This window comes from Panthera tigris, chromosome D4, assembly GCF_018350195.1.
Source record: "Panthera tigris isolate Pti1 chromosome D4, P.tigris_Pti1_mat1.1, whole genome shotgun sequence".
Classification (NCBI taxonomy): Eukaryota; Metazoa; Chordata; class Mammalia; order Carnivora; family Felidae; genus Panthera; species Panthera tigris.
In genome coordinates this window covers 77,043,151-77,115,239 of record NC_056672.1, presented here as the reverse complement: position 1 = coordinate 77,115,239, position 72,089 = coordinate 77,043,151, and the positions used below count along the sequence as shown (strand labels likewise).

At 37.9% G+C, this 72,089-nt stretch overlaps 1 long non-coding RNA gene across 1 annotated transcript; it reads left to right on the top strand.

Annotated features, from left to right (window-relative positions):
• The first annotated feature begins 16,411 nt into the window (after positions 1-16,411).
• LOC122233187 lies at positions 16,412-48,365 on the top strand. Its single transcript, XR_006210685.1, has 6 exons — positions 16,412-16,451; positions 17,121-17,245; positions 33,862-34,155; positions 34,738-34,850; positions 47,877-48,052; positions 48,180-48,365. It is a non-coding gene; the product is annotated as an uncharacterized LOC122233187 (long non-coding RNA).
• The last annotated feature ends 23,724 nt before the right edge of the window (positions 48,366-72,089 follow it).

Here is a 72,089-nt window from a genome sequence, read left to right as displayed (position 1 = left end):
CTTTCTATAGCAAAGTCATTCAAAGGATCTAAGTCCTTCCCCAGCAAGGTCTTGCCCAACTTTGGTGTTGAAGACAAAAGAAGATTTTTTTCCCAGTGACAAATATCTGTTCACTAATAATAAAGATGAGGTAGGTTCCCTGGTACAGTGTACTATTTACAGAGTTTTGATAAAGCCCATTTACTGCCCATTTATTTCACCTTCAGCACAAACTAAAAAACAACACTAATAATTATCATTTCACAAATAAAAGAACTGAGACACAGATTTAAATGAGTTTTTCAATGATAAGAAAATTAGTCAGTGAGTCAGAATTAAGATCTATGTCACTTAACTCCTAGCCTTATGTTCATTTTATACTCTTCCGGTATTTATTTGAATTCTTTAGTTCTACTTTCTCTGTCAGTTTAAAAACACATTGATAAATCTACCTTCATGACCATCTTCCATTAAATTTCCGAAGAAAATACTCGTTAAATGTGCCTAATGTTCAAAGAATGACTAACAACTGGAATTAGGTTAGAGACCTTCAAAATTATTGAGTGGTTTTTGTGGAGACACCCTTGTTGTTCTTACATAGGGGCAATTTTTTTTTTTGCATTAAACTTATGACTTCCACTGATTCCTTGTAACTTGGGAAGTCAAAATGAAACCATAACATTCAACACCCTAAAATTCCATACTAAGGTTTAGGGTATTTTCCTTGAGTAAGTAACATATCTAGTAATTAACTCACTTCAGACACCACAGTATTCTGTTTCTGTGCTCCAATTTTCCCCACAGCCGAATCCTCTTAGCCTTCAGAAGCCTGTCTCTGTTCTTAACCGTACTCTGAACTTTTCTAGGTCTTTTCGTCTACATTTGTCTATTGACACAGTCGGATTAGATAATCTTTATAGAATTTAAGGTAATGCCTACCACTGTAACACACAAACCCAAAACATATGGTGGGCCAAACATTATAGAAACTTGCTTCTTACATGAATAAAGTCAAAAATTGATGATTCTCATTGTTGGGCAGCACAGTGTTGCAGTATCTTCCCGTGTTGTGCTTCCATCATTGTCTATCATGCCTTCCACAGATGTCTTGCTTATGGATGTGAAAGGAACATGGAGATTCATCCTTAAAAGAGTTTTATGGGCTCAGCCTGGAGTAGCACGCATCAATTTTGCTCATATTCCACTGGCTAGTACTCAGTGACATAGGCACAAATAATGCCAAGAAATGCTAGGAAGTATGTGCTCACAAAGAAGAAATGTTTTGGTAAAGTGCTAGTGTTCTGTCATAGTATTTGCAAAGTTCCATTTCACTTATCATATTATGTAACTGTTGGATATGTACAGCTGTATAAAGTATTCAATAAGGTATAAGGCTTTATTTTAGATACCTCCAAGACAATATTTTTTTTTATTTTCTTTACTATTTCTCTTTTCCTATTTTACTGTCCCTTAGATAGATCTCTCACAGTTGGAATTACACAGGCTGGTCTAAAACAGAATTCTTTGACCTGAATCAATTTCTCTTCCTGTATCCAGCCAGTCTGGTTCTATTATCACCCTCTTAGCTTCTATTTTTTGGTTGTTCTGTAGCTGATACACCTTTGGGGATTCTCATAATTTATTCTTAAACCAATTTCCTTTAGATTCTATGGATTTTAATTTTATAACTTTTCCTTCAGGCAGTTTCTAACTCATTCTACTTTTTTTTTCTTAAAGTTCATCGAGCCAGCAGCACCTGATATGATCTCCAGTGAAGATGTCAAACTTAATTATATAACCATCACCGTGCCTTAGCATTGCAACCTTTTTTAATGCTGCTGACGACACCAGTGTTTTACCCAAGACAGAGTCAAGAATAGCTCCTTGTCTTATAAGCTTTAGTGTGAACTCTTCCAAGAACCAATTGTTTATGGCACTGTGGAATTAGTTCCACAAACTATGCCCCAATGTGACATTCATCATATCCATTTTATTGCAGCCCAATGTTTTCTCAACATTTTGAATTTGCCATTGCTTCTTTTTTGTTCCTTTGTCACATGGATCATGATTTAGTAGAATAATCCAACTGGGTTAGAATTCTAGCTCTGTCACTTATAGGGTGTGTGACCTTCAAGATGTCATTTAACATTTATTAGACCCAGTTTTATTTGCAAAAAAAAAAAGGACAATTATACCTGCTCAATAATGCTATTTTGAATATTATATGTGGTAACACATGCAAAAAGCCCAGCACACTTCCTGAAACACAAACATTGAAAGATTTTTTTTCTTTCTTCTCGTTGGTTGAAAGGGCCCATAAAACCAAATTCATAGGTTCAATTTCTGTATGCCCTATGGCAGTACACCAAAATTAGATGCATCAATGAAACTGAATTGAGATATTCTAATATATTATTAGGTTTTAAAAGATAAAAACAGAGGGGGAGGTAAACCACAAAAGACCATTAAATACAGAGACCAAACTGAGGGTTGCTGGAGGGGAGGTAGGTGGGGGGATGGGCTAAATGAGTGATGGGCATTTAGGAGGTTACTTGTTAGGATGAGCACTGGGTGTTATATGTAAGTGATGAAACCACTGAATTCTACTCCTGAAACCAATACTACACTGTATGTAAACTACCTTGAATTTAAATGAATAAATAAAAAAAAGAAAAGAAAGGACCCTAAGGAATAATTTAGTATAACTTCTAACTTACAACTATATGCAGGGAGCTTTTCTATGAACTGTCGGGAATACAAAGGTAAGTCTAAAGGCCTATTCTCACAGTGAGTGTATACTTTAGAAGGGCGAATTGGATGCTAGACAATGATTTTAAGAGGGAGGCTTACTTCTGATTAGTGAACGAATAGCAAGTAGGGCTTCTTGGAGGAGATTACATTTGATCTGAGCCTTGAGGAATCAGTACATTGGGAGGTGGATATGGGAAATATCTATATGCACAGGATATTTAACTAAGGTTTAATTCAAGTGGAATTATTTGCATCTTAAATTGCTTACTCTCATGTGATAGGAGAAATCTTCAACATTTCCTCTGTTCTTTACCAGAAATTCCATTTTAGGATATAAACAATAGAGATCTGCCATCCTTATTAAAATTTAACAATCACAGTCTCAAAATGGATACTTGCACAGCTCACTCAGATAAACCTTTTCCTGAAGGAATTTCTCACCCAAGAAAGTTGATCTCCTCCCTCCTTGTTACAGGAATATTCGGTCATAGCTTTACATGCTACATTTATGTATCTGTCCCCCCACTGGGTTGTGAATTCACTTATTATTTATTGTCTTATCTAAGCCAGATATTCCAATAGGAACAAAAAGACAGAGATCCCTTCCCTCATGAGGAGCACATTCTAATGTGGAGAGACAGACAGTAAACATAACATATAAAAAATGTATTATGGCACAGGTAATATAACCTGGGAAATAAAGTAGAGAGGTAAAGGTAAAGGTAGTAGGAGTGCTTTAGTGGAGATGACAGTCTGCAGTTTTAAATAAGGGTCACAGGGTAGGTATCCTTGAGAGGTAAGAAGATTACCCTTACTAACATCAGTGGAATGAGAGTTTCAGGCAAATAGAACAAGTGCAGATACCCTAAGTTATGACTTCCTGGTGTGTTGCTGAACAGCTAAAAGGCCAGACATCCTAGAGAAAAAAAAAAAAAAAAAGCAAGGGTAAACATAGCAGGAAGTGATAAAATGTTATCTTGAGCACTTACATGGTGATGATGGTGGAGAGAACGAATCACGCCTTATAGATGATTATGTGGAGTTTGGCTTTTTTTGTGAGTGAAGTGTGGAACCAATGTAGCACTTGAACAACGAATCACACATTACAACTTACACTTGAAAATCATTATTCTTGTATTGTAGTGAGATTAGATTGACTGGGAGCAGCAAGTGTAGCAAGCAAGGGCAGTAACCCAGGTGACAGACAGCAGTGATGCATATCAGGATGGCAGAATGGATTTGGGACACATCATGATGGTAGCGCCCGTAGTATCAGTGGTATATTTATTGAATGTGGTGGTCTCAAGAAAGAGAGGAGCCAAGGATCAATTCAAGGAAAGAGTCACTACCAACTTATATGGGAAAGCCTGTGGGGATAACAGATTTGGGGGAAAGATAAGTTCAGTTTTGGATTGGTTGGTTTGAAATGTCAATTCTACATCTGTATGGACATACTGAGTAGGCAGATGAATAGATACGTGGTTCTGAGGTCAGGAGAAAAGCCCGAAATAATAAATATATTTTGGACATCTTCAGCACCAACATAGTATTTTAATCCAGGTACTGAGCTGTCAGACACTCTAACATTAAGAAGTAGGGAAGAAGAAAAACCAACAAAAGAAATTATGGAGTAGTAGCCAGTGAAAAAGGAGGAAAATCAGCAGAGAGATACAGAAAGACAAGTGACAAGAGAGATCAAAAGAGATAAACTGAGTAAAAACCTATAAACGAAAAAATAGGCTGAGAACTGACCAAGGGCTTTAGCAACATTGAGGTCATTGGTGAGTTGACATAAACAGCTTAACAAAAATGAAGGCGGTGAAGACCACATTGGAATAAATTCAAGACCAAATAGGAGGAGAGGAATCAAAGACCCCAAGTAGACAACAAGTATAAATAACTTTTTCCAGCACATTTTATCCTACAGGGAACAAAGAAATAGGGCATAAATTGTATCTTGTTCATCTTCACCTTCACAGAATTTCCACAGCAACTAGAACAATGTAGCCACTAAAAACTGGTTTTGAATGAATGAATGAATAAAAAAAAAACAAAGACCATGTGAACTAAATTCAACTAATTTAGCTCCAGGAGAAAAAAGTGCTTGGTTAATGCTTTTTCCTCAGCACCCAACTCATCCAGGTGCCCCATGCTGTAAATTCTATCTTTAAAATAAGCTACTTTGATTCTCTGACACATCCTTGTTTAAATTCTCACTGAATGTCAAGTACCTTGTGCAATTGCCTCCTAACTGATCTCCCTATGTCCATTTTCTTATCCTTTAGTTTGACTTTAGTTTGCCTGGTGAATTTTTCCTGAATCAGGACATTCTTCACTTGCAATGTTTCCACATCACCTGAAGAATAAATTCATACTCCTTGTCTCCATCCAATGTTCCAGCCAAATAAAGCAATGCTTTTCTCTCTGTCACAAAAATATTCTACAATTTCTAAACACTGAATTTTAACTCATTCTGTTCCCGCTTTTCTACTCTTTTTAAAATCTAATTATTTGTAAGTAATTTTTTATGATGATTTTCCTACATAAAGTCTCTAAGTCCACAAAGTGTCCCAACTCCCAAACTCCTATAGAGTTCTTTCTGAACTTTTATTGTGACCTTGTTATTTTATATTGTGAATTATAGCTACTTGTATATTTTACTCATCCATCCTCTGTTCATGTCCAAATATAAATAAAACATAGCTATCTCACGTTTTTTTTTTTTTTTCTAAAAAATAGGATAGGTTTACAACTTAGGTTGGTAATAAAGACCACAGTAAAGGAATCCAGCTTCTTACTTTCTTCATCTTCTTTAAATCTTTTTTGTAACCCACAAAAATTAGACTATAATAACAAAAAAATTAAAATTAATCTCTAGAATTATATGCTATAAGATATTAATATAGTTACTAATATTAATTACTCTTACTACTAATGTACTACTAAACAATTACTCTGACTATATGTTGGGTACTCTTCTAAGTTCTTCAACCTCTAGTGATCCTCACCCCCCTGATATTCATGTACTGTGTAGTCCCCTCCCACATTGAATAGGGCTGACCTTGTAACCAGTAGGATAGTGCAGAAATCATGGTGTTGATATCTGACATGAGCTTTTTAAAAGTCATTGGGGATTTGCCTTGATCTCCTTTGGATCATTCAGTCTGGGGGAAGCCAGTTGCTATATCGAGGGGATGTTCAAGCAGCCTCTAAAGAGGACTACCTGGTATGAAACTGAGTCTTCTGCTAGTGGCCATTACCAATTTGCTAACCACATGAGTAGGCAACCTTGAAAGCAAATTATTCAGCCCCAGTCAAGACTTCCACTGACAGCTGTTCCAGTCACCACCTTGACTGCAAATTCATGAGCAATTCCACAACAGAAATACCCAGCTAACTTTCTCCAAGATTCCTTACGTCTAGAAACTGATAGATATTAAAGGTTTACTGTTGTCTTAAGCTATTGTGTTTGGGGGTGATCTGTTATACCATCATGCATAACTAATTCACCTGCTACTCCTCTCACTCACTCTGTGATGTTGGGTGGATGACACAACCCTAAACTTCTACATTAAGGAAAATATTGCAACACAGCATAACCATGGGCTTTTATATGTTAATCACCCTGTAATTCTACATGTCTTACCCTACCATATATCAGGGAAAATGATTCAGAATTTCCTGAGAACAGACTCTGTTGGTGACTATTCATTTACTCTGTGATGGCCTTTTGCTATATCTAACTCCTTGGTCTTTAATGCTGTTTTTGAAATATTGCCCAATCCATCCATAAACCCACCTCTAGAACGTTACGTGAGGATGGCATAAAGCTAACTAACTCTTTTAAGCCACGGCAGAAGCAAATGTTTCTAATTTATGCTGCCTTTTATTCATTACATAATTTTTATTTTAATGCCCCATCTTGACCATACCAAAATGCGTTGGCTACTAGGATTGAAAACAAAAAGTAAATGTTTCATTTCTTCTCTTGGCCAAATAAAGGGGAATGTTCATGGCTCCAGGTCTTGATATGGATGGAAGAATTTATGAGTAACTTTGTAGGAGAAAGAATTTAATATATAAGGAAGCACTGTGTTTAAAAGTCTAGATCTAGATGCTGTTTTCTACTGCTACTACCAACCTGCAAGATCTTTGGCTAGTTGTTCTTTTTTAAGCCATCAACTAAAAGAGTTGGAATAGCTTGTTCTAGTCTGCCACTCACATGGAGTAACTGGGAACATACTGAGCTCTAAAGTAATTGATAATATGACAGAGTCCAGCGGTAACAGGATCTTTATTAACACATAGCTCATAGTCTGTAGTCCGTAGTCATAGGAATAATGTAAGGTCTACATCTAAATCAACTCAAAAGGAAAGAGATAACAAAAACGTATAAACACTGACTTTATAATAACTCCCTGTATCTCTTCTCAACCCAACACCAATATTACACATTTTTTGTGTCAGAGGGTGGGAAAAATAAAACATAGAGGAAATATTATCAGTATAAATATTACAAATAAGCACTTAAAGTTCAACTATTTTTCCCTATAAGGACCTTTTCCCATTTGTTCTACGTACTTCCTGGGCATATGAAGTCTGCTTGTAACCAAGAAGGGATATGAACTTAATTGGAAAACCATATCTACTGCCAATGGGTTAGGTGCTATTTTTTTTCCAAAATCAAATAGATTGTACATATCTGTTACTGGAAGAAAAGGAGACTGTTGTCACTAAAATTTAGCCTGTAAACACAGAAGAAACCAGCTAATTGTAGTATTCCTTAGTACAAAATGGTATAAAGCCGAAATAGTGCTTAAAATTCCAGCAGCTATGACTTCCGACATCAGACACTAAAGAGGTAGGCTAAAAGTTCTCTCCCAACACCTGTGAAGCCTTTCAACATAGGAGATTTTAAAAGTCCCATCCATTAACATTTGGACCTTGGAGTAGATTCAAGAACCTGGTCGCCTTTAAGTTGCTGTCTTATATTATGAAAGCCACGGGAGCTGGTTCATTTTTCTGAGCTATAGAAGACTATTTTGTCAACAGAATAGGTTAGGCTAGATGATGTAAGGTTCTTTCCAACTCTGACAGACTAGGACTCTTACACTATTTACTTATTTACTTGCTTACTTACTTATTGAAGTATAGTTGACACACAATGTTACATTAGTTTCAGGTGTACAACATAGAGATTCCACAAGTCTATACATTATGCTATGTTCTCCACAAGTGTAGCTACCATCTGTCACCATGTAACACTATAACATATAACACATATAACACCATACAACACATACAATATCACTATGTTCCCCATTCTGTACCTTTCATGCCTACAATTTATTCATTCCATAGCTGAAAGCCTGTACCTCCCACACTCTTCTTTGCCCAATCTCCCACCCCCTTCTCCTCTGGCAACCACCAGTTTCTTCACTGTAAGTATGTGTCTGTTCATTGTTTTTTAACTCTATTTTGACACCAAACTAATATTATAGTAAATGAGAACATTCCTGTTATTTGTCAGAGTAAAATCCATTGGCAAATTAGCTGCAAATACTGAAAATATGCATGACCACACATCTCATGAACTCTCAATGATCTACGGGTATCTTCAAAAAATTATATAAAAAGTAGTATGGGTTCAAGAGCAGTTGGATTAGAACACTGGTTATTAGTAGAATCAATATAGACCTTAGATTGCATAATAAAAAGGCAATTTGTGAGTAGAATAAGCAGAATTACCTAAGAACATATTTGGATTAGGAATTCACAATTCTGACTTCTTGAGTTACTGTGAGAAGAGGAATTCTTTGGCCAATTTAACTCATAAAAAAAAAAAAATTGGTGCATTGCATTAGCCACATCTGTCACAGGATTGGACAGTGATCAGATCCAGGATAGGAATATGCCAGGTCTAGAGATGAGCCAAAGAGATCTGGGGGTAGATGGGTTCCTGGAGAGCCAGTGTTTTCCTTTTGCAGATAAAGTGGTAAAGAACCAGAAAAAGTATTTGATTCATGCTTAAAGTCATGTAACAATTTAATCTCAAAATTACTTCTAGAATTCAAGTCAGTTGGACTCCCCATCCCATTTAGTATGCTTTCTGCTTTGTGCCTCCATTTCTAATTAAGAAGGGGAACAAGGAAATGATAGGTACAGAAAGGTATAACTTATATTCTGGTTTACTACTGAGAGGTCAACTTTTATCCTTAGCCCACACGCTAAGTACAAAATAACCTTACGTGGAAAGGGTTAAAGGAAAACACCGTAAAAGAAAGAACAGGTGTAAATGTGTCTGGTTTTAGGAAAGGAAAGCACTTTCTAGGTAGAAAGTCATGGAATAAATAACAAAGAAAAATGATAAATTTGACTACATGTAAATTTTAATATGCCATTTATCAAAAATAATATAAACAAATTTAAAGGGAAATCAGGAAAAAATACACTAACCTTGATCAGTAAGCTCATGATATTCTCCACAAAAAAAAAAAAAAGAAAAAAAAGAAACAAACAAAAAACTTCACTCCAAACTACAGAATATAACAAAGGGGCAATCATTTTCAATAAACCAAACCCAAATGGCACAAACCATGAAAACGTTCTAAATCTCGTAAGAAAATAAATGTATTAAGTTAAATAAGGTATGTTACCATCTTCTTCTATCAGATGTGCAAATATTTAAAAATTGCCATAGTGAAGCTGATGGGTAGTCAGTATTATTGCAGTGTTTGTATGATACATTGTTCTAAATATTCACTGCCCCTCTCTACCAGTTCTATCTCTAAAGGGCCCGAGGCTGTGCACTTATTACACTGGGATGGAACATGTGACTTGCTCCAGCTAATGGCATGTGAGCAGAAGTGGCTGGTACTGTGTCCCAGCAGCAGCATTAGGGGGCGTCATGTGATTGCAGCATTGCTCTTTCCCCTCTGTTTGAGAACAGCATACCCCACATAAAGCTGCTGCTTCAGTCTGAAACCCAGAATGAAGGAGACACATAGACCACAGCCCAAATTGATCTAGTCAGCAGATACCGCGAGCAAGAAATCAGCCTTGGTTTCTGAACCCACTGAAATGTTGATGTGGTTTTTACTGCAGCATAACCTAGCAAAAGCTAACAAATACAACGGGGATATAAGCAGCACAACATTTATTAAAAATATTTTAGCAATATATATCAAGAGGCCTCAGATTGATACTAGTGACCTATAAGTTACCTTCCATGACTATGTACCAAGAGGTTTACTGCAATATAACCCTTGGTGGTGACAACTGGAAGCAAGCCAAATGTCCAAAATTAGGAGAATGATTAAATAAATTATGATGAATACATAGTCTGAAATGTTATAGAGCCATTTAAATGGTATTTACAAGGAATATTTAATGTCATAAAAAAGTCTCTATATAATATGAGGTGACAAAACAGTGTACCAATTTGAAAATGCAAAATGGTGCCAAATTTGTAATATATACAAATGCATATGAAAAACATTTGAAGGGAAATATATCAAAAATTTTATGAGTGCTTATCACTTCATGGGTGAGGGAAAGGGTTGTTTTATTTTCTTCTTTATATATATCCCTATATTTTTTAAACCATTAAGTGTAAGGGTGTTTACTTTTATAGTCAGAAAATATGTATACTTACACACACACACACGCACACCAAATTGTCCTCCTTTTGCAAATGAGGCAATGGGATCTCAGAGAGGTTGAGTATGTCCTGGAGGAGCCAGATTTGGAATCTAGTTTTACCTATGCTTTTAACAAGTATACATTTATTGCTTTAACATCATATTGTCTTGGGAAGCCCAGGTGGTTAAGTTGGTTAAGCATCCGATTCTTGATTTTGGCTTAGGTCATGATCTCATGGTTCATGGGATCAGATTGAGCCCCATGCTGTCAGTGCAGAGCCTGCTTGGGTCTCTCTCTCTCTCTCTCTCTCTCTCTCTCTCTCTCTCTCTCTCCCCGCCCCCCACCTCCTCCACTCGTGTGCTCTCTTTCTCTGTCTCAAAATAAATACACTTAAAAAAAACCCACATTATACTGTGTTGACTGCTACGTTTCTGCTCAAATATCTTGATTATCCAGATGACAATCCAACATCCATTAACCTACTTACCAGCTTATAACAAAATTATACCAAAACCAGAACAGATGCATAGACTTCATTTTATAATTCAGATTTTTAACACTTATTCATTCATTCGTTCAAAAACTATTTATTTATAAATCTCTCATGTTCTGAGGTCTATGCTAAGCATAGGTGATTCAATAATAATAAAGAGATAAATGGACCACCTCCTCACTGAGCTGAATTCAGCCATGTAGATATAGTACATTCATTCTTCTTCATACATTCTTTCAATTGCAAGTATCCTCTTATTCCACCCCCGAAACATCACTCCAATCATCAGAATGGTTTCTACATTATAAATGCCTAGTAAATATTGTTTGCTTAGTAAATATTGTGCCTAGTAAATATTGTGTATGATTATTTTTTTGTTTGTTTGACTTTAAATAACCAAACTTACCTGGTAAAATGCTAGTACTGCATAAAGTATAGGACACCAGTTACCTAAGCATAGACAGAAAATGAATCCTAAATTTTTTCCATGTAATTTTCTATAGATTCATTAATTTTCCTTCATCTTTCCCCATGGTTGGACTTTATTATCTTTCCAAGATTCACTCTATAAACAATGCTTTAATGAACATCCTTCTATACTTAGCTGTGTGCTACTATGGAATAATAGCTGATAGATGAACATCTGTATTTTTGTATGTTTTCTTTTGAGAATGCTTTTCCTAATGTGTATCTAACAAACTCATCTTCCACATTGAGAGAATCGCCCAGACACTCTTTCTCTCTGAAGACATTTTTTACCCGTTTGTCTTACTGGCATTCACATTTCAATGCACATTTCAATATTCACAATTCACATTTCAATATTAGTTTCCTAGGGCTGCCATAACAAAATACCACAGACTGGTTGACTTAAACAGGAGAAATTTATTTTCTCACACTTCTGGAGATTGAAGTCCAAGTCAGGATGTCAGCAAGTTTGATTTCTTCGGTGGCTTCTCTTCCTTGATTTGCTGATAGCCACCTCCTCTCTGTGTCCTCACATGGTTGCCCCTCAATGTTTGTTATCTGTGTCCTAATCTCCTCTTATAAGGATAGCAGTCCTTATAGATTAGAGTCTACCCATATGACTTCACTGCACCTCTTTAAAGCTCCTATCTCCAGGGGCGCCTGGGTGGCTCCGTCGGTTAAGCGTCTGACTTCGGCTCAGGTCATGATCTCACGGTCTGTGAGTTCCAGCCCCGCGTCGGGCTCTGTGCTGACGGCTTGGAGCCTGGAGCCTGCTTCCGATTCTGTGTCTCCCTCTCTCTCTGCCCCTCCCCCGTTCATGCTCTGTCTCGCTCTGTCTCAAAAATAAATAAATATTAAAAAAAAAAAAAAAGCTCCTATCTCCAAATACAGTCCCATTTGAGTACTGGAGGTTAGGACTTCAGCATATGAGTTTTGAGAGCACTCAATTCAGCACATAACATTGCCACTGGTTTGCTTGTCTGCCCTCCTCTCTGTATCTGAACCCATTTAATGGGAAAGTCACGTCTCAAGGGCCAGGACCTCACACATTGTAGGTATTCAACAAATGTTGGCTGGATCAATTAGGCTACGACTATTACACAGCACAGACAAAAGCATACAGACTGGAGGGAGGACAAGAAGGAATGAGCGTTTTTGTGGGAGGTTTCATGCGACATGGACTGAACTTTGAGTAAACGGTAGATGACTGCTCACAGAACACAGACCCCTCACCTCCAAAACAGGATAGCTCATCCAAAATCATGGAGGCTGATATGGTTAGACAGATTGATGGAATGGTGAAGACAATCAAGGTTTATAGAACTGGTGGGGACAAAGAAATGATCTCCTCTGTGGGGATACTTCTATCACCTCCACATGGTGACTCAGCTTCCCCTTGAACATCTCTAAGCCTGAAAGCATACTGGTTCCAGCTGTAAATGGAATTATTTCAGTTACTGGCATGGTATTTACCAACTTTACTCATTCAAATAGCTGAATGACTTTGACTACACTAGCACACTATATAGCCCATAAGATTTGATATACTCTAAAACTTAACTCATTTTTCATATAGTGCATTTAGAATGGAATTTTATATTACTACCACAACTTTTTGAAACACAGCATCTATTGCCTCAAATAGAAAGTATCATTGCAAATTCATCCATAACTATAGCTACTATTATTAACATAACTACACATACACACATGCTTCTTAAGTCATGCTACTTACAACAAGTGCGAGATGAACCACAGTTTTAGAAAACTTATTAGAAAAGACCTTTTTAAGAGAAGTTTAAATTAGTCCCTTTCCATTTGGCTACCTTAACAAATGCAACATATCCAACTTATTTGAAGGAGGAAATCCTGGTTCCGTATGGAGGCAGAGAAGAGAGAATGTTAGGGATTCCAAATAGGAATATTTGGAAGAGAATCAATCAGTGGAACAACTTTCCCTGGAATTCTGCCTACGTTCAACGGCCATTAGAAAGAACATCATCACAGTGGCAACACTAAAAGGTCAGTTCCGTTACTCAGAAACAGGTTCCTCTTACTTCGTGCTTTAATTTAAACTCAAAAAATAATAGAACTCTATTTCAAGTGATTAAATACAGATTAAACATCTCCCCTACAATCTGATTTCATTTGTAAATTTGCTCAGCAAATCCTTTCCCCATAAAGAGTAGAAAAGGAAATTTTTAACCAGTGCCCATTTGAATGAGGACTTTAAAAGCTTTTGCTTAAAAGACTCCTGAATTCCTAGTCTTAGCTAATTTCAATTTGCTTTGTGACCTTGGACAATCATTTAACTTCATTGAACCTCAGTTTCCAAACCTGTGAAACAATAGGTCTAGACCAACGTTCCCATGGCTGTGATCCCTGGAACAATAGCATGAGCATCATAAGGGGATCTGCAAGAAATGCACATTCTCAGGCCGAATCCCAGGCAAACTGCCCAACAGAAACTCTAGGGTGGGGTGCAGCAATCCGTGTTTAAGGAACCTTCCAGGTGATTCTGATGCTAAAATTGGAAAGTCCCCAGGTTAAAGGATCTGAAGAGCTCCCTCAGCCCTGCCATCTGTGAAGGGCTATGATCTGGTAGTCTTTGAATGACAGAGCAAGATATCCTGCTTCGCCAGTGAGAGGGAGAGCTGGCTGGGTTGAGCTGCTTGGAAAGTGAGTTTGCTCTCTGGAGGAGTCACCTGGCCTAACTAATGACTACAGATCCCATGGGGAGAAAAGCCTGGGAAGGGTTTCTCTGGCCACCTGGAAAGGAAGCAGTGACAATATGGGAGAACTCTCTCCTGGTGCTTAGGGATGGGCAGAGGCAGGCAGATAACATCTTCATCAGGTACAGCTTGGCATGCATCACGCATTGTGTATACAAACAGAAATGGTATGTGATTTGTCCCTAGCAATAGGGCTCCCAGAGATATGAAAACTCGCATAAACCACTGTTCCTATTGTTTGTTTTTTTCTAAATTTTATAAGGAGTAGCATTTGGGGAGGTAAATCAATGGAAGACCAAGTAAAGAGAAAGTTCCACAATAGCCGAGGCCACAAGGCATTTTCTGTCCCACAGATTCCTGAGGGAAAAACGATTTTCCCAGCAAACAAATTCATCACAACCCCAGTGGAGCTTGCGCAGATGCAAACACATAATGGGTGGGAGCTGGCAGGGTGGTGGTGGGGAAGACGGAGCTACAGAAAGGAATTCTGGCGCCATCTAGTGGCCTATGAGACATGGCACTTGTCCTAACAGACCTATCCAAGGATGGCTGACTCAGAAGCTGCTTGTTTAAAAGAATGCCTTTAATACGGTCTAATTGCCATTCCCCATGGAATTAAGTAAACCCTGAGCTCCCCACCATGTATGAGCACAAAGTGACAGACCCAATGGTAATGGCAGAGATTGGCGGGCAAGAGGCTGTGACTGAATCAAAGAATCCTGAATGTATTAACAACTCCTTTCAATGGAAAAGCACTTCACAATTTACATGTGGAATAGCTCATTCCATTCTCAGATTTAATCTGAAAAGCAAGTACCAAGGGAAGAATCACTCCCCACTTTGTAGATGAAAATACTGAGGCCCAGAGGGATGTGACCAATGGCTGCACAGAGCAAATGACAGGGACAAAATATCAACCCAAACAGCTCTGTTCAATGCCAAGTACTAAGTTCTCTCAGCCACACTAGAAAATACTCTGGCAAGTTCAGGGTATATGAAACCCAGAAGTCCATCCCTTCTCCGAGGGTCACCTGAACATGCCATAGATTTTGTGGTTTTCAAATGACAGAACCAAAATCAGTACTTCTACCATTTCCCCCCCTTAGAATCTCTCCTGCTTTCCATTCTAAAGAATGTGGAGGGGAAAGCTGTTCTTTCCCTTACAGAGCCTGTACATTGGTTGAGCAGCCAGGACTCAAGTGTATGGAACAAACAAGTGAGCAGACAGACTCTGAAATGACCTCCAGATTGGCTGGAGTAGAGCATAAATGCTTAAATCCTTTAGGGACAAGGAATGAGCAAGGTTCTTCACTACCTAGAAAACAAAACTCATAAACTGAGCAAACTGAGGATGGGAGTCATCCCTGATGCCCCGCTCTGTCCCTACTCCCAGTCCTGGGGACCAGTGCATCAGACTCTCTTCTCCTTCCTGTGTTTTGATGCAACTCCCTATATCCGATGTATTCACTACATGACCACGGAAAGCAGATTGTGACACTGTGCCCATTACAACACCCCAGTGGCTTTCCACTGCACCCTTAGAAGAAAACAGAAATCTTTCACTGCCGCTTGTGGATCCTGGGAGATCTGCACTTTCCTCTTGCTCCCTTGTTATGCCATTTTCTGCATCATTCACACCTCTCTGCCACCCTAACCTTCTGACAGTTCCCACAGTGAGCCACACCAGGGGCTGCCTCACATACTGTGCCGCTGATCTTTCTAAAATCAGAAAAAGTACTTCTTGATATGCTGGCACATTCCCTCAGCTCTGTTTAACTGTTACCTTCTCAGAGACTCCTTCCTCCACCTCATCTGCCGTATTATCGTGCTCCGTTTTCTGCCACACCAGCCTTTTCCTTTGTCTCTTCCTCTCATTTCCTACTCATCACATGAAAAATTACTTTATTTGATGGTTCATTTATTTATTATCTGTTACCCCAACTACAATCAAGGCTAGGATAGAAAAGATGGTTTCTGTCATATTTGCAGTACAGGACTGAGATCAGAGTATATACTCCATTTCATCTCTGTTACCAGGACTCAATACAGAACCAGATCAATGGATGTTGGTTGAATATATGTTGTCACTTGATTTAAGGAAAATGTGAAACAGAAGTTCACTAGGGAGAAGACAGCCTTTTTAGTAAATAGTGCTGGGTAGGTTAATTGAATATCTACATTAAAAAAATGGATGTAGAACACCTGTAATCCTCAATTACTGCATGTGGGCTGTAAATTAACCCAGCCACCTTAGAAAATTGCTTGGCAACATCTTCCAGAAGTGAACATACTTACCCTATGACATCATAATTCCTTTCGTGGTTGCACACCCCAAAGCTATATGCAGGGATGTTTCCCCAAGAAGCAATTCAAGAATACTCATCCTGGTAATATCTATTAGTGCTACCACTATTTAACAGTCATTAGCAGTATTAGCAATAGCTGCAAGTTGGAAATAAGCTAAATGCCCACAAACAGTATAATCAATGAAGTTTGATATGTGCACAGAATGAAATAGTATTCAGGAGTGAAAAAGAACAAATTATTGCCGTAGCAAACAACTTGAATAAATTCCACTAGCATAATGTAGGGCAAAATAGGTCATGTGTTAAATAGTCCACAGTGTATTGTTCCCTCTAGTTGAAGTTCAAAAACAGACAAAACTAATTTCTGGTGATATGAATCAAGATAATTTTAGGGGATAATTGTAGGGGAGGGAATAGTAACATGTCTGGGTGTTTGTGCTGAGTATTATTAATGTGCTGATATTATTCTCTTTCCCAATCTGGGTGGTAGTCACAAGGGTGTGTTGTCTTTGTGGAAATCCATCAAGATTTACACTCTGGATTTGTGCACTTTTCTGTATATAAGTGTACTTCAGTGAAAGATAAAGTTAGATATTTCTTTGATGGAGGAAGAAAAATGGAAGGAAGAGGGGGCATGAGGGAAGGAGAAAAGGAGAAAAATAAGAAAATAATGGAAAGGAAGAGAGAACATAATATTCGTTCAGTTTGGGGATTTCTCATCAAACTGCTGGAACTCCTCCCACCCCACAGCTGAGACCTTGCCATGAGACACACCCAGGTCTGCATTCCATCCTCACTATTTCTGGAAGTCCATCGGCCACATGAGCCCGTCTCCTGGCCACTTCCTCAACACAGAGCCTCCCTCTCCGGCAAAGGTAATGGACATACCAGGCTGAGCCCAGATGTTTTAAACCAGTTCCTTCCTAAACTGCGGAAGAGCTATGCCTGGGAAAGCATAGATGCCTACCACTGAATCATTACTAATCCAACTAAACTAGCAGAATCATGGAGGTGCAGCCAAACCATCTAAGGAATGGTTTTGCAAACTTGGAAAAATGTAGTCTGGGAAAAAGAAGTAAGATGCATATGCACTGGGCACACTCACTATTCATTCAGCTCCCCTCTTTTTCTGCCACCCCTGCACCCATCTCATAACAGGAAGCCCCTGCCGCTGAGGTTCTAAGCACTTACAGTTGTAAAGGTGAGAGTTACATAACAGTCTGGTTTCGGTTAGATTACATTACCATCGTCTAAATTAGCAGGACCAAATCTTGCTGCTATCAGATCTGCCTAGGAGCTTGTTAAAAATATAGTCTCCAAACCTGATCCCAGACCTACTGATTCAGAAACTCTGGGATCTACAATATTTAGTAGGCTTCCTGACTTGTTCTCAAGGAGCAGAGCCTCAAGGCTGAAGATGATATATTCTGAATGGTCAGACCTCTGGCGGAATCCCAGTTTTATCACATCCTTGTTGTATAGATTCGGGAGATTTATTTAACTTTCTTAGCCCCACCTTCCTTCTTACTAACGTGGAGATGATAATTGGATTAATCTCTTAGTGCTGCTCTGAGTTTTAAATGAAATGCTGAGTCCAGCGCCCGTTTGACAAACACGAAGTGCTCAGAAATGTCATGACCATGTCCAACCCTGATGTAAAACCAGTATTTGGAAACCTGTTTTAAAAGCTTTCCCCTCTCTCATTTACACAGGGATGTTAGCACAGTGATTATCGGCTTATACACTGTGTGTTGACAAATTCACACAGTCGTGATATGTACTCTGTCCACATATCACTATCACACTCTGGGATATTTTCCTAATAGATGTTATTAGACAGTAAGCTAATTGAGGTCAGGGTTCAGATCTATTTAGCTTACCATTGTATCAGATATATTTAGCTTTTTATGGAGCATTGTACCAGACACAAAGTAGGTGTGCAAAAATAACAATAAATGCATAAATTAATGACCAAAGCATGGGCAATCATGGGCTTTCTCTCAGGGTTCCAGGGACATACAGTTTAGAGCGTGAAGAAGGGAAAAAAGTAATGTCTGACCAAAATTCTCTCTGGAGCACTTAAGACTTATAGGGTTGCTGGATTTCATAAATAAAAATACAGGATGCCTAGTTAAATTTGAATTTCAGATAAACAAAAAATGGGTTTTAGCATAAAAATTCCCCATGCAATATTTGGGGCATAGTTACACTGAAAAAATAATCATTATTTATCAGAAATTCAAATTCAACTAGGCCTCCTGTGTTCCACATAGCAACCCTAAAGACCTGTCTGGTCTAGTGTTGAAAATGAGAAACTGTTGAATATGTCAGGGGTGATAGTTAAAAACAAAACCAAAAACAAACAACTCTGTACTGCATAAATATCTGATTAACTCTGTGTGTGTGTGTGTGTGTGTGTGTGTGTGTGTGAGAGAGAGAGACAGAGAGAGAGACAGAGAGAGACAGAGAAAGGCAGACAGTCTAAGGTTTTCAATAAGATTTTGCCTTTATTAAAGTCCTTTATGGCAACATGTAAACATTTTAACCATTATGTTTCGTTTCCTGATAGTTTTCTAAAGATTGTAGGGTTCCAGCTTCTCAGCCAGTTCTTTTCTTATGCTGGCTTCTCTAACTAAAATAGAGGCCCATGTTTTAGCTAACAAGTAATTAGCCTTCATAAGAGGTGTGTAAACAAATCATTGACTCATGAACTTTCTAATTGTTCTCACCTATTATTTGATCTGAGCTCATAATGCTGCCACAGAAGAGATTCAAACACTGGCTGGGGATTCAACAGATTGTCTTTAAGGCCCTTCTTCCAGTCAATGAGTTATACCTTCATATACATTTGCATGCATTCATGTATAATCACATTTGTGAAAACATATTTTTTAAGAACTACACTGTCCAGAAAAAAAGTGCTAAATAGGATGTTTAAATGGGAGTTCTGTGAGACTAGAGACCATGCCTTGACTCTCCTGTGCCTCTGCTGACCTGTGATGACCACTTTACTTAATGCTGCCTTGTGCCCTCCCATCCCTTGTCTTCTTAATAATCCTCTATACCTTGCTGTGTTTTTCCTCTTTCTTTTTCATAATAATATTTATGACCTTCTAGCCTACCATAAAATTGACTAATTTATTACACGTATTATTTATTTCTAATCTCCTCTTAGAAGATAAGCCCATCTTCAACAAATGGCCAAGTTACGCACAGATCCTGTCTCAAGTGCAAACCAGAATAGCTGACGACAAGGGTATTTAGGACCTCCCATTGCCCACCCAATATTATCATTACCATCCATGTTTAGAAATACCAAAAGTTGACCTGATCTTGCAAATAGCCTTATAAAAAGCGCTACCTCCTACCTTATTCATGGGAGCAGAGAGTAGAAATGCTACTCTCTGCTCCCATGAATAATTCAGTAGGATTCAATGTAAGAAATGCAGTAAATATGGATTCCAATGACCTGTGTTTCAACTCTAGCTCTGGTAACAGCACCACAATCTCACACCAATCACAGAAGAGTCCATCTTCTCATCTGTGCAATGAAGGGGCAGTGCCAGTTGAACTCAAAGATACCTCTATATCTAAAGATACTCTGATTTAAAGTTCCTGAAACCCTACATCAATGTTAAGGCCATTAGAAACAAGAGGGTGAAATAAAATGGTATACATGTCTGGAAAGAGGCAAGGCAAGTGAACTAATGACATCACAAGGAATCTGGAGAAAGTGGGCCAATTAGAAAATTGTGTTAATTTTACCCTTTGTAGTGTACCAGCAATTTAGATAGCTGGATAGAGAAGCAGAAGAAATAGAATACTGTTCCCAACCATTAGAAGAAGAAAATATCGATGTAAAGTCATTTGTTATAATTACTTTAACCCATAATTTTGTATAGTCAATTACTCCATTTTTATGATCTAATAGTGCCTTGTTTACAATAATGACTATAAATTTTAGGGCTTATTGAGAACAGACAGTGTGCCAAACACTAATCACTTTGCACAAAGTGTCTAATTTGAAGCTCATGACAGTCTCTGTGGAGGTACTGAGTGTGATCCCTGTTCACAGGTGAACAAACAGAGGCTTGAGGTGATTAACTAATGTGGCCAATATCACATGGTCTGTAAAAACAAAGCTGGAAGTTGAGCTCAGATGGTTGTACAGGGCATGTACCCTGAACCCACTACCCACTCTGAAGTGCCTTCTCTCTGCTCTGGCAGTAATCATGCTGTGTTATGGGTGCCATGTTGTATCTTTCTCTGTTACAAGTATTGCCTTGTTCCTGAACACAAGCAGAGACAATATTCTTCACCCTGCCTACTCTTTGTCCAAGGGAAAGTCTTAGGCACAATCATAGTGGGGAGAGAATGTCCGTTGTGATACCTTAGAACAAATAATATCTTTATCTTTTCACCTACATCTTGAGAGGTGTCATATTTCATTTCCCTAATTGTGCCAATGAATTAAATTATTTAACCAACAAGGCTTCAAGTCCTTTTAAAAAAAGGAGAGGAGGGTTGGGGATAATAAAAATTTAAATATTGGCTTAGGCTATAGATACATAAGAAAATGGCCTAAATAATCCTGGAAACAGTAACTTAATGCAAAATTGATTTTAAAGGTCATTAAGAGAAAGCCCCTCAACTTAAAAAAATTCATTCATGCATGTACTCATTTATTCTAAAGATAAGCATTAGATGCTGGGAATTCAAATGTGAACAGTAAAAATGTGGTCTTAATCCTGAGGTCTCAATCCTTTCTTATGCTGTCTTCTTTAACCAGGAGTTTACAATGTGTTTGTGAATACGTGTGAGTGTGTGTGTGTGTGTGTGTGTGTGTGTGTGTGTGTGTGTGTGTTTTGGGCAGGAAGAGTTGGGGTACAGGGAAAGGCACACAAGGAATGCTGATTTCTAGCACAGCACAAAAGCATTGTTGTAGAAAACTTGAGAGGTTTATAGAACCCAAGAAGAAGGGCATTTAGCCCAGACTTCCCATAGGCAGAGGTGTACCAGAAAAGGGCTCAGATGTGAAAGGATACTGTAGCTAAGACTTGAGGAGGAATAGGAGTCAATAAAGGGGCAAGAGGGTAAGAACGGCACTATCTTTTTGCCTACCAAAAAACCATTTCCACCTTCACCTTTGTTCAGAGAAGTTGAGTCTAAAAGATATCAAGGTAAGTCTACCGCAGGGAAGATGGCTGCCTGAAAAAGGTCCCTTACTACCTGTTTACAGGAAGGCACATTCACAGAACCTGCCTGCCTCACACAGAAAGCTACTTTGTGTCTCTGAAAGCTGTTGTGTAATATTGGAGCTGCTGCAACTATCTTGTGACCATGAGGCAAAGGCCAACAGAATCATAAAGCCAATTTTCTCAGAGCCTTTATAGTATTGAGGTGCTGAATCAGCGCTAGCAAACATTCATTTTAAACATATCTTTAAGTGAGAAAAATAAAACTTTGTTTAAGCCACCGTTGTGATTTCTGTTACTTGTGGCTGAAAATACTTCCAAACAGAAGACAGTCTGTGGGGTACAGAGTGGTGTAGGTAAACGGCTGGAGGATAAAGGAACATTAGCATTTTTCAGGATGTAAAAGGAGCTTCAGAGGAGTTGGATGGTCACAGGCAGTTAGGAAGGAATGATGAGAGAGGCACCATAGCTTGCTTACCTTTCATTCTTAATTCAGCAAACGTTTAAGGAGTAAATATTTTCTTCGGGTACTATTCTGGGCACTGCTCCCAAATAAAATAAACAATCCCTGCTCCCATGGAGTTTGCATTCTAGGGGGTTAGGAAGTTCTCTTGGTGCAGTTTTAAATAAACTGATGAAGGAAGACCTCACTGAAAATGTGACCTTTGCACAAACACCTAAAGGAGATGGAGAGCAGGTCACGTCAATATCTAGCAGAAAAGCATTGCAGACAGAGGGACCAGAAACAGCAAAGCCCTCAGAAGAGACTGTGTCCAGCACTTTCAAGGAATCAGAAGGCCGGTGTGGCTGGAGAAGAGTGATCCAGAGAGAGTCCTCACAGGTAAGCTTGGAGAAGTACCGGGGAGTAAGACAGTACGCTGGACCCTGCAAGTCGTTCAAAGGCTTTGTTTATTACTTAAAATGAGCTGCAAATATGTTGGGGGGCTTTGATCAGAGGAGTGGCATGATGTCTTAAGTTTCATAGGATGACACCTGTGAAGTTCAGAATAGACATGGGGAAAGGGGGCAGACGTATAGAGACTACTAAAGTTGAGAAACTACTTTAATAATGTGGGCAAGTGACAATAGTGGTGTGGACAAGGAGGGTCTTGGTAAAAGTAGTGAGAAGTGTTTGGGATTTCTTTCTTTGACGACTGAATGCCAGGGTTTTCTAACGGATTGAATGTGAGCTATGAGAACAACAGAAGAGTCAAGACTAATTCCAAGGGATATACCCTGAATAACTGAAAAGATATATTTGTGATCTGTAAAGATGGGAAATACTGTGTGTGGGGAGCATGAGTTTGGTTTTGGGTTTGTCAATCTTGAAAGGTAGTATAGATACATAAGTGGAGATGTCAGATACATGGATGGATATATGAGCCTGGAATTTAGTAGAGAGTCTTGGGATGGATGTAGAAAGGTAAGCAATCTTCCAAAGAGAGATGGTATTTAAAGTCACAGGACTGGAAGAGATCACCAAGATAGTGAGAGGAGGGAATGAAGAATTTCAAAGACTGACAGCTGGTGCATTTCTGTAATAAGAGATGTCAGAAATGAAGACAAATAAGCAAACAAGACTGAGAAGGAGCAACCTGGCAGAAAAGACATGAGCTATGGTGGACTGGAAGCCAAGTAGAGCAAGTGTTTCAGGAAGGAGAGAGGGAAAGGTGAGTTGGCATCACACCATGAGTTAGTTAATGCTGATTTTAGATTGCAAATCTACTCATTCTAACTCCAAACACTGGGGAAATGTTAGAGCGATGTCACCAGCTCCAGCCTGCTTCACTCACAGACTAAGTGAATCACTAGAATATTTTCTATTAATTTGGCAGAATGAAGAAAAGTCAATGTTGGGAGTCTACACTCTGGTAGTGAAAGAGAATAGTAACATTGTCAGGATTAGTGGATGTGCAAGGATCTTCTTTCCTTCCTTCCTACCTTCCTTCCTGCTCCCCCCCCCTTCCTTCCTCCCTTCCTTCCTAGATAAAGTAGTCATTCTTTAAAAATGACAGACTGCTTTTCCAGCCGGTGGATGAGCCAAGATTGCTTAGGAAGCATACCAGCAGGATTAACAGCCCTGGTGAGTCTTTATCATATAACTATGCATGTCAAGTAATATGAGAAATTCCTAAGAAACAGAAGAGGATAAAACTAGAGAGAGAGTTTAAAAGTCTCAGCTTCGTGCATCATTAATGAACAAGAAGGAAAAGAGAAACCCATCTCTCTTCTGTATGGAGAAATGATGGAACAAGGAACTCTTATCATACCACTCTCTGTGCTTCATAAAATATGAGTAACTTTTGGCAGCCAGTCAAAATGAAAGAGGAAATATGCAAAACGCACAGGACTCTTCTGCATATACAGGGTGAGATAGAGAAACAAGAGCTTCAAGGTTGATTTGCTGAAGATGGGAAGGTAAACTATTATACATACACACACACACACACACATATATACATACATACATACATACATACACATAAAATATTCTGGATGTTGCAGCAAGTGTCAAACACATTTTATACACTGACTATCTTAATTTGTGCCTCCACATGCTACTTTTGGCTTCTAAGGAATGAAATTACCTTTTATCAACTTTTTTTTAAAATCCCTTACCCATAAATTTTGGCACCAAGAACATTCAGAAAAAAACTGTACTAAACTTTCCTTTAAGAAAGTCCTCTTATTTTCATAAATGGAGAAATCAATTATGTAAATATTAAACAGCTCAAGATAATTTACTATTTTCAAATATTCCAAGGCACATTAAAACATCCAGGAATACATAACAGTTGACAAAATAATTACTTTTGCTTACAATGAATCATTAATACAGGTCCCCTAAGGACTTCTATCCCAACACACTCACTTAGCCTATTTATTTATTTCTTTATTTAAAATTTATTTATTTATTTATTTTGAGAGAAAGAGAGTGTGTGAGCTGGGAAGGGGCAGAGAGAGAGAATCTCAAACAGGTTCTAGGCTGTCAGCGCATAGCCCGTTGCAGGGCTTGATCCCACAAACTGTGAGATCATGACCTGAGCCAAAATCAAGAGTCAGTCCCTCAACCTACTGAGTCACTCAGGCACCCTTCTTAAACCTATTTAAACACAAACCACAAAAGGCAGTATTTGGAAGGAGCTAGGGTGATACAACTAAATGTTGTTAGGGGTGCCTGGGTGGTTGAGTCAGTTGAGCATCCAACTTTGGCTCAGGTCATGATCTCATAGTTTGTGAGTTCAAGCCTCGCATCAGGCTCTGTGCTGACAGCTTAGAGCCTGGAGCCTGCTTCAGATTCTGTCTCTCTCTCTCTCTGCCCCATGCTCGCTCTCTCTCTCTCTCTCTCTCTCTCTCTAAGTAAATAAACATTAATAAATAAATTTTCTCAAAACATAAATAAAATAATTTAGTTTGTTGAACATCATTCTACCTATATTGTTTCCTGTCACTATTGTCATAACAGATGTATTGCCAAATCTAACTGGAGTTTTCCAAATTCAGTGCAAGGTAAAGAAATTTGACTCGACTTGGGAATTTGCATTATGTGTGCCAAAGACTATGATCTGCATTTTCTACAGGGGTTAATGATAAATCTAAAAAGCAAACAAACAAATAAACAAACAAAAACAACAATTTTTATAGCTGGATAAAAATTTTAGAGATTATACAATCCAGACCCTTTATTTTACTGAGGTGGAAAATACAGCTCAGAGAAGTAAGTGATTTGCCTAAAGTCACACAGTGAATTAGCAAAATTACAGTTTTGTTTCACTTACTGAGAGTAACAGCAATTTTCTCAAACAAGCTCCTCTGTCCTAAGTGTGAACTCAGTCTCTTTAGACATATTCCAAGTGCATTGCTCTTTTTTCTAATGGTTTGCCAAGAGGTAATGCTGGTATTTTTTTTTTTATATTCTTTAATCTAGCCATGGTGATAAGCACTTAGGTTTGTGGAGAGCTTCATAGAGTTTCTATTTGCAAAGATTTCTCACATCCATTCCCCAGCATGACTGCATACATGAGTATGAACAGATGGAATTAACCTGATAGGGAAACTGAGGCTCATATTTAAAGATTTGTCCAATGTGGCTTACCCAGATAATTGGAGCTGAACTGGATCCAGGTAGATGATTCTAAACAAAGTCAAATGACCTGAATCTAGTTCCTAATTTCAGTACCCACACGCAAAGAGACAATATTGTCCTCCCTTGCTGGTGTTTTGAGGTCTTCTAAATCCATTCAATTCCTTGCTAAATTTACTGAATTGAAAGAAGAAACAAACAAGAAAACCCAGGTTTAGGTTTTGTTATTTATATGCATATGATGTGTGATCTTCATCCACATTATACAAAAAAAAAAAAAAAAAAGTTTGTGTTTTATTTCCCCCCCTCAAAGCTTCCCTTCTTCCAAAAAGCTACTAAATAAGATGGTTTATTTCACATGATTGATTACAGGAATTCTGCTCATATATCCAAGGGCTGACATTTTAAATCACATCTTCTTTTCAATTGAAGGGAATGAAATGATTTTCATATCTTGACATGATTGATTATTTGGAAACTGAAGCCAAAAATCTTTAAGAGTTCAATCTATAGCTCCCACCAGCTGATAGGATATTATCAAACCTTATTAAAATCATGCATGGCTTCCAACTGCAGCTTTATATCTGACAGTAAGCAAATATAATGGCCCTCTGCCTTCAGATTGCACTTTGTATTAATGTGGTGGTTGATGTATCTATTTATGAAAGGATTATAGGTGATGTAAATTTTACCTTTACAGATAAATGGTAATCCCTTTGTGTTTAATCTCCATAAGAGATTGGGGGAATCTAAAATAGTGATGGGGCTGCATGTTTGTCAGAGGCAGATCTATAAAGAGTTTCTGCTAGCAAACTGCTATTCCCAATAGGATACCTCTTCCTGATTTTTCTAAGGGTCTCTCCCTTTAATCCAAACCCTGAGAAGTATCTCAGCTATAAAGATGAGTCACCAGGGCATACAGACTGAAATTTATACACTCCTGTGTAAGTCGACTTATCAAAAGAAAAGGTTTCACTCATCTAAGACACAGAGCAGGAGATGGAACATAGAGACCAGCCACTGTTCTGAGGGTTGGCACATTTATGGGAAAATCGATGCTTAAGTTATCATTTCCCCTGTTTTAATTATAATTCCAATTTTCTTTTTGGATGGTGCAGATCAAATAAAAATAGGCCGTGTCTCTTCATTGTAAACACCGCCCCATAAATCTGGGCTCTGTCGTTGCTAGACTCTATCTCAGGCATTCAACCCAGCTCCTTTGTACCTAGAGTTAATTTCAGTTGTGAGCTTTGCCAGCGTCAAATGGCAAGTCTCTTAATCACCTAGTGGCCCTACAGAAGCACCAATTAAGGGGATACCCAAAGCTCAGATTCTCCTAAGAAGTAAATAAGCAAAAACCTCCCTTTAAAAAAGTTATTCAGTAGACAACCAACATCCTGAAGGGAAGATCCAGATCTCTTTCATAACTCACAGAGATGGGCGATGGACTCTCATCTTATAGCATTGGTACAAGTACAGCAGATAGGACAGTGAACAAGAATGGTGTAGCTGCCCTGGTACTCAGAGAGTTTACCACGCAATGGCTGAACAGTACAACTAACCAAGAAAAGCTAATAAAAAAGTGATGAGTGCTGTATCAGAGAAAAATAAATCTTAGCGCAGGAACGTAAGCAAGGGCCCCTTGTAGGAATGCTGCATGGATGCAGGGGAGATGAAGCAGTGTCCTGGTGGATCAGGTACAGAGGCGGGGAGGAGTCTTCTAGGAAGAAGGGGCAGTAAGTAGAAGGATGCCATGGTGAGCTGTTCCTAGAGTATGGGTGGTTTGTTTGATGTGCGCCAGACCAGGAATGGCCTTACCACTCATGATGAAAAAGTCTCACCTGACTCTGAAGGAAATGCATATTCTCTCAAAATGTGTTTTGAGCAGAAAATTATATGACCATTTTTGTGTTTTAGAATGTAGTAGATATGCAGTGAGTCTGGAATGAAGACATTTCTATTACTTATGGTAAGAATGACTAACATTTTGGGGCACTTCTGATCCTCCAAATTTCCCCATCAAAAAATGCTATCCTACCTTCAAAGTGCCTATTAGTGAAGATGATTTAGATATTACATGCATCTCAAAGATGAGAAAACGGACTCCTATAAATTCAATGGCTTTCCTAAATGTCACAAACCTTGTTATGGGTCATCATATAAATCATATAAATATGAATCATTCTGTTCCCAGGTCCCCAAAATGATATTGCACCCTAAAATTCCAATAACCTGATAAAAATACTAAATTTGGAATAAAAAACAACTGTAAATTTCAAGTGCTGAGGAAAATTTAAAACTTTGCTCACTTATTATTTGATTACATTAAAGTTGGCTTTGCTGCTCAAAACATCTCAAGGATCACTTGAACATTATAGTAAAAGATTAATATTTATTAAATGAATGTTTAGTGTTTTGTGTAAAAGTTTTGCTGTTTCCGTTGTTGTTTTTCATTTGTTTTATCTTGTTTTATTTAGAGTGTGTGGTTAGTGGGATCAAGTAAAAGGCTGCTGGTCATGGCTGAGCTCACAAAACGGTGTCAGACACAAACCAGTTTGTGTGAAAACACAACCATAGTGCCAGAGGTGACCATGAGCAAATATGCTCTTGGCAATCTGTGGGAATCTTTGGGAGAGTTGAGACTTCAGCAGAACACAAACTGGGGGTCAAAGTACATAAAATCTGGGAATCCTTGCTGTAATCCAGGGTAGAAACAGTCACGCTGAAATAACACCCCAAATCTTCCTATTGTAATGTTTGCCTCTCTTCCCTAGCAACATCCTGACAACCATGGTTGCAGTCATCCCCTCCATGGCGTTGACTTAAATATTTATGTTGTCAACACTGATATCACTGCTTAGCACTAGACTCGTTTTTCCAAATGCCTGTCAGACATTTCCACAAGGATGTTCCCCCTTTCATATTCAATAGTACCAAAATTTACTCCTTATTCCTTCTGCACAGATTGGTCCTTATGTCTTTGACTTCATGAATCACCACAACCAAATCCCCCAACTAAAAATTTTACAACAACTTTTGTTGTAAACAACAAATTACCACCTTTCATATCTGAGGAATTTCTTAAGATCATTTACTTCTACATCCTTAATGGCCTGTTCCAAGCCCCTCCTTTCTAACCCCACCACTGTAGCCCTGATTCAGGGCCCCACCACTCAAACAATTGATGTACAACACCATGAATTTTTTCTCTTATACTTGAAGATCCATTTCTTCCACAGTCTTAGCATCCCCCCCCCACCATTATCTTACTAAAATAAGACTAAATTCCATCAATACAAAAACCTGTAAGTGAATGTTAACTGTAGCTTTATTTGGAATAACCCCAAACTACATACAATTCAAATGTCTTCCTTTCATTGGTGAATGAATAAATAAACTGTGATGCATCCACACCATGGAATCCTACTCAGCCATAAAACAAAGGAAATACTGACACATGTAGTGACTTAGATAGATCTCAAGGACCTTAGGCAGTTTCTTTTAGTGATAGAATAGGTTCTGTATACTAATTTTGGTGCTGGTTACACTATATGTATGTAACAAAATTACAAAGCCATATATATACACAAAAACAAATGAGTACATGTAAAACCCAGTAAGACCAGAATAAGCTCTGTGTTTTACTTAATAATATTGTACCAATCTCAGTTTCCTGGTTTAGATATCATATTATAGTTACATAAAATGTTAGCAGTGACAGAGGCTCAATGAAGGCCGTGGAAACTTTGCTTTTTTTTTTTTTTTTTTTTTTTTTTTGCAAATTCTTACCAGGTCTTAAATTATTTCAAAATTTAAACGTTGAAAAAAAAATAATTCCTCTCTCAATGTTTTACTGTATTTTCTTTGATTTCAGAATGAAGTCTAAATCGATGACCCTGAAATTTAAGGTCATGGTTTCTCTTCCTAATCTCATTCTTCCATAATTCCTTACAGTTACATTATTATACTCAAAATTAATTCCCTAAATAGGTCATGTACTTAGTCACAACTGTGTATTTTCACCTATTTTCTATGAAATATTTTAGGAAACCTTCATGATAATCTCTAATTGTTCTTACCTTGACTGTATTTATAGCAGAAGTCACTGAAACTCAAGCAAGTTAGATCACAAAGCTAGCAGGATAAGAAGGATTTAAACCAGGTCTTTTTGACTCCTTGGTACCATATTTATTTATGTATGCTGATGTTCAGATTACTTGCTTGCATGTGAGACTAACATGGCCCATGCCTTATGCTTGTAATCTTCTATATTGCTATATTGCATAAAATAGGTGTTCAGTAAGTGATTGAGAAATGAAAGTGACCTGAACTCCATGATGTGCTATTTTAGGCACACATAAATCATCATTTTGCAAACTGAGTTGAAAGGGCCCTGATAAGTGTAAATAAAGACTTAAAATAAAAATGATTATTTGGGGCTCCTGGGTGGCTCAGTTGGTTGAGTGTCTGACTTTGGCTCAGGTCATTATCTCACATTTCATGAGTTTGAGCTCCACGTTTGGCTCCGTGCTGACAGCTCAGAACCTGGAGCCTGCTTCAGATTCTGTGTCTCCTTCTTTCTCTGCCTCCCCCCTTCTCTCTCTCTCACAAAACTAAATAAATGTTAAAAATTTGTTTTAAATGATTACTTAATGGAAACAAGCTAGTGATCTGAAATTAGTGGATGAGTGCCTGAGTATTTGCAGAAGCTTCTCCAGATCATCAGGAAGTTCTTCCACCCACAGAGATGTGAGCCACACTAGAAATTATGGGCTTAGCACTAAAAACATGGCATTTTCTGTCTATTGCTTCCTGTGAAGGGAGCTTCAGTTTTCACAGCCCAAGGCAAGAGACGAGAGATATGAGTCAGCAAGGAGTCCAGTGTGAAATGTGTAAGCAAGCAGGTGTAGGAAGTCCCACAAAATCTTATTTTGAACTCTACATCATCTTTTGAAGTTAAGACAGACTCCATCTGTAGGAATAGTATTTCAATGTCTATCTACCTATGCATTGTTGACAACATGGAGCAGTATAGTGAATATAAAGCACCCAAGAATACATATACACACACTCATACACACACAATGCTGCAGTTTTACAGGCTTCATGGGATACCTTGAACCCTCCCTAAGACATTTAGTACAAACTCTTTGATATAGATGGAATACCAAGTTTGAAGTTCAAAGAACTAAGCAATGCAACTTTGAGTCAATTATTTTATTTTCTTACCCTTTACTTTTTGACTGACAAACCAGAGCAAATAATAACTTTACTACTCTACTGAAATGATTTTAAAAATCAGGAAATAGATGGGGCGCCTGGGTGGCTCAGTCGGTTAAGCGTCCGACTTCAGCTCAGGTCACGATCTTGCGGTCTGTGAGTTCGAGCCCCGCGTCGGGCTCTAGGCTGATGGCTCAGAGCCTGGAGCCTGCTTCCGATTCTGTGTCTCCCTCTCTCTCTGCCCCTCCCCCGTTCATGCTCTGTCTCTCTCTGTCTCAAAAATAAATAAAATGTTAAAAGAAAAATTAAAAAACAAAAAAAAAGAAAAATCAGGAAATAGAGGCATGTGAAAGTATCACACATACTGTGAAGTTATATAAGATATAAAATATGAATGCAAATATCTGGCCTACTACACTGAGCAAAGGTAACGGCATTTGAAAATTAGTGAACATTGAAGAGTTGTGAGACTCATAAAGAAAAGGTGGTTTCTAATTTACCTGTTTTCTCTAAATTCAGTTTAGTCCCAATATACATGAATTCAGATGACAATGGTAGAGAAGTATTAGGACTGTTTCAAAATATTCTGATACTCCTTGTGGGTACATAGAAAGAATGTGACCATATGAGTTATTCTGGCCAATGGGATGTAAGAAAAATTATGGGTATCACTCCCAGGTGGAAGCTTTAAGATACAGGATGCAATATACTGTATTTCCCTCTTCTGCAACATTGATACTGGAAATGCATCAAGAGGTAGAATCTAATGAGATGAAACTCCATCCATCTGAATGCCTGAGCAACTACAATAAGCATACTCCCTTCTGACCAATTTTGTACATGCAGTGTGAACAAGAAGTAAATTTGTTGTGTTAAGTCTCTGTGGTTTTGGACTGGTTTATTTTCACACATAATATAGCCTATCTTGATCTATACACATTATATCAAACACCATGCCCTGTCCAGTTTCAATTCCTACCCCATCCCAACTCCCAGTGGATTACTTTAATAAGCTATATTAGATATTTTAAATCCTTAACAGGATTATATCTTATAAACTGCATATAACACATAAGACTAAAAAGATGGATGCATTATTTCACTCCTTTTACAGACAGACATTTGCCATGTCAAGACATATTTAATTCTTCTCCCCTGAACCTGAGTTTGCCTTAGTAACTTGCTTTACTAATAGAATGCAGTGGACTACCAAAAACAGGTTATAATAAAAGGTGAAACCTCTGCCCATAACTCTTAGAATGCTCCCCCAAACAACCTAGCTGCCATGCTTGAAAAGTCAAAGTCAAATGATGAAACCACATGTAGAGTTTTTAGTTGACAACTCCTGCTGATCTATCAGCCCTAAATCAGAATCAATTCCAGCCATGTGCGCACACTATCTTGAATACTAAGTAAAACCTTCACGTGACTACAGACCCAGTCAACATCTGACTGCAATAACTAGAGAGACCCCCACTTGAGAACTTCCTAGATGATAACAAGCCACCTATGTGATAATGAAATGTGAGAAATACAACAGATAATAATAAATCATTTTAAGTCACTAGGTTTTAGGATTGTTTGTTATACAGCGATAGATAATCTGAGTTCTGCGTGTTATGTTTATTGACTCTATAAAATGTAAATACTAATGCATATCTCATAGGATTATTGTAAAGATTAAATTCTGTAATGTACATAATATGCTTTGCATAGTGTCTATAAAACGTCATGCGTCAATCAAAATATTTTTGGTCATTAGAAAAATCCTCCAGTTTTACTGGATTAAAAGAACAACTTACAATTCTCCCTCATTCTACTTCTCCAACAAGGTTGAATCTGGTCACTAAAGGACCCAAGATGATAGGGGAATGAGTACTTTGAATTTTGTTGTTTCCTGTGCAAGATAAAGAAGGGAGCTCTGGGGCTCAGACTCTGGCACTTAAATGTGCTGGACTGGAAACACAACATACATATCCGTTCATTATCCTGAATTGCAATGGGTGGCAAGTAACATCCTACCATTTGCTCTGGGAACAGGGAGAAATTGAAGCATTTGGCCAAGATCATGATAACACACTGTGTGCTTGTTTCCATAAAATTATTCCAACGTTAACATACCATACTTTACCTATTTGTTTTGTTATTGTCTGTCTCCTGCTAGAATATAAGCTCTATGTAGACAGATATTTCTGTCCAAAGTGTTATATCCAAGCACCCAGAGATAGCAGAACTTGTGCATAGCAGTTACTTACTACGTATACAATACAAATACGGGTTATCAACCAACTCCTCCTCCACCTCCCCATCATCACATCTTAATATTAGTGGCCACATAAACTGCATTTTTAAAGATATATACTAAGTGGGATGCCTGGGTGACTCAGTCAGTTAAGCGTTCAACTTCAGCTCAGGTCATGATCTCACAGTTCATGAGTTTGATCCTTGCATCAGGCTCTCTGCTGTCCGCACAGAGCTCGCTTAGGATCCTCTGTCTCCCTCTCTCACTGTCCCTCCCTGGTGCATACTCTCTCTCTTTCCCTCAAAAATTAATATGTAAAAAACACATGTATTTAAAAAACTAACAAATAATAAATAAGTAAATAAAGATACTTAGTAAGTGGAGAGGTATAGCCTAGAGAATATCACCAGGAAATGAAAATTAAGCATAAATATCTGAAAGACTTTTCACTTAAAAAGAATTCTGAATAATTATTTTAATTTTAAAAGCACAGTTAGTACTAATGGATTTATGTATGTGATTCACCTATTGGGTATATACGTTCTGGGGTCACACAAACCCAAGGTTGGATCTGGGCTGCCCAGTTTACCAACTATGTGATATGGGTTATAAACCACAGGTATTAAACCAAACCTCACTTCTTACACATCTCACTCTTCATTTTCTCATGGTGACTTGAAAGTGTAAATTCTCATGTGTTTGGAATTACCACTCTCCCTCCCATTGTTCTGATTCTGTGTTCTCTTCCAGGTCCTCCCGCTCTCTCTCATTACAGAGAAATACTCCAGCCCAATCATCTCAGTGGTGCAAAACAATTGCAGTAAATAATGTTAGGTTGCTGATATCCTCTCTCCAGTAATTATTACATCCTGCTTTCCTCCACCATGGCCCCCACTTCTTGGCAATACTTGACAGCTGGATAAAGAGATTTCGTAAAGGACAACAGGTTCTGAGAGGCGGAAGCTGGATAGAAGCAGAGTATTCCAAATCAGAAAAAAAGAGGGCATCAAATCATCAAGCCATCCTTTTGTAACCAGCTCTATGGTATGTGAAATTAAAGAATAGGCAATGTGTCACTAGTAATACATGATGCTTTCCTGACACACAGAGCCATCTTTGGTTTACTCAAGAATAAACATGATCACTGAGCTGCACACAGCAGAAATGTTTAAAGTATATAGACAAAAATAAAATCTTTATTTATAAGTTCTAAAACAAGGATAGTCAGGGGTTTTTATTTGGGTAGTAGGGAGGGAAAGGTTATCTTTGCAACAAAGAAATTTTGTTGCTCTTCAAAAGATAAGCAAACTTTGGGAACAACAAAGAATCTGTGATTAATCAGACTCCAACAATATCAATCCCTTGATTAACCTGACTATGTAACGAAGAATTTTAAGAGGCAGATGGTAGTAAATGGTAGGTAAAATATCTGATCCCAAGGACATTTTCTTTAACTCAAAAGCAAGGTTTTAGACTCACCATATTTCTAGTGATATGGATATCATATATGCCCCCCCCCTTTTCTTCTATTAGCCAAAAATAAGAAAAATGTATATTTGTAAATCTGTGCTTTTTTTGATACTTTATATTGTCTGTATGTTTTATTTCCACTGTACCTATGAAAAGAAGACATTTATAATATTGATACCTCCTGTAACAGAACAAGTACAGCTCCAAATATGACTAGATCAAGAGATTCAACTGATGTCATCACAACATGTTTTTGTTCTGTCTTGTGGGTAAGTAGTCTTTCAGCTGTGGTTTCTTCTGTAAACCTTCCTACTGAAACAGATTTTCCTCATGTTGTAGCACAGAGGGCCATTGGCAGCCTCAGGCTTACCTGGGTGTTAGTGCCCACTGTCACAGAAAGAACTGATTCTTGGTGGGTGGTTCCTGATTTTTGATCAATCTGGCTTCAGCTATATTCCTATCCCTGAACAAATCACTTTAACTAGACTTCTCCAGTATTGCAATTGGTCACTCCTGTGTCATATCCTTACTTTAATACCAGACATAGACTTAGACCCACCAGAAATTCAGACTGAAAATTGGAGCAGATTTCCTCCACTGGACAAAGATATTTTCAGTATGTTATTTTATGTGATTACAACAACCTCATGAGAAAAAAAAAGAGACAATTTGTAGGAGAGGTAGCTTGGGAAAGTAGAAAGATAAGATAGGAATCTTAGAGGCCAGCAGTTATCAAAGTATTTCTCACTTTCCTAAATTGTTTAGCTCTGTGCCTTCAGTTAAGCTAAACGGCTTATAATGACCTCAGTTTCTTAATTTCTAAAATAAGTATGACACACATCATTATAACAGACATTAAATAAGACATAAAAAGAAAAAAAATTATACTGTTGTAATAACCCTGTGTAATAACAACCTCAAATTTCAGTGGCTTACAGTAAGTTTATTTTTCAACTCTATGATTTGACTTATGATTGTGCTCTGACTCTGCTTGGCTCTTGGCTATACATATATTCACATCTGCTCAGCATGTTTGCTCGTCCTGTGACCAACAGCTACCCAGGGTATCTTCTTCTGATGGCAGATGGCAGAAGCATAAGAGGATAGGGCAAAACATATAAAGACACCTAATGGCTCTATTCACATTATATCTATTGACATCTCATAGGCGAGATCAAGTGACATGGCCAAGTCCATCACTGGGGTAGGCAATACACTCTCCCTAGTCAGCTGAGAGGCTTTAAAAAATCACTTGGAAGAGGCCGTTGGTGTATAATTCCATCACAGAGAAGGACTAAAGAATTGGGAATAATAACCCAATTGACCAGAAAACCATAGTTGGCAATCAATTGATAAATAAATAAATAAATAAATAAATAAATAAAAATTATCATTGCAATTCACCCTTTGAAAAACCACATTAGATTTCATTAGGTTTTAGGATAAGGGATTTATGAATATGGAAAGTAGTTGAAATCTGACGTAACACTCTTCATTGCCTATTTGTCTCTATACTTCTTCCTGTGATCAGCAGGGTTCCCACAGTAGCTCTGCTTCTGGCTTCCATCTCCATTGGCACCTCACTTCCAGTATTTACAGACTGGCTACATACCACATGTCTCCTGAACCTTCTACACATAACCTGGAGCCTATATTCTCCCTTCTTGGTCACAGTAAGAACAAGTGATATCTGTCACAGCCATTTCAACAGCCCATGATAGTGTCTATCACATATGAGTTAGTCAATAAATAGTCATGGATTCCCCGGAAATAAATCCACATGATATGGTCAATTAATCTACAACAAAGGAGGCAAGAATATGCAATGGGGGAAAAAAAACCAGTCTCTTAAACAAATGGTGTTGGGAAAACTGGACAGCTACGTGCAAAAGAATGAAACTGGAGGACTTTCTTACACATTCACAAAAATAAGCTCAAAATGGATTAAGGACCCAAATGTGAGACCTGAAACAAAAATTCTAGAAGGAAGCATAGGCTGTAATCTCTCTGACGTTGGTGGAAATGATATTTTTATAGATATGTCTCCTGAGAAAAACAAAAGCAAAAATAAACTATTGGGACTACATCAAAATAAAAAGCTTCTGCACAGCAAAGGGAACAACCAGTAAAAATTAAAAGGCAACCTCATGAATGGGAGAAGGTATTGTCAAATAACATATCTGATAAAAAGTTAGTATCCAAAATATATAAAGAACTTATACAACTCAACATCCAAAAGATAAATAATCTGATTAAAAATGGGTAGAAGACATGAATAGACATTTCTCCAGAGGACATACAGACGGCCAACAGACACATAAAAAAGATGCTTAACATCACTCATCATCAGGGGAATGCAAATCAAAACAATGAGATATCACCTCACATCAATCAGAATGGCTAAAATAAAAAACTCAAGAAACAAGTGTTGGAAAAGATATAAGAAAAAGAAACCCTGGTGCACTGACAGTGAGAATGCAATACGGTCAGTATTGTCACTGTGGAAGACAGTATGGAGGTTTGTCAAAAAATTAAAAGTAGAACTACTCTGTGATCCAGTAATTGCATTACTGGGTATTTATCCAAAGAATACGAAAACACTAATTCAAAGAGATATATACATGCCTATGTTTACTGCAGCATTATTTACAATAGCCATGATATGCAGGCAGCCCAAGCATCATTCAATAGATGAATGGATAAAGAAGATGTGATGTCTGTGTGTGTGTGTGTGTGTGTGTGTGTGATGGAATATTATTCAACCATAAAAAATAATGAAATCTTGCCATTTGCAACAATATGCATGGAGCCAGAGTGTATAATGCTAAGTGAAATAAGCCAAAAAAAAACAAATACCATATGATTTCATTCATGCATGGAATTTAAGAAACAAAACAAACAAGGGGGGAAAAAGAGGAAAAAAACCCCTCTTAACTAGAGAACAAACTAATGGTTACCAGAGGGTTGGCTGATGGGGGAGTGGGTGAAATAGGTAAAGGGGATAAGCACTGAGTAATATATGAAAGTATTGAATCACTATATTGTACACGTGAAACTAATATAACACTGACTGTTAACTACACTGGAATTAAAATTTAAAAAACAGTCATGGATTCAATGAATGAAGGAATAGCCACCATGGCAAAGACCACTTGTGGTCTACCCAAAATTCACCCTTCCATTCTTCCTTCTTAATAGTAAACAAATTAAATTATTTTTATTTTTAAATTTACATCCAAGTTAGTTAGCAAATGGTGCAATAATTTTGGGCTCTTTCTTATTTGGGCTCTTTCCATACATTGGCTATTATTGACAGCACTGCTATAAACACTGGGATGCATGTGTCTCTTCAAAACAGCCCACTGTATCCTCTGGATAAATACACAGTAGGGCAATTGCTGGGTCGTAGGGTAGTTCTATTTTTCATTTTTTGAGGAACCTCCATACTGTTTTCCCGAGTGGCTGCACCAGTTTGCATTCCCACCAGCAGGACAAAAGAGTTCCCCTTTCTCTGCATCGTCACCAACATCTGTTGTTGCCTGAGTTGTTAATTTTAGGCATTCTGACTGGCGTGAGGTAGTATCTCATCGCGGTTTTGATTTGTATCTCCCTGATTATGAGTGATGTTGAGCGTTTTTTCATGTGTCTTAGTCATCTGGATGTCTTCTTTTGAAAAGTGCATATTCATGTATTTTGTCCATTTCTTCACTGGATTATTTGTTCTGGAGGTGTTGAGTTTGATAAGTTCTTTATATATTTTGGATACTAGCCCTTTATGTGATATGTCATCTGCAAATATCTTCTCCCATTCCATTGGTTGCCTTTCAGTTTTGTTCATTGTTTCCTGTGCAGAAGCTTTTTATCTTGATGAGGTCCCAATAGTTTTATTTTTGCTTTTGTTTCCCTTGATTCTGGAGACGTGTTGAGTAAGAAGTTGCTGCAGTTGAGGTCAAAGAGGTTTTTGCCTGCTTTCTCCTCTAGGATCTTGATGGCTTCCTGTCTTACTTTTAGGTCTTTCATCCATTGTGGGTTTATTTTTGTGTATGGTGTAAGAAAGTGGTCCAGGTACATTTTTCTGCATGTCGCTGTCCAGTATTCCCAACACCATTTGCTGAAGAGACTGTCTTTATACTATTGGAAATTCTTCCCTGCTTTGCCAAAGATTAGTTGGCCATATGTTGGTGGGTCCAATTCCGGGTTCTCTTCCAATTCTGGGTTCTCTATTCTGTTCCATTGATTTAAGTGTCTGTTTTTGTGTCAGTACCATACTGTTTTGATGATTACAGCTTCGTAATACATCTTGAAGTATTGTGATTGTGATGCCTCCAGGTTTGGTTTTCTTTTTAAGGATTGCTTTGGTTATTCAGGGTCTTTTCCAGTTCCATGCAAATTTTAGGATTGTTTGTTCTAGCTCTGTGAAGAATGCTGGTGTTATTTTGATAGGGACTGCATAGAATATGTAGATCTCTTCAGGCAGTATTGACATTTTAACAATATTTGTTCTTCCAATCCATGAGCATGGAATATTTTTTCCATTTTCTGTGTCTTTTTCAATTTCTTTCATATGCTTTCTATAGTTTACATTATATAGATTTTTCACCTCTTTTGTTAGGTTTATTCCCAGGTATTTTATGGTTTTTTGTGCAGTTGTAACTGGGATCGAATCTTTGATTTTTCTTCCTGTTGCTTCATTATTGGTGTATAGAAATGCAACCAAATTTTGTGCATTGATTTTATATCCTGAAACTTTGCTGAATTCATGGATCAGTTCTAGCAGGTTTTTGGTGGAATCTTTTGGGTTTTCCTTATAGAGTATCATGTTAACTGTGAAGAGTGAAAGTTTGACTTCATCCTTGCCAATTTGAATGCCTTCTATTCCTTTGTGTCTGATTGCTGAGGCTAGAACTTCCAATATTATATTGAATAACAGTGGTAAGAGTGGAATCCCTGTCGTGTGCCTGACCTTAAGGAATGATATTAGCAATAGGTCTCTTGTATGTGGCTATTATGATCTTGAGGTATGAAACTTTTATCCCTACTTTCTTGAGGGTTTTTATCAAGAAAGGATGCTGTATTTTGTTGAATGCTTTCTCTGCATCTATTGAGAGGATCATGCGGTTCTTGTCCTTTCTTTTATTAATTTGATGTTTCACATTGGTTGATTTGCAAATATTGAACCAGTCTTGCATCCCAGGTATAAATCCCACTTGATTGTGGTGAATAATTCTTCTAGTGTATTGTTGGATCTGGCTGGCTAATATCTTGAGAATTTTTGCATCCATGTTCATCAGGGTAATTGGTCTGTAGTTCTCCTTTTTAGTGGGGTGTTTGTCTGGATTTGGAATCAAGGTAATGCTGGTCTCACAGAATAAGTTTGGAAGTTTTCCTTCCATTCCCATTTTTTGGAACAGCTTCAAAAGAACAGGTGTTAACCCCTCTTTCCATGTTTGGTAGAATTCCCCTGGAAAGCCATTTGGCCCTGGACTCTTGTTTTTTGGGGGATATTTTTGATTACTAATTCAATTTCTTTATTACTGGTTATAAGTCTGTTCAAATTTTCTATTTCTTCCTGTTTCATTTTTGTTAGTTTATATGTTTCTAGGAATTTGTCCATTTTTTTCAGCCTGCCCAATTTATTGGCATATAATTGCTCCTAATATTCTCATATTATTGTTTGTATTTTCACAGCGTTGGTTGTGATCTCTCCTCTTTCATTCTTGATTTTACTTATTTGGGTCGTTTCCTTTTTCTTTTTGGTCAAACTGGCTAGGTATTTATCAATTTTGTTAAGTCTTTCAAAGAACCAGCTCTTGGTTTCATTGATCTGTTCTACTGTTTTTTGTTTTTCTTTTTTATTTTGATAGCATTGATTTCCACTCTAATCTTTATTATTTCCCATCTTCTGCTGGCTTTGGGTTTTCCAGCTCTTTAAGGTATAAGGTTAGATTATGTATTTGAGACTTTTCTTCCTTCTTTAGGAAGGCCTGGATTGCTATATACTTCCCTTTTATGACTGCCTTTGATGCATCCCAGTGGTTTTGGGCTGTGGTGTTATCATTTTCATTGGCTTCTGTGTACTTTTTAATTTCTGCTTTAACTTCTGGTTAAACCCCAATTCATTCTTTAGTAGGATGTTCTTTAGTCTCCAAGTACTTTTTTTCTTTTTCTTTTTGTGGTTATTTCCAGTTTCATAGCTCTGTGGTCTGAAAATATGCATGGTATGATCTCAATCTTTTTGTACTTGTTGAGGGCTGATTTGTGTCCCGGTATGTGATCTATTCTTGAGAATGTTCCATGTGCACTCGAGAAGAGTGCTTTTCCACTGCTTTAGGATGTAATGTTCTGAATATATCTGTTAAGTCTATCCGGTCCAGTGTGTCATTAAAAGCCATTGTTTCCTTGTGGATTTTCTGCTTAGATGATCTGTCCATTGTTGTAAGTGGGGTTTTGAAGTCCCCTACTATTACCGTATTCTTGTCAATGAGTTTCTTTATGTTTGTGATTAATTTATATATTTGGGTGATCCACCCTGGGGTCATAAATGTTTACAATGGTTAGATCTTCTTGGTGGATAGATCCCTTAATTATGATATAATGCCCTTCTTCATCTCTTGGTACAGTTTATTTTAAAATCTAGATTGTCCAATATAAGTATGGCTACTCCAGCTTTCTTTTCACAACCACTAGCATGATAGATGGTTCTCCATCCTCTTACTTTCAATTTGAAGGTGTCTTTAGGTTTAAAATGGGTCTTTTGTAAACAGCATATAGATGGATCTTGTTTTCTTATCCATTATGTTACACTGTGTCTTCTGATTGGAGTGTTTAGTCCATTGACATATAGAGTGAGTACTGAAAGATATGAACTCATTGCCATTGTGTTGACTGTAGAGTTGGAGCTTCTGGTGGTGTTCTCTGGTCCTTTCTAGTCTTTGTTGCTTTTGTTCTTTTTTTTTTTTCTTCATCTTTTCTCTTCTCAGAGAGTGCCCCTTAAAATTTCTTGCAAGGCTGGTTTAGCAGTTACAAACTCCTTTAGTTTTTGTTTGGGAAACTCTTTATCTCTCCTTCTAGTTTGAATGACAGCTTTGCTGGATACAGAATTCTTGGCTGTAAATTTTTCCAATTCAGCATGTTGAATATATCCTGCCACTTCTTTCTGGCCTGCCAAGTTTCTGTAGATAGGTCTGCAGCCAACCTGATCTGTCTTCCCCTATATATAGGTTAAGGACTTTTTTTCCTTTGCTGCTTTCATAATTCTTTCCTTGTATGTGTATTTTGTGAATTTGACTATGACATGCCTTGTTGATGGCTGGCTTTTGTGGAATTAATGGGAGTTCTCTGTGCTTCCTGGATTTTGAGGTGTCTTTCCCCAGGTTAGGGAAGTTTTTCACTGTGATTTGGTCACATAACCCTTCTACCTCTTTTTCTCTCTCTTCACCTTCTGGGACCCCTATGATTTGGATATTGCTCCTTTTTAATGAGTCACTGAGTTCTCTAATTATTATATTGTCTTCTTTTGTGTCAGTTTCCCTCTTTTTTTCTGCTTCATTATTCTCCATAAGTTTGTCTTCCATATCGCTGATTCATTGCCCTGCTTTATCCATCCAATGCCGTGGCATCCATTTGAGATTGCATCTCAGTTATTACGTTTTTAATTTTGTCCTGACTAGATTTTACTTCTTGTATTTGCACAGAAAGGGATTCTGTGCTTTTTTTCAACCCCAGCTAGTATTCTTATCATCATGACTCTAAATTCTGGGTCAGACATCTTGTTTATATCTGTGTTGATTAAGTTCCTGCCTGTCATTTCTTCCTGTTCTTTCTTTCAGGGTGAATTCCTTTATTTCATCATTTTGGAGGAGGGAAATAATTAATAAAATAAAACTAAATAAAATTAAAAAAAATTAAAAACAGCACAAAAAAAATCAAATAAAGGAAGCTAGATCCAAAGTGTGTTTTGGTCTGGTTGTAAAAAGAAGATTGATAGAATAGAGAAGAAAGGGAAAGACAAGAAAGTGAAAGGAAAAAAGGGGAAACAAAGTAGGAAAACGTTTGAAAAATTTTTTAAAAGCATATAATAAAATAAAATTAAGTGAAATTAAGAAAGTGAAATGGACTTAAAAAAATCAAAAAATAATTTTTAAAACTACAGTAGAAAAAAATCTTTTTATAAAAATGGAAAATAAATATAAATTTTTTCTCTTTCTGTTTCTAAGAACAATAATAAAAAAAAAAGAATGGATGGACCATTGAACAGAATGAAATCTGAACAAAATTACATCCAGTTTCCCCCAGAAGTCAAACTATGAAGCACTTTATATTTCGTACAGTAAGCAGGGGGAGAGATTTGTGGTCATTCTCTAGAGCTTGGTTGGTGCTGTTGGATGGGGCTTGGTGTAATGGCTCTGTTCTCCACTAGACAGCACTGCTTAGCTTACTGGGGTGGATCAGTGTGGCATGCCTATGTGTGTATGCACATGCACTGGGGAGGTGAAAATGGTGTCACCCAGCTTCCCAGTCTTTAGAATCAGAATTCTGTCCTCTTGCCAACCAGCAATCAAGCACCCCTCCTTTGTCTCCAGCTTCCATTCACTCTCCACTTCTATGCTGTCTGCAACGAAGCCATCAACCTGTCAAGTGGCACCTCCCTCACAAATTTTATCTCAGATGGGGAGGGGTTTCAAAATTCCTCACTTCTGAGGGCCCTGTGGCTTGAACCCACTCCAACTCTCTGGGGGAGGATCTCACCAAGTAATGGCTGGGTGCCAGCCTGCCTCTAGGAAAGCTCACACAACCGAGCCACTGCAGAGGCCCAGAGACTGAGGCCAGGTCCCAGCATGCCCCAGAAAAATTTTTCATGAACATGTAGCAGCAGCAGTTCAGGGACTATGGTAAATCACAACACACACATGGGGCCAGGCTTCACCAAACCCTAGTGTCTTTGTTCCAACACCAGTAAATGTGGCTGTAATCTAGAGTCTGCTGGGCCCTTTTACTGTGAATAGGCTGCACAGCCTCTACCAAATGTGTTCCTGCCTGGGGAAGAGCCTCTCCCTGTGTGGCATGAGGACCCCTATGACCTTGCTGTCTGCTCCTGGGGATTCATCCCTCCCACCAGAGCACCACCAGGTATAGAGCTGCAGAGATTCTGACTCTACGCTCACCTGTTTATAGAGTCCTAATGGTAATGAAACCTTCTCCTGTCTCCTCTCCTTTCTCCCTTCCCCCTTTCTGGTTCAGTTCCTTGCAGGTGTTTCCACTCTCTCTTTCTCTCCAGCTGCTTTCAAGGGGAGTGCCTTTCCTGTACTCTCCCCCTGTCTCCATCCTCTCTCTGCAAACAAAAACAGGTCCCCACCCTTCTGGACTTCTCTCTCTTCCAGTTCACCTCCCCAGGCCATGTATCTGCCAAATTCTGTGGCTCAAGTTATGCAGACTGTTGTGTTAGTCCTCAGATCAATTTTCTAGGTGTGCAAAATAGTTTGGTGCTGGTCTAGCTGCATTTCAGGGATGAAAGAAGCAGAGAATTTCCATGCTGCTCTGCCATTTTGGCTCCTCCCCATCAAGTCCAACTACATTTTCTATCTTCCCATGTGGCTAAGGGTGGTTAATGGAATGTGAATGAACAGTATTAGAAAATGCTACCAAAGTTATTTTCAAGGAGACCCTATCCCTTTGTAATTTCCCTTCTTCCTTCCTTTAAAGTGGTCATTTTTAGATTATGAACAGGCACTAGAGATGGCAGAGTCAGAAGGTGGAAAGAATGTAGGTCCCTGATGACTTTGTGAGCCCCGGATTATCAACCTCTGAACTTCTTATGTGTGAAAGAAAAGGGAACCCTTAATATGTTTATGTTACTGTTTCGGAGGCGGGGAAGTTCTGGTACTTGTAACAGAACACAACATTGTCATAGATTCCTGGTAGATGTTCATTGGATCTGATTTTGTTAGTGGAGACATACTGAACTCTCATTGTGAAAGGAGCAAAGGCAGAAATAGAATGAAGTTGGGGTACAATGGCTTTTTGGATATAATTGAACAGGAAACTTTGACAATCAAGATCACATCAGCAGTGAGCACTTTCTATTTCTCTCTACTATGATTTATGGTATGCTTCCCTTTTATATACACTAAGCCTTGTTATATATACTACCTCATTTATTCCTCAAAACAGTCTTTTCATATACTCAGCATTATCTCTGTATTATTTAATAAAATATTTACTACAAAACAAAGTACATATAAGTAATTTGTTCAAGGCTATTTAACCAGAGAAAATATAACTTGTTTGACTTCTAGATCCCATTGACATTTTAAACTCTATATACTATTACATATTTTAAAAATAAACAAGTATTGCTTGAAAAACAGACAAACCAAAAATAATTAACACCTATGATCTTAAGCACTGTAATATATTCCTTCTTGACATTCTTATACCTTGAATAAGAATAACTGGCCATTAAGGAAGGTGGGTACAGTTTATATTCCAGATAAACAGGGATAAGGCACAAAGCCACATTATCCATTAATTATATCCTACACACTGTGACCACCCAAAAACAAGGGTTAAATTGATTTCTTGCTAATTCTTCACTTTTTAGAAGAGGTGAATACATGATTCTCATGATAGCTATGAGCCCCTAGAAACTCTTCTAATATTTCAGACACTTAACCGGAAAGCAGGAAACTGTCAATGTCCTATTTAAAGAAAGAAAAGAAAAAGAAGAAAGAGAATGAAAGGTAAACAACAGGGAGAGGCAGAGATAGGAAGAAAGAAAAACATCTCCAAAATTGGATTAGCAATGCTACCAAATTGCTTGAATTCTGAACCACTTCAAGGCAAAACATGAACATGTATCTATTGCTCATCGCCTTTGAATACATAATGCATATACTTCCAAATATAGGATAACATGGAAAGAATTACAACTGTCACACAAATCTCATAAATGGACAGGTCTCCCCCACTTTTTAAAAGCTCACATCACACCACTTTGCATTTACGAAAGACCTACATTAGTGCCTGTCTTTGTTAACTGAAAGAAATTCAAACAGGATTTTCGCTTTTATGAAAAAAAAGGTGAAAAGCGTAAATAGCGTCCAGTGTTTGTTCCACAGCTGTTATAGAGGCAGCACACACTTCAAGCAGTGAGGGTGGCCCCACCCAGCTACTTCCCTGGGAATTACACTCAGCATCTCAGCATCAGCCACCAGAGGTCTGAGCTGTGTCTGTGAGCATCTGTGCTTGATTCCAATTTATTTTGTGCATTCATTAGCAAGATGTGTCCTAAATCATCAGAAAAGCCAACAAAAGGTTATTTGGGGGGTCTGGGAACAATTTATTCCATGTAAATTAATACCAGTTGCTTGTTTGCTTTGTAACATTTCAGTTTACCAAAGGTTTCATAGGAACACTACTTTAAGATAGCAGGGGAAACCTGTATTATGTAATTATTCAGGAAACATTTACTTATTTTCTTCAATATGTAAAATGTTACGCTAGGTGTGGTGAGAAGAAAGGCAAGGAAGATGAAGTTGTATAAAATGCAAATAGGGGCATCTGGGTGGCTCAGTCAGTTAAATGTCCAACTTTTGGTTTCAGTTCAGGTCATGATCTCACGGTTTATGAGTTCGAGCCCTGCATCAGGCTCCATGCTGCCAGTGCAGAGCCAGCTTGGGATTCTTGTCTCTCCCTTGCTCTCTGCACCTCCCCTGCTCCCACTCTCTAGCTCTCAAAATAAATAAGGACACTTTAAAAAAATGCAAATAATAAACTCCAAACTTTCACTATCGACAAAGCAATGACATGCAAAGCTAAATAATAAAAATAACTGCTGTTATGTGTCTCTCTACATGAATTAACTCGATTTTACAAATATTTATCAAGTGTTGACCTCATAGCAGACACTGTCCTAAGTACCCAGGGTATGTCAGTGAACAAGAGACAAAACTCACTGTCCTTTTATATTCTAAAACACGCCTTTGGATTATAGCTTTAGGTACAAAGATGGTGACTAGTTCTAGTCAATGAAGTATTAGCAGAAATAAGATGTCACTTCTGGGTTAAAGCAATGATGAATTGGAGAGTGCATGCAATGTTTCCCAGTCTCCCTCTTTCTCTGCCTCAGCAAAGCTAAAAATCACAGTTTGAAACTTGCCAGATCTATGTCTCTAAGGTATTACATGGCACAGAGTCCCACATCAACCCACGTGGGTTGGATACGAAACATAAACAAGAAAAAACTTCTTTGTTGTCATATGCCACTGAGTAGTTTAGGAGTGCTTATTACCACAGTGAAACACAGCATATACTGACTAATACAGAGGTGCATTTCTTACCATCTTTGTAGCTAATGCTCTTAGTCGTCTGTCAGCAGAAGGTACTTAAGAAATTATTTGAATGAATACAATTTCCCAAAGCAATGTTTTAAAAGGGTACAAAGGAAGGAACAATATATTTTCGTTTATGATATCAAAGAGGAATTTGTGGAAAAGGTGGCATTTGAACAAAGAAAGTGTATGGAATTCTGATGAACACTATAGCTTTTGGCCTTAACAGACCTGGATTTGATTCTCAGCAGATTAATCACCTATCCTAAAAAAGTTATTTAATCTCTCTGAGGCTCAGTTTCTTTATCTTTATAATGGAGGTTATTCATATTACTAAGTGCTTTGTGAAGATTAGATGAGAACACTAGCAAAGTATTTATATAATCTGATCACAGTAAAAAAAAAATGCGTAAGAATTTAGAGACACTGACTGTGTGGGATGTTTGGACCTAAGAGTGGGAAAATGTGGAGCTTACCTGGCAAATAGGTATATGTGCATTTCAGCTACAGCTTCTAGCATTAAACTTAGTAATTGTGCTTAGCATTTGTACAACATTTTACAGTTCCAAAAATACCTCAGCGTGAATCGTCTTGTGTTTTTCAGATCAACTCTCTGAGAGTTGTTTAAGACTTGGCATTTAACAGACATGTATACTGAGGTTCAGAAACATGCAAATAATCATCAAAGCACATTAATGGCAGGGTTGGAACTGAAGCTTCTGTTTTCTGATATAACACTCAGTGCCTTTTGTTAGGATTCCAAGTATAGAAGGAGCTCAGTACAAATCACAAAACCTTCTCTGCAAGGCATCCCTACTGTTTCACGATCAAGGTTCATTTACACAACATTGCTCATCCCAGCTGTGCTTGTGATGAAGTCCTGCCTTAGCCAACCTGATGTCAGATTTCAGAAAGCCTATAAAGTGGACTGCAGGAATAAGTGAATGGTACTTCTCCTTTTTACAGTTCCTTGTCTCCGTAATTCCTATATGTATGTTTTCCAAATCAATCCATAACCTGAGGGCAAGGGAACCTGTTTAAGCAGATTGCTTAGCAACCAACCAGGAGAAGGTGGACATGTTAACAGGAATCCTAACAACAATATTTCCTCCTACTGACTTCAACTTCTGAAATAAACACAGGTAATTGCACTGACTCTTTCATAAGTCTGGGTTTATGTTCACATGTGTCACATGTTGGTTTGCAAATAACTACACTTGTTGATTGTTCTCCTGTACAAGACATGACCCATACCAATGTGAATTGCAGGTGCACAAGATCTCGGATTCTTCCAAGGAGAGCAATTTAAGATCTCCCTGCCGTGTTACTTCAGCTTCACATCTGCGAGTGCTGAGATGCCCTCATGAGGTGAAGAATGCCTTGAGTAAACCAGGACCAAATAAATACAATTTTTGTTAAGAAGAAGTCCCAGGGGTGACAGCTGAGGGATCAAGCATTGAATCTGGACTCTTATGGTTTTGTAGGAGTTTAGAAATGGAAGGTGCTTCATTTCCATTTCCCTCCTTCGGCTTCTATGCCACCATCTCCTTATTCAAAATTAATAACATCACCACCTTTAGAAGATGCCTCTCTTCTCTGAGAATTCTTCCCAAATCTCCTAGGGCTGGATACCTGGCTTAAAGAAGACACAGAATAGTCTGGCCAATGGCCTATCTGTCTATCTCTTCAACCAATTTCAAATAAGATAGGACAGACGTGGAGACTGAGGAAGTGAGCATATTCGGAGTAAAGCACTAACGTAAGAAGTTATGAATAACTATTTTCCCCCTGGAACTGCTTTATTCCTCTGACTTGGTTGTTGAACTTTTCCTTAGATTATATGAGATACACCATTAACCTTCCAAAGTTTTTCTTCCATTTACTTAAAAGAATCGAATAAGGCTCTACCTTTTTTCCAACCACACTGTCAATAAGACATTATTAATTTAATTAATTCAGGATGAAAGCTGATATCACCTTTCACTGGCCTTTTCTCTCTGAGGTGCCTATGCAAGGGGGCACCTGACCAGGGGCAAGACCTCATCATTCTACCTCTCAAATCTATTCTCCACTTTATACATTCCCACAGCTCTGGTCTTCATCTAGGGTTTCAACTTAACTAGTGTTCCTATTTCTACTCTTGCCTCCTTCCAGTGAATTCTCTGCTCCAAAGAAGAATCCGTTTTAACAGGGGGAGAAATTAAACCAGCCTTTACCAAATCTCCCATTTGTTCAGAGATTTCATATTCCTTGCCTCATGTAATCCTTTCTAAGAATTACAGTTTTTTTCTTAATCTTTACGCTCATTTTACTGATGAAGTACTGTAATTGAGACGCAGACATAGTAAGTAAACTTCTCCTGGTCACATAGTTGGTAAGTGATGAAGTCAAGCTTCAGACTCAGGCAGGCAGACTCAAGGACCCATGTTTTCAACCATTTGCTAATTTACTCCCTAGTAAGAGGTGAGCTTTAAAGATATTTTACAATCCTATATACTTAGTGAGGTCAGAAACGGTAAAAATCCAGATCTCTCTGACCCATGCCCTTCACACTATACTGTGTTATGCTCATGCCATCCCCTAGCTTAAAAATTCCTTTGGCAACCAACATATTTCCTTTTACTGGCATCAAGTCCCTTATGATTAGGCTGTAACTAAAACTTCCAGTCTTTATCTCCCATCTTCCTTGCCTTTCTGCCTTGTATATAAACCATCTTTAACCATTTTTTTGGTCATTTCCCTCTTTCACATTTCAATGTAGCTAACTACTATCCATCAAAATCTAGCTTTAATGTGTGTGAGCAGTCTACAAATTTCCCATTAAACTCAAACTATTCACCTATTTGGAAGCAAAACTTTTCATGGCTATTCTTAAATCACCTATTATACAGGAAAATGTGAGGGGGGGGGATAGGGGAAGAATATAGCAATCTTAAATAATTATCATTAATTCTTAGGGAAGGAGAAAGAGTTCACACAAACAAGGTCCCTGAAGCTTAATCTTCACTGTTGTCTATCATATTCATTCTTAAGCTTCTCTAGAGTTAGGAATGACTTCTATTCTTACTACACTCCAGTAACTAAAATTCCATTCTGCATGTAGTAAAAACTCAATTTTATTTTTTAAACTATGTCGGTTGATCTTTTTTTTAATCCACACTTTACTCTATGATTCATCTCCGCCATTCTACACATGGCTTTGAATAATCTTAGTGACACTAATGATGTGGTGCTCTACCAACTTGAAGCAATCAACACCCAAGGTGAACCCTGTTATTCACCAGATGTTCTAACAACTTTGTATTTGTGAGTCAATAGTTATTTCACATTGGGAACTACGTGCAATTTCTACCAGGAGAAGAGGAAAAGTAGGAGAGGGTCAAGGAGGGGAGCATAAAGAAGATTTTAAAAATGGGGAAAGAAACAATAAGAAAACAAAGGAGAGAGGGAGAGGAGGAGTGGGAAGAGAAGAGGAAAGACTTGGTGATACAAGGAAAAACTGAAGGAAGAAGAAAGGCCAACTTTAATCAACTCTTACTATATACCCAATACCATACTACATGTTTCACATATGCTTAGTCCTTTAATTTCCATATGGCACTGAAAAGTAGATAATTGTACTCCCATTTTGCATATAGAGAGATTCAGGCTCAAAAATTTTGAGGAAGTTCCTATGTGGTGATAGTCTTAAAGGTGCCAGAGCTGGGGTTGAACTGGGGTCTGTCTCATCTTGTGTTCTTCATTGCTCTGATGCATTGCCTTTCTTTGGTCTCCTTGGTACAGGCACTGTTTTCACATCAAACTGAATTTATGCTCTTCATCTGCCCCATGGCAACACTACTGATATTTGTAAGAAGTGACATATTTCTACATGGTTGTTTCTTCTCCAGTTTAATATCCCCATTTTCTTTCCAACAGATTCTCAAACAATATTTGACTTCTACTGAACATTTAAGGTCACTTTCTTCAGTCAATGTCTCTTTCTCTACGGGTTTCACTATGACCATTGAGATTCCTGGTGGGTTACCCCCAGATTCTTCTACAGACTGTTCAACAAGTTTTCTTGTCTTGGAAAAGAAAGATGACAATAAGCTATTTCTCTCTTTTAATTTTGTTGAAACCAGGGTGAAGCAAAAGACCATGGCCTTGGAAATCCTATTCAGAGAGACAATAGAGCTTTGGTGACAGTAAACTTCGGGTTCTAATCTTGTCTACAGCCCTCATTATTTGTATGATCTTGGTTAGGTTACCCACAGTATCTAATACTTAGATTGTCTTTCTATAAAATCAGATATTAGTATCTATGAAAGGGTGTTGAGAAAAATCAATCAAGAGAGCATATGGCAAGCAAAAGACACATAAGAAACTCTCAGTAAATGGTCTTCATCATCATCCTTATTAGTTGCAGTGCCCACACATTCTCATTCAAACACCATCCAACTATGCTCATTAGAAGCACAATCTTCTATCTTCATTCCAAGTCATAAAATGACTTGGTTATACCCATGTTTTTAAGGATAATATAATGCACAAATTAGATAGACTTAAGGAATTTTTCCCCCTGACTGAAGTTTATACCTAAAGAAACAGCATGTGAGATAAAATAAAGGATTTTCCCCTAAGACTATGGATGGCTACAGGCAGAACTAGAAGCAGAACCCATGATGTTTGTAAACCAATCCAATGTACTTATACCTAAAGTGATTTCCAAATTTTGAACTTGAAGAACAGAATTATGCTGACTAATGGGTTACCAACCAAGTATTTTGCCTAATTCAGTCAAGAATAAGAGATACCAAAAGAAAATATATTTGTTGAAAGAGACATTGGAAATACTTCTCAACAAATCAACTAAGATCACCTTGTCACCAAGTTTAACCATACTCATGGGGGTCCATCTGACAAAGATCAGATGATTAAGTTTCCAGACTTGGCTCTTCTATTTGTGAGGTAACCTTCAGTAAGTCATTTCACAGCTTTTTAGATTGTTTTATCATGTGTACAATGAGTAAATCAAAGTATTGTTGATACGATGCATATAATGCATTTTTAATTTTTATTTTTTTTGGTTTTAGTTTTTTTACATGATTATTCAAACAAGTTTATATTCAATTAAGTGCCCAAATCTAAAATGTAATGATTAATAAATTTTTACATATCTCTACACTCATGCAAACACATACAGATGACGGAAAATATTTACATAATCCCCAGAAGTTCTCCTCATAATGTTTTATCAGATTGAAAAAAACATAGGACACCAGTTAAAGTTGAATATCATGTATTTTTAAATATATGTGTATTTTTTTTTTAGAGAGAGAGTACAAGTGGGGAGGAGGGGCAGAGGGAGGGAGGGAGGAGGGAGAGAGAGAGAAAGAGAGGGAGAGAATCTTAAGCAGGCTCCATGCTCAGCACAGAGCCTGACTTGGGGCTCAATCCCATGATCTTGGGATCATGAGTGAAGCTGAAATCAAGAGCCAGATGGTTAACCAACTGAGCCACCGAGGCACCCCTGAATATCATTTGTTTAATGTAAGTATGTGCCATGTAATATATGTGACCCCCCCAATACCTTTGCTCAGCAAATTCCACCTGTATCTCCCCTTAGTAACTATAATCCTTACCTCCATCAACCACATATTCACTTTGCATACTCTTGAACTTCATGAAAAAGGAATTATACAGAATGTACTTTTTGTATCCACCTTCTTTTGCTCAACATAATGCTTTTAAAATTCATCTGTGTTGCTATGTGTATAATAGTTTGCTCTGGAATATAGTAAAATTTGCTTATTCTTTCTCTTATTCATGGATATAGATTATTACCAGGTTAAGGATATTAAGAATACAGCTTGTTATGGCCATAGCTTTTTCATGGTGGATATTTGTACTAATTTCCATGGTTTTGGTGGATATTTGTACTAATATTGGCAATTATCTACTAAAGATTGTTAACTATGGAATTGTGGAATGTGTGCAGCTTCAAAAGATATTACCAAACAGGATAAAACTATTTAAACTTTTGGCAAATACATGAGAGTTCCAGTTGCTCCACATTCTCACCAACAAGTGATATCACTGGTCATTTCAGTTGTGGCCATTTTGGTGATGGTGCAGTGCCATCTCATTTAGGTTTTAATTTGCATTTCCCTGATGTGCACCAAGAATGAGAAATTTTTACATATCAGCCATTGTATCTCCTATCTTGTAATGTACCTATTCAAATATCTTGCCCATTTTTATTTGGGTTGTGGATTAGTTTTCCAAGTTTTGTTATTGTTTTTAGCGGAGAATAAGTCTGATAACCAGCTACTTCATTATGACCAGTTTGTTTTGAAGGTGATTTATAAATTGCAAAATGCTGTTACAACATGTCATTATGCATATCATTATTATTAATAGTACTGTCTTTACATTTTTTATGAGAACATTATAATTAGAGAACAGGGCTTTCTGACTCTTGCTACCCTGCCCAAAATGTCACCATGGCTTGCAAAATTGTATACTAATGGGAATATTTATTTGTGTAGACTGCCAACTTTTGAGACAAGAGTTTTCCATTCTGCATATATTATATTTCTATCTTTACAGTGTACACTTCCTTTCTAATCAAATAATATGTGAGTAAATTCAAGCCATTCCTGAGATATTTACTCAACAAATTTTATACCTTAAAAGGTCAGCAGTGTTTCTAGTCTTAAGTAGTATAAAACAGTACAATAAGCATGAATTTTGGAGTCAAAAGACCTGGTTTGGCATACCAGATTTGTCGCTTGCTGATTACATAAACCTGGATCATTTATTCAACACCCCTAATCCCCTAATTTTTTTTCCTTTGCAAATAAAATAGATCATATTCTGTATCCTCTCCACTTCAGAGAATTATGCCCAGGTTTTGAAAAATAGTTTCAATAAAAACTACCATTTATTGCATGCTTACTAAGTATCAGGTTTTGATAAGGAACCATGCTCTTATAATCTCTGCAACAATTCTATGATGTATAGAATGTGGGTGTATGTATTATCACCCCCATTTTACAGATAAGGAGACAGTGATAGTAGGGGTCAGGTAGCATAGCATGCCTAAGATCACACACGAATTGCCAACCCAGACCTATTTACCTCTAAAAGTAACCTGTGCAGCCCTTGTTACCGTATTTGCAGCACAATCATTAAATCACTATGAATGTTGCCAGGTCTCATAACTGAATAGGACAGAAACAATTTATTCCTCCCTAGCACCCTAAAAAATATTTTTTCTTTTTGTGAAATGGGTAAAAATTGGGTATTACAGCACTTAAACTTTAATTGGAAATTCTATTCCCATTCAAGACATTTTATTAGTAAGGATTGCTTATGCTTTCACTGGGACAAGGAGATAGAAGAATTCTTGTTCTCTTGGAATACCAAAATGAGATTAAATAAAGAAGAGACTCTTTCCCTAGGATCACCAATCATGTCCAAGGAAGACTCATCCAAGAACCACATGCAGCCTCCACTTCAACAAACCAAGCTTTGGGTTCAGCAGACTATGGGGTGCAGGGTTATCTAGGGAGACAATCAATGGTGCCAGCTTCCTTGTCTTTAAACAGGGGCTCTGTCTGGCGTATTCAGAATTTGTACACTCAAGATCCAGAGAACTGTAGAGTGCAGACATGCTGGGATTTACCTGGCAAGAGAAAACACTCTGGCTGAATCTAAAACGAGCTGTGTTTCCAGACCTCAACGGCCTGGTGCTGGTGAAGACCCAGGGGAGGTAGAAATAGTAGAAATGAGAAGGACACCAGAGCCCAAGGAATGGTGTGTCGTGGCTTGGCATGAACTGTGGCTTACGCATTAAGAACTAGAGGACTTGGGAAAACACAATAAGGTTAATTAATAAAACTTCCAACTGGAAGTAATTGTAAAGTTTACAAAATGCATTCACGCAAACCATCTCAATTTTCCAAGGGCTGGGTGAGGTGTTTTCATTGATCCTCTTTCTTGGGTAAGGGCAGTGGGGATCAAGAGGTCACATGGGCATACAGCTAATAAGAGGCAGAACTCAGGCTCCCTGGTTCCCAGGTCAGTTCATTTCCCATTAAAGTATACCAAATTGTTTTCAGGAAACCAGAATCAGACAGTAAAGTATCCAACAGCAAAAATCAGAGTCTGGGGACAAAAACCAAAGAGATGGAGTGAGGGGCCAGATGTTGTAATCCACCAGAGTCAGAAAATGTCTTAATTAAATGCTTGGAACAGAGAGAAAGAGAAAAAGGTTATATTCCAGAACAACACAAATTAGAGTGGAGAATTAAATGGCACCTTTCATGATGGAACAGGCTGGATCCTGCTTTGTACAGACTCCACCACTTAAGTAACACCTGTATGATTATGAATAAGTCACTTAGTGCCACTGCACATGTATTGCCTCATTTTAAACTGGCAACAGTGAAGGAGGAAAAGTAAAAGAGAAGAAGGCAGGGAAAGGGGAAGGGAGCAGGGAGAAAAAACATAAGGAAGATAATGTAAGGGACAGGTGATGTTTAAATGCAGGGATAGATTATATAAGTATTATAGTAGTGGTGGGGTTAAAGAAGAATATAGAACTTCGTCCATGAATGGAATAGAATGTTTGGAACTTACTTAGCCATTCATATGTTAATTAATTATTTTTTTTTATGAAGTTGCCCATTTATTCACTCAACAGTTAAGTGCTAATAATCAATTTAGTACCATGCTACTAGAAATTGAAGACAAGGAGATGGACAAAACATCGCTCTCCTGCCTTGAAAGAGCTCTCAGTGTGGAAGACAGACAAGTAAACCTACTACAAATGGAATATTATGCAGGATAAGTACCAGGAGATTATAAAAGCAAAGAAAGGTCCTCACCCAATTTTGTGCCTGGTGCATGGACAGCTGAGTGTTGGGAAAGCAAGGGAATTGGCTAGAACAGTCTCTCCTGGAACAGGTAACAGCCCAGGAAAACATGAAGGAAGAGTCAAAATTATTCAGACAATGGGTATGGGGAAGAAAGCTGAGAAATGCATAAGGTATTTTCAGTCAGAGAACACAGAAAAACAAACACAGAGTAAAAGGTGAGTGAGAATAAGTTTAAGAAAATGAAGGAAGTTTTGTCTTGCTGGAATTTAAAAAATAAGGGGAGCAGAAAGGAGGCTGAAGTTGAACCGATTTTGCAGGGTCCAGATTGTGAGTGGGATCAGAACATGTGGACTTTTTCCTGAGGACAGTGGGCAGTCTATGAGTGATCTTAACCTGGGCAGCAATAGGATAGGTGGTACCTTTTTTTAAAGACCATTCTGGCCTCATGAGAGAAAAAACTGAAAAAAGTAATAAGCCTAGATACAGGAAATCTAAGCGGGAAGGCTCTGTGCACTGATCCAAATAGAGTTAATGTAGACTCCAGTGTGACTGTGGAAGCACATGCATGTGCAGGCCTGAGTTATAGGCACAATTCAAGGGAGATATACTCTCAGGTCTTCATATTCTCTGACTTCCTCCGTTACTCAGACACAATGACTGCAGTGATGTATATTAAACAAAAAATATTCAATTTTAAAAACATTCTGCACTTTTCCACCTTTTGCTATTCTCCTCTAGAAAATACCTATTCAGATTATTCTGGGATAACAAAGTTCTTTGGGAAGAAGCAGCTGAATATATCCATCTCAGCAGATGCCAGCTTCCTGAATGGCAGTGATGGAAAATCCCACATCCCCCACTTCTCTGACACACATGACCCTTCTCCACCCAATTTCAAAGAAACAAACCATGTCTCAGAGACTCCTTTGGAAAAATAATCATTCAATAGGATGTGACTAGGCTGTTTCCATGGCAATTCAAGCTCTCTTACATTGTGATAATTTCCTAAAATGGAAATTTCCTTTTGTCTCCTAATGTTACTTCCTTTTGTTGTGTGTAGGTATTCACACTCACAGAGGCAGTTTGGGTTAAAAAAAAAAAAAAGTACAAAAAAAGTAAAATAAAAGACTTAAGTCTCTTGGTTATTTTCCTGCTTCCCACAGCTTACTAGCCTAGGGAGATTGCTGAGCTTTTTAAGGGATGTATCAAATAATATCAATGTGGGGGTTGGAGAAAGGATTATCCTAGTACTTAAACTTTTTTTTTTTTTTAATACAGGCATTTCAGAAAAAATAGAACACTATGTAAAATACCTATCACCACTCCCAAACTAGGAGCACACTCCATTCTTTCCTTCCAATTAAAAACTGTTACTAGGCCAGGGATGGAGCAACTCAGCCAGCCAGAGAATGCAACCCAGAGGAAACAATGTCATTTGACCAGCAACCCTCAGCTCCATCCCCATAGACAGGGCCAGAGTTTGAAGACTGTGATGAAAGTTTGTTTCTATGCCATAATTTAAAAATCGAACTCCGGGGCGCCTGGGTGGCTCGGTCGGTTAAGCGTCCGACTTCGGCTCAGGTCATGATCTCACGGTCCGTGAGTTCAAGCCCCGCGTCGGGCTCTGTGCTGACAGCTCAGAGCAATCATACTCAGCCAGGTACAATACTGATCCCATGGGACGTTTGTCAATGGCTAGAGACATTTTGGGTTAGCACAACCAGAAAGAGGACAGATGGGAGGGATGCTGCCCAACCATCATCCAGTGAGCAGAGGGCAGGGATACTGCTAGACATTCTACAAAGCTCTACAGCACCTCCCCCCACCCCCACCCATGACAAAGAATTATCCAGCCCAAAACGCCACTGGTAAAAAGTTTGAGAAAATTTGCCTTAGAAATTGGAGATGCTGCTAACATAGGGCCGGTGGGTTAATCATTGGAAAACAGATTGGCCTTCAGGGTCTGAATTGGGAAAGTGCACCTAAAAGGGTCCGTACAATGAAAGTGAAGGGGCTCAATGACTCATTTCAAATTCTGTAAATGTCAGGAGTTAGGTCTCCAATTAGGCATGTAAAAAAAGACATCCAGGAATCCATGAGCCAGGTGAGTCTATTTATTCCATCATTTACACATTCATTGATTTTTTTTTTTTTCAGTACATTGCAGGCAGTGGACCAGGTACTAAAAATTCAACAATAAACAAAGCAGAGGGTCCTATCTTCATTGATCCCCTAGTCTGGCAGGAAATAAGGATAATAATAAACAATGCATAATTAAATATTTAATAACAGTTGTAACAAGTGCTATGCAGGAAAAGTATGGCTTTTTTTTTTTTGAGCATAAATTAGAGGTTCTCATCTAGAAAGGAAAACTTGCCAGAGAAAATGATTTTAAACCAAGATCTGATTGATAAGTATTAATGCATTTACATAGGCCCAGGTAGCCAGACTGGTATGTAAACTGCAGAGTAACATCTGCCACTAGGGTGAGGTCTGTGAGGAGCCCATATCTAGAATGTTTCAATCACTTATGCTTTTTCTAATGCAGGCGTGTTCACAATCCATAGAAGGAGAATGAGATGTCAATAAGGACAAACAGGAGATGGGTTAAGAATTGAGACAAGGCTGGGCCAACTTGGAAAAGCAAATTGATACCTACAATGGTCTAATTATGCACCAGAACTTGAGTTTACATATCAACCGTAGTTCCAATAAACATTGAGTTCATTCTCCATACCCAGTAAATGTTTTAGTTATAAATTAAAAACAAAACAAAAAAAAGCGCCTAAAGTTGAGGTAAGAAAGATTCAACAGGAGCCCAATATAGTAGCAGTACTTTTTTTTTTTTTTTATACAGGATCTCAAACCAAAAATCGTATTTGGTTATTCTTGTTTTATTCAACTGTATAGAAATGGGGTCAAGGATATGTGAAAATGGTGGATGTATTCTTCCAGCTCCTGCCGGTCCTATTGCTTCTTTCAATCACGCTTTTTGTTTTTCAGAAGTGTTTTGCATTCTGTTGCCCAGGTATGTTAAATGAATTTTTGTATTTATTTAAGCATACATACTTAGAAAAGTATGCGAGTCATGAACAGATGGTTTAATAAATTTTCATAAATTCACTTAGATAACTGACAGTCAGACTAAGACTTAAAATATTACCAACATTCCAAAAACCTCCTTTGTGGCTCTTCCAAGTCAACATCCCCACCAAGATAATGAAGGTCTTAATTTTTATCACCACAGATTAGTTTTGCCTGTTTTTGAAATACTCTTTAAATTACAGTATTTGTTCATGTGTCTGGCTTTTCTCTCCTAAAGTTATATGCTGAGGTTTACCCACTTTGGTACATAAAGCTCTTAATTATCTTTGCTGTATTATATACTACTTTAGCTGCATACTTTGATATGCTGTGATTTCATTACCATTCAATTTGAAAGGTTTTATTGGTTTCCACTGTGATTTCTCTATTGACATTTGGATTATTCAAACGTACATTCTGTAACTTCCAGATCACTATGATTCTTTATGACTTGTTATTAATTGCTAATTTAAATATTTTTCTGTTCAGACAGCATACTCTTTATATGTCAGTCCTTATGCTTGACTGCTTCTAGTGGCGACAGACTTAGAAGGGCTCTTCTAGTTAGGGCTTCCCTCCCTTTTCTGATGACAAGAGAATTCCAAAGGCACGGAGTCCAACGTGGGGTTTGAACTCACAACCTTGAACTCATGACCCTTAGATTAAGGCCATGAAATCAAGACCTGAGCTGAGGTCAAGTGTCAGATGCTTAGCTGACTGAGCCACTCAGGCACCCCAGACAGCATTCAATTCTGTGAGGACTTAATTAAGTCTTACTTAGACAATAATATTTCAGAGTGTTTTTTTGTGTGATTTTTTTTCCTAGAGCAGTGATTCTTAACTTTGACCATGTATAAAAACCATTAGAAGAATATATATAATAAATGTATATAAATATATTTATATAAATATGTATATGAATGTATATAAATATAATAATAAAATAAATGTACACATATAAAATATATTATAAATGTATATAAATATAATGAATATTACCTATATACATATATAATATGCATTATATTATAAATGTCTGTAAATATGCATATGTATTTAATTCATGCCATAAGGAAGAATGCTAATCATAATACATATTATGTATTGCTCACGACTGAGATAATGGCATCTTTGGTGGCCTAAGTTCCTCCTGGGGGACAACTGTCCGTGAAATTCATGTTTATGCGTATCTTGTGAGCAGAGACAGTTTTTGGTCCAGAATGAGTCCTCAAGGCTGTTCTATAATTAACAAATAGAGACAATGTCTCCTTCTGGGGCAGAGGGCAAGTTTGTTTGCCCTCTGGTATAATGAAGACAGTGTCTCTGGTCAGAGCAACGACTGGGCAGGTTTGCTTGCAGCCAATTATAACTATCAGAGTATCCCAAGTTTGAGATTCCTTAGTTATTATGATTCAAACCCATCACATTTAGAGTATCTGGACTGCTCTGCATCAGCCTCGCGAGACTGAAATGCTACAAGAATTAATGTTAATAGAAACTCAAGCTCCTAATACTTGCTGTGTAGTAAAAAAATAATTTCCCTTATCTCTGACCAAGGAGTTTCTGTCCATAAAGTTGTGTCAGGTTAACTTGTTAGCTTGGAAGTAGGGTGACATCTCAGACACTTCATAGTTATTGATAATTCCAAAGAAAGCAACGTCTGGTATCCCTGGGCCATTGGTTAAATTTTGATCATCTATGTGGCCAAAATGTGGGAACAGGTAATTTTGTTCCCTTGTTAACTTTAGCTTTATTTTCTATCCTAATAGAAATTTACTTGTATAAAAACTGCCCAGTTTATATGTGTTATGAAAGGTTTATAGAAAGTATTTTGTAGCCCAGGGCTCTTTTCTCTAGGGTAGTTTTTAACTTTTTCTTTTTTTTAAATACTATAGACCCTTTTGGCCATTTGGTAAAGCCCATGGCCTCTTCTCCATAATAATGTTTCTAAGTCTATAAAAAGTATAGAATTGCAAAGGGAGTTCATGCTATTAAAACAGAATTGTCTAAATACTTAAAAATCAGTCTATGGTAACAGTAATGCATTGCTTTTATTAATGTCATAAATAAAATAGCATAGAACAAATGATTACCAAAATATCAAATAGTCTTAATTCAAATAATATTAAGATATCGGCAACCATAATATGCATATGTATGTAATATGTAATGTGACATGAAAATATCTGATTCTGTTAATGCAAAGTCACTAGTAATGCAATTACTGCTATTATTAATGTAGTTTGTTTTCTACTTTAATAAATGAAGGAATGCTAAATTTCAATTATAGGATAGTAAAAATAAATGTGCTCTCTCCCCACCTACCCCCTGCCCTGCCCCGGCCACACATAGTCCTGATTGATTAATGGACTCCTTGTTTAGAATCTCTGTCCTAGAGTTTCTAAAGAACCTCAAGATAACCTTGAAAAAGTCAAAGCAAAGCAGATTATACTAAGTGAATAGTATTATTCTCCTGAATTTAATGTCCTCCACAGAAGACAGTGATTTGACTTTTCAAGCATTTCCCAAAGGTGTAAATTTTTGACCTGACTTCATGTAAATTGGAGTCTTTTGATTTCCAGAGTTAACAGAAGAGATAGCTTTTTTGTTTTTGTTTTGGTTTATTTTAACTTCTTTTGCTTTAGGAGTATCATCTTCTTTAAAACATCTAAAGGAAATTATTACTTGGGACCCCTTCCAACAATCTCAGATTTCCTGGAGTTAAATCTTAAAAATACTAAATCTTTTAATTTTTGTAGGTCAGAGGGAAGTCTAGTGTCTAACATGAATACCACAGGCACAAAAATATATGAGATCACTAGGTTCATCCTTAGACAATTAGCTGGACCAATTAGATAGAACAAAGGGAAAAGCATATATGTAGACATTTAAGTGATTCTATCACATGTTACCTACCAATTAATTATAAATGATTGGGGATGAGGATGAGGGAGAATTATAAAGCATTGCTGTTTTTATAATTTTACCCAAATATGATTAATGAGCAAGCCTCAAAAACATGAATGCATGTTATCAAATTCTATTTTAGTATTCTTTTTTTCTTTTACAAAATTATTTAAAAGCGTGAATAATAGTTTTTTTTAGCTTCATACAAATTTTCACATAAGCTATTCCCTAACCACACCTTTGGAGTAGGAATCACCAGTTCGGAATCACAAATGAAGACACTGAAATTCAGAAATTTGATATCTTGAACGAAGTCACTGAATCTAAGTCTGACCATCTTTCTTTCACACTGCTATATTGGAACCTGGCAATATGAGAAAGCTTTCTTTCCGTTCTTGAGCTATGTGAATCAATCTTCTTATTCTGCGATTACACACATAATATTAAAATAACAATGCTAATGACTGTTACAATAGCAACAACAAACTTCACTGCATAGAGTGATCATCTAAGGTAAACAGTGAAACCCAACAGACTTGAGAGCTCTTGTTCTTAGCCACCGTTGTAAAATATTTCCTTTGAGTTGCCCTTGCTCTCTGAGGGGTCCAATGCCCTTCTCAACATTCTTCCATTCTCCAGGCCATTACCATTAATCAATGGAAAGTTCTCCTTCATCTCAGATCATAAATCACCAGGCTATCCTAGTGTTGCTAGGTAATCGCTCTGATGAGCTAATCCACACCAAGGTGTGAATGAATAATGATGGTTTTATAATTTTTCCACTTGGGAGTCTGTTTGCATTTTAAAGAGGGCCACAAACACTTCTTCACTGAAGTGTGAAATGTGGAGATTTCTGAGTCTATTTTCAGGCAGATGAAGGGAAAAGTAATGTTTGGTCAAGAGGTGTTTAAGCACCTCTCAAACTACCTGGTTTGTAAAGACTGGAAGAAATAGAGGGAATTAGCATATGGAGGCTAGCAAGAGAAAGACATGATAAGCCAATCCTTTCTGACAGATTTGGGTGAGTCATACTTGTCTGCACAAAAGGAATTCACTCCAGGAAAGACTGCTGCATCTGTTCTGTTCTCCAGGGCATATATCCTTTCTATTCTCAGGTCATTAATAAGCAAGGTTCCTGACATCCAGAACCCAGCTACCTCTCCGAGTCTTGCCACTCCATTGCAGGGCTTCTAGAATCTTGTTATTGTTATTATTATTACGTTTGGGGATTTGGTGATGAAACTTCCACACCACCATCCCGCGCCCCCCGCTTCACTGAAATATAATTGATACATAATATGGCGTAAGCTTAAAGTATACAACATGTTGGTTTGATTCATTTATGTATTGCAAAATCTTCATTCAACCCTTTTGGGATGGTTCATCTCCTTCCATAAAGACTCCACACTTAAACTAATTGGAATTTACAAAAAAAAAAAAAAAAAAAGTCAACAAAAAGCTTGGAAAAGCTTTCCCTTCCTTCAAAGTACTCTACCTTATGAAGTTTGGAGGCTTCAAGGACAGAGATAGTTTCCATTCTTTCAAACGTACCCTAGTTCCCTCCTTTGGAGCTGCCCCTTGTAAAGCCTATGACACAAGATTAAACTCTACTGATAGACTCAATGGACATTTGGGACAACTGAAGAAAGTCCTTCCTTAATACTCGCTATTAAAGTTATTGTTGGAAATTGGTATCCTCTTCTGAGATGCCTCAGTGGGATTCTGAACTGAGAGCCATTACAAGCAAAGTAGAATAATGATGAAAATGTCTCCAAAGAGGAAGGCTCTGATCAGGCTGAGAAAACAAAAATCAAAAGAATTATGAACTTGACTTGGTTCAGTATAACCTTCCACTATTAACTGTTGGTCATTCAAATTCCTGGACATTTTAATAACATTAGTAGCACTTCCTCCCTTGGGTAGAAGTGAGGAAAGGATCATAGAATGAAAATCCAAGAACATATTTTTTAATAAAAAAAGTCAAATGAAAGCAAATCCATTTTTTAAATTATTACTTAGTGTATGACTTATAAATTCAGAGATAATCCTCAAATAGAAAAGAAAGGAAGAAATAGCAAAGCTAAATACTAAATCTATCCTTTTCTACTAGCTTAATGGATTTATAGGCTTCTCTAAAGTTTATTTTTCCTCTTTCTTTCACCTTATGCCTCAAGGCATTTATCTGTTAAATGAAGAATTATTATATTTATTTCATAATGAGATTCAGAGTGTTAAACCTAACAATGCAAAGTATTACAATAGTACAATAGTACAAATATACAATAGTCCAAAGACTAGACATAGTGTGGCTAAGACTTAGTATTTTGGAATCAGGTAGATATGAACTAAATTCCTAACCTACCAATTCTAAACCACATGACTCTGGATAAGTTATTTAGTCATCTGTCCTTTATTATTCTCATTTACACCATGCTGGTAAATAATAGGTGATATATAGCAAGATTAAATTAAATTAAATATAATAAAGAAGTTTAGTGCCAAATACACATTAGACACTCAACAGTAGTAATTATTATTAATGCTATTTGGAAACTACTTAAAGGCTTCTATGTGTTCCTACTTGTATGTAACTATTAGCAGAAGTGGGTTTAGAACAGATAAAACTACATACGAAAGTTACACATAAAGGTATTTTCTTTCTTTTAAAGTCACTCACAATTGTCTTGTGGAATACGTTGATGTAATGTTTTGAAATCCTTGTTGCTTATGGCAGGGCACAGTGGTTTACGATCTAGAGTCTCAGGGCACCTGGGTGACTCAGTCGGATAAGCGTCTGACTTCAGTTTAGGTCACGATCTCACAGCTGGTGAGTTTGAAACTCGCATCAGGCTCTGTGCTGACATCTCAGAGCCTGGAGCCTGCTTTGGATTCTGTGTCTCCCTCTCTCTTTCTGTCCCTTCCCCATTCATGCTGTCTCTCTCTCTCTCAAAAATAAATAAACATTAAAAATTAAAACAAAAATAAGATCTACAGTCTCAAAGCCTGTATTTAAACCCAACTCCAGAATTTACCATCTAAGTGAATGTGAGCAAATTAAATAATATCTTATTTTCACATTCCTCATCTATAATATATGGGTAAGAATAATACCCACTAGGGGCACCTGGGTGGTTTAGTTGGTTAAGTGACCAACTTCTGCTCTGGTCATGATCTCACAGTTCATAGGTCAGGCTTGCTACTGTCAGCATGGAGTCTGCTCCAGATCCTCTGTCCCCCTCTCTATCTGCCCCTCCCCTGCTTGCTCACTCTCTCTCTCTCAAAAATAAATAAACATTAAAAAAATAATATTACCCACCACTTAGGGTCTTTGGGAGGACTACATGAGTTACACAACTTAGCTGATTTAGAGAAGTGTTAAAGGACATAGTAAGGAACTCCAAAATGTTAACTTACATTTCTTTTCAAATCTACTTCTCTTGTAGATCATACTTAATGAGTAAAATATACAAGATTATAGTTTTGTTATTAATTAAAGTCAATTCAATTTTTAAATTGACCTATGTTGTTCCATATATGCCACATTAAATGCTGTTATTAGTTTGTCAGACATTTATGATCAGTGATGTAAATATAATACTCTTCATCAGACCCAGGTGGGATCATGGCATTGCTGATTTGTAACTGATTGAATTTATGGGTGGACTAGTTGGCCCAAAATGCACATCTACATAAATATAAGTTGTTATCACTCTTGCAAAGAAGTAATGCTGCATGAATTATGTTTAAGTTTTCATTTATTTTAATATCTGATTATGTCTGCCTCAACACATACTACTAATGCCCTAATGCATCCTCTTACAATACAACTGAAAATCCAAGTGCAATTACCTTGAGTAGATAACACAAACCCCACTTTTGTGATGGTAAGCAAACGTAAACAAGCAAAGAACAAAATTCAGAAACTCTTGTCAGTCCAGCAGCCTGCTCACCACCTTCTGGAAAGGCTCTCTGAAGCAATCGTTGGCTTTGTTAGCTCCCCTGAGATCAGAGCTCCCTCCGGCAGCTGCAGGTGCTAACACGTACTTACTTCCTTTAGCCCCCTAAGAATCACATTTCCTTTACATTTCCCTACTTCTTCACCTCTATCCCTTCTACTTTCAGTTGGAAATCCTAGTCTTCTGAGTCTCTCTGAACTTCCTCCTAAAGGAGATGAACGTATCACCACTCTCTCTTAATCCTGCATTTCTCCCCATTCATTTATTCAAGGCTATCCTGTTTGCTTAAATCATGCAGCCTTGACTTTTAAAGGAGGCAGGTGTTTAGTCACTTAGAATCTATCTAAGTAAAACAATAGAAAAAGATTTCTTATAGGCTTTTAAAAAGACTCTCTCTCTGACACAGACAGGAGAAGTCTTGGTAGAGAATGGAGATTGTGAACGCTTCCCATAAAAGCCAGGGTTTATTTTCTGCCCATTGCCCATTCACTGTTTTATTGTTTGTTTCGGTGTCTGTAGCAGAGTTCTCACACTGCATGCCCCCACTGCCTCTGCCTGCATAAAACATGATGCTCTACCGCGAACAATGCTGGAATACATTACATAAATTTCCCTTTGATATCCAGCATGTTTTCTACTCTAATAGAATCTGAGCAGAATCACATCTCTTTTTCCCCAGTGTTCCCGATGTGCTTCATAACTCTGTCTCCTACGAACCCAATAACCATCTCCAAGCCGTTAGAAGGAATACGTTTCAATAAAGGGTGGAAGCAGCTCAGCAGGGCCGAGCCGAAGATGATCTACCAAGTAGTTACATGATAGCATCAGAGCACACAGTCCAGAGGATCGGGGCGGGGGCGGGGGGGGGTGTACAGTCAACCTTTATTACTGAGAATTCTTGCAGGAATAAAGCATGGTGGCTATAATGTGGAGCGAACCCCTAAACCTCATTGCCAATTTTCCAAAATTCTTGGGGTTCCTTCCCCAGAAAGGAAACCAAACTGCAATTTGGTTTACCTCACACTTACTCCCAAGTCTCATGCCAACTTCCAGATGCCAAGAGGAACAAACACACCTCTCCAGCCTCCTTTGTATCCAGGCATGATAATGTGCATAGTTAACCCCAAAGAAACATAAATAAACAACCTTATTCAGGATTCCTTGGAAAGCTTCCGGCTTCCTGAGGACAGCTAGTAAGGCATCACCCTTTACCAATCAAATGTTTCTGTGACACCTGGAGTTACAATGCCCATCAGTGACCACGAGACAAAGACCAATGTTATCACAGAGGCACAAGTCCTGATACTGATGAGATACTAACCCACTGTTACAACTGCCCACTTCCAGATTACCTTATTAGGTATAGGAAAATAAATTTTAAAAAAGTCCAATTTGTGTGAACCAGGTGTATCATTTGATTTGCTTTGTTAACTGCAGTAAAAATCTGTTAAACTACTGAAAATATCTTGCTTAATATTCCAAGACTCTCAGGGTTTTTTAGTCATCATTCATCATTCTAAAAGGCCTTATACAAGGTCTGAAAAGTCTCAGCAAATCATGAAGTCCCAGTTCCCTAGAAAGTCATGTAATAGAAATAGTACCAGAATGGACTGGTCTCTGCTCTTCTCACTTGCAGTGTGATCCTGGAAAAGCCAATTCAACAACTAAGCTCTCTGTTATTGGAAGTTAAATTTGGAGTTGGGATAGAGTATCCTCTGTCTTGAGAGCTGACAATTCTGTCTTGGGACCTAGAGTGCATTGCAAGATTATAATTCCCACATATTCTCCATGTCAAGGCAGAATATGAAACAGCCTGCTAAGCTTCTGTGTCATTGGTGCCATTCGTTCATGGCATCCATTTTTCTGAATCTCATTTTTCTCACCAGCATGAGATGATGAGGAAATCAGAGATCATATTCTGGATGGCTCTTAGACTGAATTCAGTCTGAAATTTTGTTTTATTTCCCTGCAAAGGTTTGGGAGGGGGGGTATTTATTTATTTATTTTTAGATTTTTAAAATAAATTGAATGTCACAGCATATCCATATTTCCTGAATCTTTCGAAAATTTTATTATCTATTTGGCAATACTGGGTCTACACTCTTTCATGAAAATAATCACCTGGAGTAGACGGGGCTGCTGCCCCACTGAAATAAGCTCGTGTCTTGCACTCATAACACTGCCTACCAGACCCACTTCACTCACTTACATTGTATATTTGGTGATCACAGTTATTTGAATTTTAAGCCAGAGAATAGAAAATTGCTAAAATTCTTCTCTAACTCTAAAGTTGTCTCTAAAGTCATCCATATTGCAAACTGAATAAATTACACCATTAGAAGAATGGGTATCTAGGCCTAAGATTATAATGTCATAAGCCCCTCCTGGATCTAATATTCTAGCATTCTACAAGCCAAGAAGTTCCTGAGACTTTGATGTATTACTTGACACATCACTGGGCAAGCCAGCCTTGAGCTGGTTTTAGAAGTCACTAAAGGGAGCAACACTTCACTTGTCACCATTGATCTGGGATGGAAACACTGATAGGTTAAAATCAGGGGCTGCAGGTACACCCTTCCCTGCAGCTTTAAATAAACACAAGCAGTCTACCCAGTGCTAAGCAACTGTTTCTTAAGGCATGTTTGTAAATGTGTTTATAAAGCAACAACCTTCAATCCATCAGGCCTCAAAGAGCTAATCAATATATTCCAATCTGATCTCAGAGAAGTTTTGCCTCTGGGAAGTTTAATTTATTTCAACTCATGGCCATGAAAAAATGAGCAACCATGGCATTTTGACAAAATAGAAAAAGTGGACGATGTTGTATCCAGCAACAGTTCCATTTCAATTTTCCATTTTATCTCAACAAATCACCCCACTGAATGGAATGACCATGAAAATTGATCAGGCATGGGGCTAGTCCATGGGCCAAGGTAGGAAGACAGAATATACAGATGGCAATGTAAGCGGCATTGTTACTCACAGAGTTTGGTCCCTGCTAAAACATTTCTGGAGAGGGAATAGGAAGCCTGGGGAAGAGTTTTGGTATGTAATCTACTAGATAAATGTCCTTTTAACAGTATATGTATCTAGATATAATCACTTCTCATAGCTAGGGTGTTTGCCCCTGAAAAATAAATTCCCCTGATGTCTGCAAGGGAAGGATATCAAGTGCCATTTCCCTTTTAGAGTTTGGCACAGTAATGACATAAACAAATCCCAGGAGAGTATTTCTTATTTTTATGCACCCGAAATAGAATCCAGGTCTATCATATATCGAAAGACAGCATAGCTTTCTGGATGGCCCCAAGGGAAATATGCAGAGTGGCAGAAATAGAAATGTGTTATCCTGGGAACCCTGCTATATTACAGGCTGCATCAGTGGCATATGTTTGCATAAGTGATACAACAATCCCTTCTTCGTATGCAGATTAAATAAACAACAGTGTCCATTGTCTTTAAAATACAAATACATATGCTTCTGAAGCCAAAAGATAAGGTAAGGAGAGACTGGAGAGGGCTAATGGGAAGGAGGCACTTTTTAAGCACTTATTTAAGCAAATTTATCCTGAAAAGGGAACGAGAGTGGGAGAAAAGCTCCAGAAAGCATAATTGTACTTAACACCCTAGAGAGTCAGACCTTATTCCCTGGAAGTACAAAGATGGGGCTGTAGCAGAAAAGGGGTGAAATATCCTAATGCCCTCCTGGGTCCTGATAAAACCTCTGTTGGAGCAGAGAAAGCCTTGAAATGAGATGTCCACCTGGAAACTGTAACTAGACTGTGAAAAGCAGTTAAAATCCTTCTGAGGTCTCCCTGGACTCACAGTTGTAAGAATATGGGCAGACTCTGTAGGGATTTCAGGACTAATGGCACACAGAAGGGACTCTACACATGAAATAATAAAATACTAGTTCTAGCTCCTATTTTGCCACTAATTTCCAAAATGACTTAACTTTCTTGCAGCTGTGTTTCCTCTTCTAAACAAAGTCATTGCATTCAGTTTCCTAATACCCTATATAACTTGGAAACATCACAATCCTCATCTGTGATCTCCCATAAAACTCCACACCCACATTTCTCTATTATCTATTGAAGTACTAGCTTTTTTGATATATAAGTTAAGTTTGGGTTAATTCCAATTCTCTGAATTTAAACCTTTGCAAGATCCTTTCACATGTAGGAGACATTTATTTTCAAGGTCATGATGCGAAATCAGGACAGAGTTGATTTATGTCAATTATTCTCCAGAGGTATCCAACCTCATTCATAAGTTCCCAAAGGTTAGAGCAGCAACGGCCAGAAAAGATCTTCTGAAGAGTGACCTGTTTTAAAACACTCTTTGTCAAAAGGGAGAATTCATCTGTGGCACGATGTGTGGGCTCCTGAATAAGAATCCACTCACTTATCTTCTATAAGTTTGTTTGACTATTCGGAGGACTGTATTGATTGAAAGCTCTCTGATCATATTCTAGAGAGTTAAGTTACAAGAGAACTTATGTTACAGTGCAATGCTCTTTGGATTAAAAAAATTAAGTGATACTAAAATATATACAAAAAGAATATGACATTCAAGCATTAAAAAAAATGACCTTTGTGATCTGTTTGAATTCTGCCATATCGTTATTAAATACTTATATCTAATTAGGTTTTTTAGTGTGTGTGTTTTGTTTTCTTTTGTTTTAATCACTGCATTCTTAGAAAGCTGGGCACTAACTGGAGAAGGTCAAGAGAAGAATATGGGCAACCAGAAGGAAAAGACCAAAGTCATAAAGAAAAACAAAAAAAGCTAAAGAAGTTTTAGACATCTACCTGTAAGAGAGACTTAAGAGCTATTTGTCTCTAGCCTTCGTGCATACAAAAATATACAACAGGAGAAAAAAACATATATCTGAGGATCAGAATGAACTTTAGCTCTTTTTGGAATGAGAGTACTCCACACCAATTTATAAAACATATCCTAAGTGAAGCTCTAAGTTTGGTGCTATTGTTCACAGAGACTTGGAGGGGGGAAACACACACACACACACACACACACAAAACCAAAATACCAAAGTGCAACTCCCTCATTCTTTGAGGAGAGAGATAAACTCATGAATATATATTGGTTAGATCTTTAAGCAGGAATGTAGGGGTAGGCCTAAAAGATCTTTGCTTATGATATAATGAAGTTTTATTTTATTTATTTACTTTTTTTAATGTTTATTTATTTTTTTGAGACAGAGAGAGACAGAGCATGAACGGGGGAAGGTCCGAGAGAGAGGGAGACACAGAATCTGAAGCAGGCTCCAGGCTCCGAGCTGTCCGCAACAGAGCCTGACGCGGGGCTCGAACTCACGGACCGTGAGATCATGACCTGAGCCGAAGTCGGACACTTAACCGACTGAGCCACCCAGGTGCCCCAATGAAGTTTTATTTTAAAGATGCAAATAGGGGCGCCTGGGTGGCTTGTCGGTTAAGCGTCTGACTTCAGCTCAGGTCATGATCTCACGGTCCGTGAGTTCGAGCCCCACGTCGGGCTCTGTGCTGACAGCTCAGAGCCTGGAGCCTGTTTCAGATTCTGTGTCTCCCTCTCTCTCTGACCCTCCCCCGTTCGTGCTCTGTCTCTGTCTCAAAAATAAATAAACGTTAAAAAAAATAATAATAAAAAAAAGATACAAATAAAATACAAACATGAGATACCCTAGATACATCTCCTAGATACATGGCATTCACTCTGGGTCCAAGACTAGAAATTATCATAAATTTTATGGAACAGAGAAGAATAACATTGCTAAGGAATGGGGTTTGGGCTTAAAGGTTCCTTTTCTTCTTATATACTTCATGTCTACACCACCTGCAGAGCGGGGCTCATTAGGTTGTTCTGTTACACCTAATTGGAAGGGCCAGCATGGGGCACAGTTTTATAAGTCACCCTACATGTATTTTTCCTCTTTTATGTATAGCCTGTATTTCATTGGAGTATTGATCCCTTGGTCAACGAAGTTGTCACCAAGGCGACAGAGTTGATTTCATCCAACAGAAACTGCACAGGTCTCTTCACATATCTCAGAAAAAATCACCTTGTTCCATTGTCTTAAGAGTACGTATATTTTGCCTCCTCTTTCTATATGAGGCCCTGCTCTTCCCACCCCTGCCTTAACTCTCTAAGGGAAGAGGTGTTTCTTTTTTCTCTTAGTATGAGCCCAGAATATCCACTGGGCTATGCTTTATTTTCAAGCAGGTTTATTTTCCCTTAAATGAAGAAACCCACTTTCCTTTTATTGCTTTTCTGTTTCGGCCTTTGGCATAGTCAAGCCCCAGGGCAGACTGCTCATCTTACATGTTTCTCTTTCATGGCAAGGAACTGGTTGTATAAGTGGATTAAGA